General features: G+C 36.9%; 1 protein-coding gene across 2 annotated transcripts; it reads right to left on the reverse strand.

Annotated features, from left to right (window-relative positions):
* Positions 1-16119: 16119 nt before the first annotated feature.
* On the reverse strand, positions 16120-32540 carry LOC106062863 (homeobox protein MSX-1-like). 2 transcript variants are annotated; one of them, XM_056004213.1, is made up of 2 exons: positions 31405-32540; positions 16120-17244 (listed from the first exon to the last, which is right to left on the reverse strand). In XM_056004213.1, exons 1-2 carry the CDS (start codon positions 32102-32104, stop codon positions 16853-16855), a joined length of 1092 nt encoding a protein of 363 aa, XP_055860188.1. In that variant the 5' UTR covers positions 32105-32540; the 3' UTR covers positions 16120-16852. The 2 variants fall into 2 exon arrangements, with proteins under 2 accessions (XP_055860188.1, XP_013076633.2); XM_013221179.2 differs by having other exon boundaries at positions 16120-17247; positions 31405-32537.
* Between the last annotated feature and the right edge of the window lie 39549 nt (positions 32541-72089).

Raw genomic sequence — 72089 nt, forward strand, 5'->3', positions numbered from 1 at the left:
CTATCAGTGAGGTACTTTGTCATAAGTATCGGGCCCTGACGAAGTCCGACAGATTTGATAGCCCTCTAACCCTCTTTTGAAAACAAGAGAGAGTTACATCTGCATCTCCGCCACTGAAATAGAGAAAAAGGAGGGGGGGGGGCCTCCATCACTCTAGTTTAAACATGACCTGGATCAGAACTAAAGAACTCAATAACCTTTCTCTTGGCGACCTTCATCTAGAGATCATAAAAGTAACAATTTTCTAAGAGATCAAGACTTGTATCAAAGTGTGTCTGTTGGAGTGTAGATGAACATATAGTGTGTCTGTTGGAGTGTAGATGAACATTTAGTGTGTCTGTTGGAGTGTAGATGAACATTTAGTGTGTCTGTTTGTCCCCTATTTCCCATCTCCGCCTCTTTGGGCTGCCCGGCGCCCATGCGTGTAAAAAGTCATTCGTTTGAAAAATTGTCGTGTTATTTCGGCCCATTCTTTACGTGGGCCCTTTTCTACCGTTCACAGCTCGTAAAGTCGCTCAGCCGTGACTGCCTCTATTACCCTTTCATCAGGTACAAGGACCCCCAATGCCATCAGCGACTTCAAATTAAAAAAAAAAAATACATATCTTATCAGCAAACCATCGGCTCGAGAGTCGCTTATTATTTAAATGGATTTCAACTCCGCAGATCAAATTATATGCGCCCTCCCCTCGCGCGCCTTCTTAAATAAATACATTTTTTTTTCTTGTTTATGTTCGTGTAAATTACCTAAAGATAAATGGACCGCCCCCTTCCCCATCTCATAAGCCCGCCTTGACTCTTGAAATAGGTGTAAAAGCGGGGATGTACGCAGCGCTGTGCCTTTAATAGTCATTCAATTAACATGGCCTTGCGGAAAGTCTTAAGTCCCAGGATCTTGGTAAGAGAAAGGTAAAGACGAAAGAGAGAGAAGGGACAAGGAGGGTGATAAAAACAGAAGGACCAGGGGGGGGGGGGGGGGGGAAGGACATGAAAACAGAAGGACGGGGGGGGGGGGGGTAAGGAGATGAAAAGAGGAGGGGGGGTAGATTTCGCCCAACGTTAAGACTTTAAAAAAAAAAAACAATCTTGTACTGAACGTTCTTTTCATTTATTTTTTTTTTAATTTTATTTTAGCAGCTTCTAGTTTTGTGTAGTCTGTCTGTCCGTCCGTCCGTCCCGTTTAAATCGCATAATGTATAAAAAAAATAATAATAGAAAATGTCGTTATGATATTCTAGATCTTTTCAGATTTCTGGTGCAATTTTTTTTTCTTTTTGAAAGTAAACCGTTTAATTTTTTTTTAAATTAAATATGAAAGCATTTTGTTTTCATTTAAGTTACACCATTTTTTACACTATTAATAGTAAAACAAATGCGGTATACTAATATATATATATATATATATAAATAGAGCATGGGCGTAGCTAGGATTTTTTTTCGGGGAGGGTTTTGGGGGGGCTGAAAAAAATTATATATATATATATATGTGTGTGTGTGTGTGTGTGTACATACTATTAATCTTTATTACATTCTGACCCTTTCGGAAGACGTTTATTGTTTATTGTAGACTCCCCGCCCTTGCTAGCAAGGGGGTCTGGGGGAGTTCCCAGCGCGGGGCTTCGCCCCGCCGCCGGGCACTATTTCTGGTATTGAAAGCCAACAAAATGCATATTCTGAGGTATCTACAGTGCATTATCTTGCTATTAAAAAGTTTTATTTCAAAAACCTAATGTGCTATTCTTACTGACTTAGACCCTCTCTCGCCGTTCGGCGCATTTTCCGAAACTCTTATTTTGCGTAATTCATTTTGTCGGAAAACATGTCCCGCAAAACCTCATGCGACGCTCTGTCACAACCTTACTAAGAATTCGACTCCCAGTTCAGCATATGATTTCTTTGATTTAGACCCGATCTCTATGACTGACTCCTAAAATCTGTCTTAGCCATCTTTGTTGAGACACATTTAATGATTTTCAATTTCGGCAGAAGACTATTCACACTTAATTAATGGAGCCCAAGCCACTGGTAGAAATTTGTAACCTTTCTTGACTACGCTCTTGGAATTACATGCCTGTATTTCGCTTTAGATTTTATATCGAAAAGGAAAGTTTTTTCGTCAAATCATCTGTTGAGGGGTTTTAAACGAAGAAATCTCTGGAGTTTTTTTTGTTTTGTTTTTAATTCAAAACCCCATTTAGCTACGATCATAGAATTTGGTGACTGTAGTTTGCTTTAAAATAATATTGAAGAGAGAGGTTTTCAACTCTAAACGCTCTGTAGGGGAATTTTAAACTCAAAACCATCTGGAGGGGTTTTAAACTTTAAAGAAAAAGCCATCTGGGGGAGGGGGATTTACACTCAAAACCCCTTTGGCTACGCTCATAGATTTTATAGTGTGTAATTTGCTTTTTTTTATATTGAAGAGGTACTTTTTAGCTTCAAACCCCAACAGGAGGGGGGTGGGTTGAAACTCAAAACCCCTTTGGCTACGCTCATAGAATTTTGAGTGTGTAATTTGCTTTTTTTATTTTGAAGATGGGGTTTATCGTAAATTTTGGAGGGGGTTTTAAAATCAAAATCTTCCTCAACTGTGCTGTTGGAATTTGGGGATTGTTGTTTGCATTTTTTTGTTTTGTTTTATAGAAGAGGGGGATTTAACTGCAAAAACCTCTGGTAGGGGGTTTAAAATTCAAAACCCCCTGTAGTGGGTTTTAAACTCAAAGCCCCCTGGTAGAGGGATTTGTATCTCAAAACCCCCTGATAGGGGTTTTTTAAATCTCAAAACCCCCTGGTAGGGGGATTTAAAACTTAAAACCCCTTGGTAGAGGGTTTTTAACTCAAAACTGCCTCGGCTGTGCTGTGGTAAGTGATGATTTAGTATTAAAATCTCACCTAAAATAAACAAAATGAAAGCAAAAATCATTCACTTAATTCCGTCCCCCCCCCCTGCGGGAGGGGGGGGGATTTCATTTCGGGGGGGGGGTTGAACCCCAAGAACCCCCCCCCCTGGCTACGCCCATGAAATAGAGATTACGTATATATATATATATATATATATATATATATATATATATATATATATATATATATATATATATATATATATATATTGTTATAAACCTGGTTGTGGCACAGATGGGGGTAGTGATGTGTGTAGTCAGCCGACGCAAATTTCCCCAGGTCAGCGCTAGACAAGCGGTCAACCGTGACGAGTTACGACGGCCAGCCGAGACGAGTGTCAACATGACGGTTCGGGAAGGATCGCCGTCGTAAACAGAGCTCAGGAGCGTCACGAGGGATGTAGTCATGTGACGAAGCTAGAAACGTCGAGCGATGTTCCGTCCGGTTCTAGAAGGCCAGCAGGGACCCTATATAAAGAGCGGAGATGTCGCAGTCAAGACGGTTCACGACAGGGCTCAAAACACGGTCGACTACAGCACAGTTCAACGGTGTGGTTCTGTACGGAGCATTACGACGGTTCAGTGTGGAGTACAGTCAAGTACAGTTGAGACGACTGGCGTCTTGATCTTGGTCTGCGATCGAGTCCGACACAACGAGCCTAGTGTGTGAAGTCAGTCCTGAACTGTTGAACCCAGTGCAAGCCCGGAACGAGACTGAGAGGCCAGTGCAAGAGTTGATACGGCGGTACGGTGTTATCGGAAAGATATTTGTACAGTCTTGTGTTACGTGCTGCCAATTGTACAGTATTGGCTGTTATTTATTCAACTATTAAAGTGTTACGTTACTTTGGAGCCCTGAGATGTAAAGTTCTTTAAGTTGGTGGTGTATGGTGCAGTTTGCAGAGATCCTGGATAGTGAGATTCGTAACAATAGAGAGAGAGAGAGAGAGAGAGAGAGAGAGATAATAGATAGATAGATAGATAGATAGATAGATAGATAGATAGATAGATAGATAGATAGATAGATAGATAGATAGATAGATAGATAGATAGATAGATAGATATTTATGTCAACCGTTTTGTTATTTTCCAAACAAAAAAATATTCTTAAAATTTATTACTGTTTTTTTTTTTGTTTTCAATACTATTTTTTTCCTTGTGTGCGTGTGCCTTTAAAAGAAAAAAGAATGCGTATGTAAGTGGAATCTAATTTAAAACAGCATTCGATAATCAGTGTTGTATATTTTCCACGTAGAGCGCAATATACAACCTGTAACAATCATTTATGCATTTAACCAAATGGAATAGTTTCTCCCTTAGGCCTGCAATATGAAATTGGTCCTTTAGAAAAAAATCAATTAGATGATTATTCAATAACATCAGTTAGGCCAGGCTCACATTAAACCATATCAGTATAACAATCAGTTCATTGAATGTATATGAATTTAACAATAACATATATCACTGTATCCTGTGGCATGGGCGTAACCAGGGGGGGGGTTCAACCCCCCCCCCCCCAAAATAAAATCCCCCCCCCCATCGGAATTCATTGACTGATTTTTTGCTTTCATTTTGTTTATTTTAGGTGAGATTTTAATACTAAATCATCACTTACCACAGCACAGCCGAGGGTGTTGTGAGTTAAAAAAAAACTAATCAGGGGGTTTTAAGTTTAAAAACCCCTCTACCTGGGGGTTTTGAGTTTAAAAAAACCTTATCAGGGGGTTTTGAGTTTAAAAAACCCTCTACCTGGGGGTTTTGAGTTTAAAAAAACCTATCAGGGGGGTTTGAGATAAAAATCCCTTTACCTGGGTTTTTTTTAGTTTAAATCCCCCTACCAGGGATTTTGAGTTTAAAACCCCCTACCAGGCTTTTGAGTTTAAAACCCCCTACCAGAGGTTTTGCAGTTAAAGCCCCTCTTCTATAAACAAAACTAAAAAAAATGCAAACGGCAATCCCCAAATTCCAAGAAAACAGATAAGGAAGATTTTGACTTTAAAACCCCTCAAAAAATTACGATAAACACACTCTCAATATAAAAAAAGCAAATTACACATTCAAAATTGTATGAGCCAAAGGGGTTTTGAGTTTAACAACCCCCCCCCCCCCCCCCCCCGCCTCCAGTTGGGGTTTGAAGCTAAAAAGTTTCTATTCAATATTTTAAAAAGCAAATTTCACACTATAAAATCTATGAGCGTAGCCAGCCAAACGGGTTTTGAGTTTAAAACCCCCTGCCAGCGAGGTTTGAAGCTGACAAAATACCTCTTCAATATTAAAAAAAAAAAAAGCAAATTACGCACTGAAAATGCTATTAGCGTAGGCAAAGGGGTCTTGAGTTTAAATCCCCCTTCAGATGGTTTTGATGCTAAAAAATACCTCTTCAATGTAAAAAAAAGTAAATTACACTAAAATTCTTTGAGCGTAGCTTAGCTAATGAGGGGTTCTGAGTTTAAATCCCCCTCCTCCAGATGGCTTTTTTTTTTTATATTTAAAACCCCTACAGGTGTTTTTGAGTTTAAATTTCCCCTACAGAGCGTTTTGAATTGAAAACCTCTCTCTTCAATATTATTTTAAAGCAAACTACAGTCACCAAATTCTATGACCATAGCTAAATGGGGTTTTGAATTTTTAAAAACACAAAATAACTCCTGAGATTTTTTAGTTTAAAACCCTTCAACAGATGATTTTGACGATAAAACTTCCCTTTTTGATATAAAATCTAAAGCAAAATACATGCATGAAATTCCAAGAGCGTATTCAAGAGAGGTTACACATTTCTACCAGTGGCTGGGCTCCATTAATAAAGTGTGAATAGTCATCTGCCGAAATTGAAAAACACTAAATGTGGCTCAACAAAGATGGCTAAGACAGATTTTAGGAGTCAGTTATAGAGATCGGGTCTAAATCAAAGAAATTAAATGTCGAACCCTTAGTAAGGTTGTGACAGAGCGTCGCATGAGGTTTTGCGGGACATGTTCTCTGACAAAATGAATTACGCATAATAAGAGTTGCAATCACATCCTAGTACAACTTGGCGCCACACTTTCATTGAGATCCTTCAGACATTGCCACTGACAGATTTTTGTGGAAACAGCTTGCCGGAAAATGCGCTGAACGGCGCGAGAGGTTCTAAGTCAGTAAGAATAGCACATTAGGTTTTTGAAATAAAACTTTTTAATAGCTAGATAATGCACTGTAGATACCTCAGAATATGCATTTTGTTAACTTTCAATACCAGAAATAGTGCTCGGCGGCGGAGCTTCGCCTCGCAGCGCTCCCCCAGACCCCCTTGCTAGCAAGGGCGGGGAGTCTACAAGTTTTCCACTAATTCCAGGAAGAACCTATTCTAGGGCACAATAAACGTTTTCCGAAAGGGTCAGAATGTAATAAAGATTAATTATGTACACACACACACACACAAATATATATAAATAATTCCGCGGGGCGGGGGAGGGGGGCGTCCCCCCCCAAACCCTCCCCGAAAAAAAATCCTGGCTACGCCCATGTCCTGTGGTATCATGTCGTCAGTCGGCCTAGCAATACGTATGTGATTGTGGTTGTTAATATTTTGCAGTTCATAGCCTCTGAAATTGATGGGGATAATATTGAAACCTGCCTTTTTAACTGCCAGAGTGGACCACTTCAGGGATGATTTTTACAAACTATCTTTGTAACCTTGTTTTATTTTATTTTTGTGTTGTTTTGTTCTTGTGTTTAATTAGTGTCTAAAGGTTACTAATGGCACGCTTATATTGTCATTTACGCTTATCGATAGCAGCCTAAAATAGTCCTAAGTTTCTGAACTCATATACTTTTGAAGGTAAAGCTTCGACCCTTGGACTATATAGAGAAACAAAGAGATTATGCTTGTATTTAGACAATTATGACCAGGTTGCTGATCTTTGTGGATAGTGACTTTGAAATTGTGGCTTTGGAGATTGTTGTCATCTTTGTGAATACAGACTTGGAGACTGTGGTCATCTTTGTGGTACAGACTTTGAGATCGTGGTCATCTTTGGCCTATAAGTATGATACCTATTATAGTTGTTGTTTTTGTTTTTTTATGGTGTCGTCTCATCTCTGTCTGTGGTCCCGTCTGGGTCATAGGTCACCAACCAGCTTCTTCCAGGCGTCTCGGTTCTGGGTGAATCTCTTCAACTGTTCCGACGTCTTGCCCATCTGCTTGGCATCTTAAAGGCTGTGACTAGCGAGATCGTACAGTGAAGCTTACCATTACATTTTGTTCAGATTATTGACTATTATGCTGATTATATTATTTATTATGTACCAATAAGGCATTTTAAATGCAATGACATATTTAAAAGGTTTTGTTGACATATAGACTGTGTGGTTGACATATAGGCTGTGTGTGGTTGGCATATTTAGGCTCTCTGTGGTTAACATATAGACAGGGTCTGGTTGACAAATAAGCTTTGTGTGGCTAACACATAGACAGGGTCTGATGGACAAATAGGCTGTTTGTGGTTAACATATGGACAGCGTTTGGTGGAATAACAGTCCGTGTGTAATTAACATATATAGACATAGTGGACTAATTAGTCTGTGTGTAATTAACATATATAGACATAGTGGACTAATTAGTCTGTGTGTATTTAACATATATAGACATAGTGGACTAATTAGTCTGTGTGTATTTAGCATATATAGACATAGTGGACTAATTAGTCTGTGTGTATTTAACATATATAGACATAGTGGACTAATTAGTCTGAGTCTGGTTCATTTTGTACGTGTAGTTTTATTTCCTTTAATTAATAAGAAATAAAATTTAACTTTTGATTATTTAATTTAAAACTTATAAATGTGTAATTGTATTCAGTGTCAACTTGACAAAGAATCCCAATAAGCTCATTTATTTTTACTGAGGTCCTGGGTTCGAATCCCGGTGAAGACTGGGATTTTGAATTTCTGGATTTTCAGGGCGCCCCTGCGTCAACCCAAGGCTAATGGGTACCTGACTTAAGTTGGGGAAAGTAAAGGCGGTTGGTCGTTGTGCTGGCCACATAACACCCTGCTCGTTAACCGTTGGCCAAAGAAACAGATGACCTTAACAGCATCTGCCCCATAGATCGCAAAGTCTGAAATGGGAAACTTAACTACTTTTTACTTTTATATTCAAGTTACTCCTTCATGGAGGAGTCTGTAAAGGCGGACGCTGATCTCAAAAACGGCTTTAACGATTTTCCTAGAAATTTAATAGTTGATGTATATCGCTGAGAAAAGAATTACTACCTCGTTGGCCACATTGAAAAAACTCTAGTTTGACCGTTATAATTGTTCAAAGTAAAAAATAGATATATGTAAATTTGGCTAGAGACTAAATCTAGGTCTAGATCCAACATAGATTTTGAAAGGATTATCGCTTTTTTTTTAAAGGACTATCGCGTTCGGGAATTTCCGAATGAAAGGCATTATTGATTAAATAATTAAATAAATTAATGTTCAGAAAAAACTAGCGCATCGTCTTCTAAGTCTAAGTCTATATTTAAAGATTTATATTTAAAAAAAAAAAAAAGCATGGCGTAGACGGCGTAGTCAGCCGTAGTGTACCGAAATGATGCGATAACTGAGTAAATTTAAAGTAGCTTCAATTTTATTGAAATAATATCAAAGCTCTATTAATATATTTTAGGTAAATCTAATATAGTCTAGATTACATCTAGATTCTAGATCTAGAAGTGGATGTGGATGTAGTTCTGATTTATAGTGTTAGATCTCGATGTCCATATAAATATATCAATACAAAAAAGGGTCAAACGATTTGTTGGTCGATTTGTTAACCACTTACGTTCACGAAGCTGACTGTTTCAAAATAGCGGGTTCGATACCCGGTTTGAATCAAATATTTTTTTTTTTTTTCTAATTTATTTAATTTTAAGTTGTACTATGGAGGTAGTCTTTTTTTTTAAATGTATTTTTAGCGGCCCCGCAAGGGGAAAAGACGCTTTTTTTTTTTTGGCCTGTCTTTCCGTCCGTCTGTCCGTCCCGTTTAGATATCAGAAACTAGAATAGAAAATGAAAATCGGACGTCATGATATTTTAGATCATTCAAAGTTCTGATGCAACGGCTACTTTTTTCTTTTCCGAAAGTGAACCATCTAATTTTAAAAATTATAAATGCAAGTAGATTTTTCAATAAATTACACCACTTTTCAAAGAAAAACTTCAGGGGAGGTAACTTTTTTAAAAAGGTCATGGACGTCTTCATTAATAAATTAATTCATTCATTCATAGATTCGCGCATTGGTACAAAAAATTTGCATCTAGGGTCGTAATGGTAAAAGTGTCAATGGATCATTATAAAATATATTTTCCATTTAGTAACTAACTCATTGAATAGAATACTGAATCAAATGTTGTTTTTAAAAATGAATTTTGATACGAACTTCGTTTTAGTTATAAGTTTAAAAAACAACGAACTACTTTTATAGCGCGCAGTTTTGACGTATCCACATTATAGGGGCCTACTCTTGACAGACTAAATAAGACTAAATAGAGCCCAGATCAAGATATATTCATAATATATATTTTACAAATGTATTGATAATTTGAACAAAATTTTAATTATTAAGACAATAACTTATCTTCTGACAGCTTAGGGGTGCAAATTTATTTATTATGTAAACAATAGTATCACATTAAGAATTGAATCGAATACGAACAGCATATATAGTACACCATTACCTGGTAACAAAAGGCCTACTATTTATGATCATAACATTGGCCTAGATCTAGGGCATAATAAAATAAAGATTAAATGTGTAAATTCATATGAGTCCTAGTCTAGATATAGTAGATTCTATATCAAGATTCTATATCTAGTTCTAAATCTATAGGCCTATAGATCCAGACTTAGATCTAGATATAGACTTAGAGTTAGATCTAACAGTATTCTAACTCTAGTTCTAGACTTGGATCTATTTCTAGATCTAGACTTAAATCTAAATCTAGACCTAGACTTAGATCTTGAATCTATATTTAGATCTAAAACTAGGTCTAGATCTAGCTAAATCCATGTCTAGTTTGCATGTCAAATGACAATGGAGATATTAATATTTAATAGGGTTTGTTGGAATAGTCCGTTTCATTTCTTTGATTAAAAAGTATTGGGCCGGAAGTCGCTTTTTTCGCTATATATCTTTGTATTTTTCAGTTCTCTTCTTAAATTAAACTGACATTATTATGCTATCATTTTAAGTGTACCTGATAGAGAAAAAAATTCTGCACAAAAATACGGGTAGCTGGGATATAACCCGATAGAGGCTATAAAAAGAAAAGACCTGAAACTAGCGCGTGAAACTACACATTTACAGTACTTTATTTGATGAGTATTTTACCCAAGATCTGTGTTGTTTTTTTTAGGACTAGCTTATTTCATGTACCCGGCATTTTCCGATACACAATTTCATACACAAAATAATTGTTGAAAAAAATTGTAGTGATTTTAAACTTTAAATGATTACTTAAAAAGGTGTTACTCTAATCAATTTTGAATATTTTTTTGTTATGAATGTCACTGTTTATTTTGTGTCTGTTCTAGTTTCTTAAATTTTTCTTGAGTAAAGGGGTCGTTTTTCTCCTAATGGGTATACCTGATTTCTCCAAGCAGCCTTTGTAAAATATTGGTCCTAAATAATGCTATGTTTATAAACGAAAAATTGCATAGCTGCATTATGATGAATGTACGTGTTAGTTCAATATATTTTATATTACTAGGTAACTATAAATAACCGCATAAATAGACGTAAGTTTAATTTTTTTTTTCTGTTAGATAAAGTCATATGTCAAATTTTTGTTTATATCCTAATTCTAAAAAAGGAATAATAATAGAATTATACAGTAAAAATAAGCACTAAGTTTTTCTTTTAATAGTTTTGAAAGTCTGAGTTTGTGTTTTTGCAGATGTACACAAGCTACACTATGAGTTAGTCCATCTCTTCTAATTGTTTAGAAATGAGTGTAAAAATGTAGGCTTTGATATTTTTAGCCTGAATTTAAGAAGTTACAAACTTCAAACAACTAATATATTGCCTCTTCTATAAAACTTTGTACTTAAAAAATAAATTTATCCAATGCTCGAAATCCTGCTTGTTTACTTAGGCCCTATTTAAATCGATCCGGTATCAATGTATTAAGTAGCAATAACCCCGCAAAAAAAATTTTAATGAAAAAAGATTGAGATATACATATATTTTTGTGACGGTACGCACCGGTACGGGGTACCGGCACCTTTTTTCAATGTCGGGAAAAATGATTACTTTTCTTGTAATTCAATGTTAATTGTTAATTTATTATTAGTTGAAAGTTAGGCAATCTATCACTGAGTACCGGAGCCTCTTTTTTTATTTTTACAAAAAAAAGCACTTTATATACTTTCAGCCGACATGCCGTATTATTAAAAACACCTCTATGTGAACTTCTCAATCATCTAGAGTCTTAGACAGTCATTATTTTAGACTAGATTTAAGTAGAGTCTAGACCTAGATTTAGTAGGCCTATTATTATAAAAAAAAAAATAATAATCAGTGATTATAGACATCATTCGCAATTTTATTATTAGGTCTAGGCATTGAAAAGTAAATCTATTAATAAACTATAATAGATCTAAGTCTAAGTACTAACTTATTAAATAAGTCATTATAAGTAGAAGTATTATAATGAATATTGTATAGATCTAGATTGACTAGATTATAGATAGATCTATAGATAGACCTCTAGTTTAGTAGATTAAGTATTGAGTATAGTAAACGTATTATAGTATTATTAGATCTATGTCTTATATCTATATCTAATAATCTAATAATTAAAAAACTTTAGTCTTTATTAATATCTAGACTTTTTTCTAATAAAAACTGACTATAGGCATAGCATAGGCTAGACTCGGCAATCTAGTCTCAAGATAGAATCTATACTATTACTAGATCTATTCGATTTCATATACAGATCTAGACTAGAATTAGATTATAGATCTAAATATACTAATGGAGAGATGATATGAGGTGTTAGCTAATAGCGTTTCACAAGAAACAAACCTGGGTTTTTCTAAACTCTAATACTTGGTATGTAATATTAAAACAGCAACTACCTAAATAAATCGTAATTAGCAATCAAAAAACTATATTTATTGTAGAATATATAGGTCTGTGGTTGTATTTTATATAGCCTTCGTAACTTCTTCTATAGAGAAATGACTTTTGTAATTTTTTTTTTTTTTTTACTGAAAATTGGGCTATTCGCGTCTGACACATATATAATTTTTATGTTCAGCAACAAACCCTATTGCGAGGGTAAAGACTTGTTGTCATTTGTTCACAATTGTAGCTTAAAGTAGGTCAAGAATATTTTGTTTTTTCGTGTTGCCAATTTATCTAATTTTGTTACAAGAATACATCTGTTTAGTTTCTCTTTATGACATTGTAACATGGTATTAATTTTAAATGTATGGATAAGGTTAATAAGTATTATTTTTAAAAAATATAAGTTTACGCTAAATAACTATATGGAGATGCTGTGGCTGAGGGGTAAAGCATTTGGAACCGTAAGTCCCGTGTTCGAATCCTGGTGAAGACTCTAGGTGGACCACTTCGGGGGCCGATTTTGAGTTTGTGTTTCCACACAAACTGTGTTTGTAATCTTGTTCTAATGTTTTTCTTGCTCAATATTGAAAAGCCAAAATATAATCAAATAAAACAATTTATATGCCACAGAATTGATGTTTTATTTAAGAGAAGCACTTCTCTTTGGGAGGGTAAAGAGGGAGGTTCCAACACTTGCATGTTACACTGTCGTTGTTTGCCAAAATCTTGCTTTGCTCACCCCCCTCTTTCTCTGCCCCTCCTGCCAATTTTAATTGGTCTTTAATCTTAGCATTGTGGGCTATCTGTGACTCAGGGCCATAAAGCAAACTGGCAGGTGTTGATGTGAGAACTATTAAATGCCAGATTTTTTTTATTTTTATTTCTCACTCCATATCAGGCAAGCAGAGTTGGCGCCCGACAATTAGGGGCTTTGTGTAGTCAGGATCTAACCGACTAATTCATGTAGCTATTTCATTCTTTCTTCTATCCGTTCAGCTTTGTCGTTTAAATAAAAAAAAAGCGTTTGTATTGTTTATTGAAGAGGCTTACGTTGACGACAATAACAAAAGAGAAAAAAAAAAGAACTTATAAGTTACAATGGCATTTCTTGTCTAGATTGACACATTGACAAGTGTCAATAGAAATATCTACACACACACACTTTAAGCTGTAGTGTACAATCACACCTGAAGTTTACATTGACATACTGAGATGTGATAAAACACATATACAGACTAACACGAATTGGAAAAATTCCATGTCAAATATTGAGTTATATATATATATAATAGACCTACTTGGAGCTTTCTTATATAATCTTCCTCCTAATAGAAGAGTAGGCCTACAGCGCTACATGGTATCGTGCTCTTGGTGTGTGTGACCTAATCAATAGGAGGACATTAGGAGGACACCTCTTAGCTCTAAACAAAAAGGCAATGAATTGAGGATACACTCACACACACACACAACATTCAACTTACAGGGCATTGCTTAAAAAGAAAGGTTGAACTATTGGCGAATTTTTTATTCAACCTGAGGTCGCTCCGAAATGGTTGAGTTCAAACATTGTCTTATGTCTTTCTAATAGCTTCTAATGCTCACACTACAACTAGTAAGTTTGTATTCCTTACATTACAGGTTGTAAGTTTGTATTGCTTACATTGCAGGCTGTAAGTTTGTATTGCTTACATTACAGGTTGTAAGTTTGTATTCCTTACATTATAGGTTGTAAGTTTGTACTCCTTACATTACAGGCTGTAAGTTTGTATTCCTTACATTACAGGTTGTAAGTTTGTATTGCTTACATTACAGGTTGTAAGTTTGTATTGCTTACATTACAGGCTGTAAGTTTGTATTCCTTACATTACAGGTTGTAAGTTTGTATTCCGTACATTACAGGCTGTAAGTTTGTATTCCTTACATTACAGGTTATAAGTTTGTATTGCTTACATTACAGGTTGTAAGTTTGTATTGCTTACATTACAGGCTGTAAGTTTGTATTCCTTACATTACAGGTAGTAAGTTTATGTTATCTACACTAGAAGCAGTTAAATAATTTAAAGAATTTAGTTGTTCGATCAAAATTTTAAACTGACAAAGCATAAAAGAAATTCTATTTTACTTAGTGCCTTAATGGCTTAGTGGCTAAACACATAGAACTTTCATCACGAAGGCATAAATTGGAATTCAGACTCAAGTAACTTTCTTTCCTTTTTTATATAGCTTTTTAAAAAGCAGCACTTAAGCCTTCCTCCTGACTGGTCCACAAGGGGGATAACACTGAGAATGTTTTGAAGCATACAAAGTTGCTCTAAACAAAAGCAACTAATAAAATATTTCCAATCGCACTCATTTAGTATTGTTAGTCAAGATCTATTGCAAACTAATGACATGACTGATTGAAAATAACTGATACACTGTCAATCAAAATAAGGTTTTCTTTAGTATTTTTTTATAGTGTCCTTGTAATGTAGTCAAACGTGCACCCAGAGGGATATCAAAAGATTGGGTCAATTAATTCCTTCTGTTTGAATTAGCGAAATAGTTTTTAAACGTTATATATATATGTGTGTGTGTGTGTGTATATGTGTGTTTATTTGTGTGTGTGTGTGCTTCCCTCACCTCCCCGACACACAAACACACAAGATGCCACACTGACAACAAGCTAAGACAAAACAGTGTGATTGAAATCAAACTCTAGTTTGTATCTGTAAAGGAGTTTAATGATGAACTCAGAAGAAAATGTTCAGCCAAATTAAAGTCATCAAATGAACACACAGTGACGCAAGGTGCTGACTTCTTGATCTGCAGACATTCAAGTCATTTAGGAAAATCGTGTCTTAAATATATCCTACACAATTAGAAACAATCAATAATCAGCTTTACATTTCAAAATTATGACTACATTGACAATTCGTTTTACAAAATTCAAGACTTATCATTTTAACAGTATTCTCTACTATCCAAAGATAGTCCGGTACTTTGTGGTTGCGATAGAAAAGTGTCTTGACAGTGACATAAGTTGTGTAATGTCTGACATTTAAACGTCCATTAACTGCCATACTTTTGAAAGTCTGTTTGTTTTTCAATAAGTTAAATTAAAAGGAACGTAATAGTATATTATAAGTAAAGCCATCTACCTTTTTTAAAATATTAATTTCATTATACATTTTTATATATGAATATCATCAATGACGGACTTTATATTACACAGTTTGAAAAGTATCAGTGGATATCTAGGTAGAAATTATTTGTTATGTTGGTTTTCAAAGCACTCACAAGATTCTTAAAGTTCATACCTGTGCAAAAAAAAATGTCTACTGGATATTTTCTTGATTTCTTTCTTTTGTCAATCAACCTATCGATGCCATTCTAGACCTAATTATTTTCTACACCTTGAGTGGCATTTGACACAAGGCTCCTATAATGGTAGAATTATGTTCAGAGTATTGACTAAATTGTGAAAATGTAAATGTGAAGTAATTAAGAGTTTAACTCTGACAAAATAAATGCAATGCCATGTGCGACTTGCTTGTAGTGACTTGGTTCCACACTTGTGTCTCGAATAGTTCACACTTGTGTCTCGAATAGTTCACACTTGTGTCTCGAATAGTTCACACTTGTGTGTCTCATGCTGTTTTTTTAATTATTATTTTTTAACTTTATTTTATTTCAGTGAACTTAAAGACATGTTTTAATTAGATCCGAACGTCAACAAATCCTATGTTAGTACATAAAGACCGGACTATGCTTTGAGCGTCCATTCAACACACGTCAAATGGACACTACGTCTTACACCACCATCTGGACCAATGAGAGACAACGTCCTCTAATTATTGCTTAACTGTCCACACGACCACATTCTAAGACATCATATGGACAAGACTTGAAACATCATGACATCATATGGACAAGACTTGAAACATCATGACATCATATGGACAAGACTTGAAACATCATGACATCATATGGACAAGACTTGAAACATCATGACATCATATGGACAAGACTTGAAACATCATGACATCATATGGACAAGACTTGAAACATCATGACATCATATGGACAAGACTTGAAACATCATGACATCATATGGACAAGACTTGAAACATCATGACATCATATGGACAAGACTTGAAACATCATGACATCATTAGGACAAGACTTCAGACATCATGACGTCATCAGGACGACATTAGAGACATCACGATAACATCAGGACGAGACGTGAGACATCATCTGGACAACACTTGAGATATCATGATGACATAATTTGACCTCATTACGAAATCGTACGAATTGGTTGCATTATCACAGTTCCATTATATGGAGAAAAAAAAGTATGTTGTCCTTTGACCTCTTTGTCGGGTGAAAGGTTAGTGCAATCAGTTCATTTTACTTTCTTTCACAAAAGTAAGGGAAACAATAAAAATAATTAGCACGAAAACAAGAGTTATCGTTACTGCAAGTGAAATTGATCAGAAAGCAAGTCAAACTTCCTAGGCAAGTTCTTCTAAAAGTAGAAATAGGTCCATTTGACCCTGCAAAGCCTAGGTCAACAGTTCAGTTTTATTGACTAGGTATTAAATCAGTTTATTGGGTCAAATAGCTTAGTTTTGTTCAAGCTTAAGCAGACCATCTCTCTATATTTTTTTCTTTGCGCGGTCATCTGTTATGTTCCTGGTTCCTGGACTTCACATGGAAAGTTTTCGATGACCAAGATCTCGCTTGAAAGAAGTAGGCGTGTTTTGGGAGTCTGCTTGACCACACTTCCGGTTTCGTCTTATCGTACACGTCAATGTTTGATAAACTGATTTGTTTTGAAAGGTTTGGCCAGTTGAAACTGACGTAGTGTCAATGGAGATACGAGACGCCGGACTGAAGACCAGAGAACGGGGACATGATGGCGTTGCGGGGAAACTGGCCGTACAGGCTCATGGGGAAGCCCATCCCCAGCAAGGGCGGCATCATCGGTTTGGCCGCCATTCGCAGCTTTTCCAGTTCCGCTTCTTGCAGACGCTTTGCCTTGGCCCTCCGGTTCTGGAACCAGATTTTTACCTGGGTCTCGGTCAAGGTCAGAGAGGCAGAGAACTCGGCTCGCTCGGCGATACTCAGGTACTGCTTCTCTCGGAACTTCCGCTCCAACGCCAACAGCTGGGACGTGGTGAAAGGCGTCCTTGGTTTCCTGTTAGGTTTGTGCTTCCTAAGGGTCATTTTGTGAGGTGCCAATCTTGGTGTTGGTGGTACTGCTGGAAATAGATCAAAAAATAATAATTTAGGTCAGTACAAAAAAATAATAATAATAAAAAAATTAGAGTATGTGTTTGTCTGCGTGCGTGCGTGTAAGTAAGAGGAGAAGCAAATTTTGCGTTTGTGTTGTCTGTCAAGGTAAATATCTGGAAAACGTTATTGAATTTAACTTCATTAAATATGCATCCACGTGAACACGTCTTTAATCCATTTTCAAAATAGGAAAACTAATCTAGTAAGCGGCCTACCGTCTAGATATAAAGGAGTCGTAACATCTAGTAAAGACTTCTAGAGACATGTTACACTCACTAATTAAAGTCTTCTAGAGACATGTTACACTCACTAATTAAAGTCTTCTAGAGACATGTTACACTCACTAATTAAAGTCTTCTAGAGACATGTTACACTCACTAATTAAAGCCTTCTAGAGACTTGTAACATTTACTAGCTTATGCCATTCCTTCGTAACATTGCTCTTTAAATTAAAATAAAATGTTGAGGGTCTTTTTTTTTTAGCTAATTAAATTATTTCCAGTACAAAATGCCAATACGCTAGAAGTCAAAAGTGAATATGCTTGACTAGATACTAGAGACGTAATTATTGTCTCTTTTGAAGTAACGTCTGTATTCTATAAGAATAACTGACCCAAATATTTGAATTATTGAATGTGCTTTTATTATATACGATTGAATTGTGAGATCTAAAAATATTCTTTGTGAATTTGAGTGTATTGAATACAAATTCACGAATCCTCAGCTACGCTTGGAAATTTTCTCACCAGATTTTGTGTCCAGCTTTTCATCATTTTAACCAGATCTACCAATTAGTACTATGTGCCTAATAATCGATATGCCAGTATAAACCTATTGGGAAGAGTGATGATATGTATATATGTAGCACCACGGTCGTAGTGTTGTTTGTGACATGAAAGTGTCATAGACATTTAGGCCAGGTCATCCAAGTAGTCAGCCGAAGCTGGACATTAGGTGACCCGCTTAATGGAGACGTTAACATGTCAAGATCTGTGTGGACATAACCAATCTCGCCACGATCTGTGACGCAACAACTCATTCACAGTGCCGCACAATGTGTCTGGTCATACGTTGACCGTCATGCCTCCCCCAGTTGTCCACCCTGGGCTCATCATGATGTCTTGTTGCCCACATCATGATGTCTTGTTGCCCACATCATGATGTCTTGTTGCCCACATCATTACACCTCACGTAGGCGCAATGAGCGTCCATCCCTACAGCGTTCCGGGCGAACGCGTGCACGTTTCCACGGGTCACTTCAACACGCCAGGATCCATAATAGCTATGTAGCAAATATTTTGACAACTCCCCCCCCCGCCCCCCCCCCCCCAGACATTACATATTTTTCGCCTGGACAACAGTTGCACCCTTAGGAAAACTGGCCACAGGGAAAGGATCTCCTTCTTTCAACAACTGAACCGTATCGCCACATGAGCCGTAATGGACAATGAGCGAGTGAAATAATGTCAATGAAATGAGATGAACTAATAAACTAGACTTCTCAGAACCAGTTAAGTATGTCTATTACATGGGGTCTAAGCTAAACATGAAGAAAAACAAAGTTTATTTGACAGAGTATCCAACAAAACAAAAATGTTGTTCGCATTGTCCTATAGGAAAGTAACAATATTTAAGTCTTCTATTATTAGTAGTAGTATTAGTACAATATACTAGTATTTGTATCATGAGTTGTAGTGATATTATTTACTACTGGTAAAGTTTCCTTTCAGACCTTTGCCATCTATAGGGCAGATGATGATAGGGTCATCTGTTTCTTTGGCCAACGGTTAACGAGCAGGGTGTCAAGTGGCTAGCGCGCGTCCAACCGCCTTTAATTTTCCCAACAAAGGTCAGGTACCCTTTAGAGTTGGGTGGACTCAGCGGCGCCCTAAAAATCCCGAAATTCAAAATCCTCCCAGTCCTTACCGAGATTCGAACACAGGACTCCAATAGTGGTAGGCAAACGCTTAACCACTCAGCCACCGCTCATCCTAATGAAAAGAGAATGAAACCCTTGTATTCATCCAGATTCAGAGTATTTCATAGGAAAACACAATTCATAAGTTCATAAGTTCATTAGTTCTCTTAAGAAATTCTTAGTCCACCTAAACATTTCCTGATGATATGGCATTCTAATTTTTATTATTATGGAAGTGAATTAATTACCAACCTCTGACACTGCCAGGATGGAGCTACTTTAAAGGAAAACAAAATTCGATGTTTTCCTTTTTAACAGTGTCCACTAAGAACTTGTCTGATGATGTTTGTGTATCACGCGTCTTCTATGTTCACTGCGTGCTGGTCCAATCTCTTTTGTTAATATATATATCTATACTAGCAGGATATTACCCGCGGCCTGCGGGTCTTAGTTTGGGTATTACTGATGTAGTGGATTGGATGAAGATCTAAGTCAAACATGGCGAATATTGCCGTATCATTTCTTCCCCCACAAAAATGAAACAACAATGTGCTAATGGGTTTACCCGTTCAGTCGACAGATGTTAACATATACCGCTATATAGAATACTTTGATGCATATCCTCGGGGTCTAGAGTTCCAGTCTCTAACTCAACCCTTTGGAAAATTGCTTAAAATTGCTAAGAACTCCAAGTGAAATAGTAATAGAGTCCAATTCAAAAATAGTCTAAACATAATTGAAAAGATTTGTAAAGAAACTTTGCTTGTGTGTGTGTGTGTGAAATAAACATTAAACTTTTTTTTTCCATTAGTAGAAATCAGAACTTGACTCTGTTCGAATTTGTATAGGTCTATTTCAATTTCTATTTCTATTACTGATCTAGTGGATTGGATGAAGATCTAAGTCAAACATTTTTTTTTAACTCAAAACCCCTTTGAAAAAACTCATAGAATTTTGAGTGTATAATTTGCTTTGTTTTTAATATTAAAGAGGTATTTTTTAGCTTCAAACCCGGCTAAAGGGGGATTTAAACTCAAAACCCATTTGGCTACGCTCATAGCATTTTGAGTGCGTAATTAGCTTTTTTTTTATATTGAAGAGGTATTTTTTTTAGCTTCAAACCCCACTGAAAAAGGGGGGGGGGGGGGTTAAACTCAAAACCCCTTGGGCTGCGTTCATAGAATTTTGAGTGTGTAATTTGTTTTTTTGAAGAGAGGGTTTATCGTAAATTTTGGAGGCTGTTTTAAAATCAAAATCTTCCTTAGCTTTTCTCGCGAAATTTGGGGATTGTCGTTTGCATAATGTGTTATATGTTATAGAAGAGGAGGATTTAACTGCTACGCTATTTATATATGTATATATATATACATATATATATATATATATATATATATATATATTGTAACTATCAATTAAAAAATCCTAAATGTGTTTTTTAAAACAAGTATATTTTTCAGGTAAGGAAATGAGAAAAATGAGAATATATATAAAATTAAAAGATAATTATATATTTTATATATATTTACAGTAAGTGACTATAGCATATAGTGTTGTATTTTTAATTTCTTATTTCAATTACTAAATTACTTATTTCAACCTAGGTTATAAAAAACAAAACCATAGAAAATCCAGCCTGACCTAGATATAGAACTAATTATTTTATCTAGCACTCTCTGTTAAATCATTTGCCTTGGTGTTAAAATTAATTATAATACGTTAACAGCATAAGATAGTGAGTAGATCTGATAGAGTCAGACTAAACCGAGCATATCTCTACTTTATATTGATTAGCAAGAGAATACATCTATCAAGTACAGACTAGAGAGAAGGTTAGTTCTACTACCCACAATGCTTCAGTGCATTAATACACAAAAAAATTGTAATTAAATAATAAATATGCAATAGATGCAAAGTACATTTAGGTAATGTTTTAAACAGCATGCGGTCCAATGAATTCATAAATGTATGCAGTAACAAATAGTAACGGTTTTGTGCAGTAAAATAAATTTATAATTTTGTGCAGTGGAATGTATTCGAAATTGTATACAGTAGCATGGGGTTATACTTGAAATTGTATGAAAGAAATAAACATATGGTCCAAAACCAAAATGAAGAATACAAAATCTGGATTTTAATCTCATAATGTAAGAAACACGCCGCATTGCGCACTCCATAATTATTGCATACCGAGTGCAAGATTATATAAGTTTTGTGACAAAACTGTCACTTTTTTAAAATAGTATTTTTTTAAATTCATATGTCTACGAATTGCTACAACTACTGGTCAAACATTTTCTCTCTCTCTTTCTTATTTCCATTATATTCTGGTACACAGATCGTACTCATTAGTTCCACCTACTTCATTAGTGTTGGTTCCAAAAAAGTATTTAATTCCATTTCAATTTAATTGAAAAAAAAATCAATAGTGTTAAAATATAATCAAACATATTGAGATCAAGCAAACTGGCTTTTTAAAATAACAAATCTAGGCGTTTACATGTGTCTGTGAAAAAAATATTTTATGTTTAGAAAGTCCATTATTATTAGTGGCTACAATGAAGTTACAGAGTCCATTATTATTAGTGGCTACAATGAATTTACAGAGTCCATTATTACGAGTGGCTACAATGAAGTTACAGAGTCCATTATTACGAGTGGCTACAATGAAGTTACAGAGTCCATTATTACGAGTGGCTACAATGAAGTTACAGAGTCCATTATTACGAGTGGCTACAATGAAGGTACAATTTCTTCGTCCACGTCAAGGCATTCAATGTAAATGTATTTGCATTTTCTTGTCTACATCACTAACCACGGATTACATTGTTAGGTACACCTTGACATTGAGAGTCCTGTTATTGATATCGATTATGTGCTGAAATCGATAACTGGATATCAATTAAATCAGTATATACCAGTATACTGTAATAAATAGCAGTCAATCAAGCCACGTAACTCTAGACTCTAGAGGTTACAATAGAGGTACGAATTATTCCAGTGAAATAATAGCAAAAGTATAATCTATAATTTGAAGGGACGCAACTTATGCAATTTTTACCGTCATGGTTAGCTGCGTATATCGTTGTTATAATATCGTAGTCAAATTATTGTGACCATTGATAGAAAACAGGCATCCACAGTTAAGAACGCTGCACTGTGAGCAGTAGGGACACAAGTCTGGGATTCTCTACGATAGAAGAACTCAAGTACCATACAAATGCAATGTATTGCTTTAGACATATAAATGTCGAATTCAGCTTGAAACATGAGATAATACATTGTAACCACAGTTGGCCAATACAATTAGCCATTGATACCCTTACACACCTGTCGCATGATGGAGATACAGTTGCAGAATAGGTTTAGGCACGCTACGATGTGCTCATCAAGGCTGCCTACCCAGGGCGCTAATCCAACTTGTCACAAATTTTAATGGGAAAATAACGCAATGCAATTAACTCGTGCGATTTGTCGTGGCGAGCCCCACAGAGCGTGTAATTAACCAAAGTAATGGTAGCATGTTGATACTAGTGGTTATATCGCGCTGTTACGTTTTGTCAACACTGTATGCGTATTACCGTCTGGCTTATTGGTCTATCTCGATCTCGATATAACAGTTTAGTAGATTAATAATAAAGTATTAACTTATAATCGGGGAGTTGGCGAAACAATGAAACATTTAGGGTTACATCGAGACCCAATTTAAAATTATATTTACTATAAGCGTATTAAATAAAGCTAAATCCAAACAGCACTTTGCTTTATTCCAAAGGTCTACTTTGCTTTATTCCAAAGGTCTGCTTTGCTTTATTCCAAAGGTCCGCTTTGCTTTATTCCAAAGGTCTGCTTTGCTTTATTCCAAAGGTCCGCTTTGCTTTATTCCAAAGGTCCGCTTTGCTTTATTCCAAAGGTCCACCTTGCCTTATTCCAAAAGTCTGAAGTTCGAATACAGTTGTTATTTCTACAATTCCTCCTAACAGTTTGAGAACTTTTCATGGGTTCAAAAGGTAAAATAACTGACAGGCAACTGTACGCGTATATCGAAAGCGGCTCTAACGATTTTTCTATTTAAAAAATACGACAAGTGATTTATAACTAAGAAAAAAATAACTAACTAATTGTCCACACATTGAAAACTCTGGTTTGACTGTTATCTCTCTTTTTTTACGAAGTGTAATCATCCTAAAATTAAATTTGTCTTACATTTTTTATTTTGAACACGGCTTAAGAGGGTATTAACGCACTCTCGACTCCAAAGTTTATTTGTATTCAGTACTCTTATGTAGAAGTTCCAGTCCACATTTGTTTATACAATCATATAGCTTGGCTGTGACTAGATGAACTCAATTGTGCAAAGCTCACCGGGAAGACTACTTGCAATAGTGAAACATACACGAAACAGATTGAGAAATTAAAGACCAGAATTCAGCTTCATAAAGACCAGAATCAGCTTCATACAGACCAGAATCAGCTTCATACAGACCAGAATCAGCTTCATAAAGAAGGAATTGCTTTAAAAAAAATGTTTTAAAAATGTTTCTTGTTTATTCGCAGTTTGTAAAAGGTAACTGAACGCAAGCTACTCCAGCTGGTACCTGACATTTAGGGATGAAAATAAAGACGATAGGTCGTTGTGATGACCACACGATATGACCACACGATGACCACACGATATCCTTGTTTTCAACGTACCGGTATACGTAGAATAAATGAGAATTGGACCAACTCACAGCCCAATTACATGAAAAAGGACGCCTATTATAAAATATCTCGACATGACCAACGGATAATTTTTCGACTCAGAACCGGACACAACAGAATGAGACAACATATGTTCCGGAAACTTAAAGTCGGGACTAGCGAAACCTGCACTCGTGGAGCATCACCACAGAATGCTGACCAAAGCTGCGTACTCTATCAAGAGGCCCGAACAAGACTCTGGCCCCTGTAGAACAAAAACTCTACGGAGAGCTGCCTGATCTCGAAACCACTGTGCAGTTCATCTCAGATCTAGGATGACTGATCTAGAAACCACTGCGCAGTTCATCTCAGATCTAGGATGACTGATCTAGAAACCACTGCGCAGTTCATCTCAGATCTAGGATGACTGATCTAGAAACCACTGCGCAGTTCATCTCAGATCTAGGATGACTGATCTAGAAACCACTGCGCAGTTCATCTCAGATCTAGGATGACTGATCTAGAAACCACTGCGCAGTTCAGCTCAGATCTAGGATGACTGATCTAGAAACCACTGCGCAGTTCAGCTCAGATCTAGGATGACTGATCTAGAAACCACTGCGCAGTTCAGCTCAGATCTAGGATGACTGATCTAGAAACCACTGCGCAGTTCAGCTCAGATCTAGGATGACTGATCTAGAAACCACTGCGCAGTTCATCTCAGATCTAGGATGACTGATCTGAACCCTCCGACATGTCAAATGAGAAGGAAGAAGAAGAAGAACGTATAAGTCGATGTATACATTTCAATCTTTGAACGTCACAACCAAGATATTTAACACTCACGATAACGCAAGGACAGTGTCCTCTCACTCCTGTGTGAAAATGTTGAAAGCGAGAAAGAAAGAAGTTATGTATTCCTACGCGGGACGAAAATGAAGTTTATTATTTTTAAAGAAATGCATTTATTATAGTTTGTATTTGTCGTTACTTTGTCATCCTGGTTTTGGGTAACTCATTTAGAACTAAGGTACGATTGTTGACCGACATATTTAGTATCTCTATTTCATTTATTGACTGATGCACATGTGGTGGCCTATTTTCATTTACCTAACAGTTGCAGTCATATCAAAGTGATGTTATGATGTTATACACAATGTTATACACAATACTTTATCCCTTTTTTTGCCGACACAAAAGCAAACGCTGATTTACAAACTGTAACAAAATAATATGTTTTCATAATTGCTTGAGCTAGGTTTGTTTTTTTTTTTTTTTCATTGCAATCGGTATAGTGACAGCGCTTATGTTTATTTCTTGTATATTTTATAGTTACACATGTCAATTATTGTCAGTGCCTATATTTATTTATATGACTTGTTAATTCAATTGATGTCAGTGCGTTTATCTGTTTGTATGATTGTCTAGTCAATTGATATTTGTGTGTATATTTATATATTTATTTTTATAACCATTGATATAGTTTACACTACACAGGCCTAATGAAAAGGTGACGTCAGACATTAGGAAATAAGGTGCAGTTCTAAAAAAACACATATATAGATCACTCATTTCAATACTGAAGACTTCAACCATATAATCAGGTCTATATATCAACAACGAGTTCGCAATATATAATATACACAATAACTTTCTATTTAAGTCAATAGCAGGTCTACCTTAAAAAACGAGGACACAGACTGTTTGTGTTTCCACAAACTCAAAATCGGCCCCCGAAGTGGTCCGCTATGGCTGGTTAAAAATAGACAGGTTCAATATTTTCAGAAAGACTATCAGAAACTATGAATTACAAACTAACAACCACTACAACCCTAGCTCCGTCGATACACAAAGAAGAGACGTGCTTGTGTCGAAAGTGTTGCTGATACTGTTGTATTGTTAGTTCGACTAACGACCTGATACTGTTGTATTGTTAGTTCGACTAACGACCTGATACTGTTGTATTGTTAGTTCGACTAACGACCTGATACAATTAAATCCAAGGTGTCAATCTCAAAGAACGCATCACGAATGAAGAGAGTAGAAACAGGTTTAATACAGCAATTGGAGCCCACGATGACCGCTTACCACTGTCAGAAAACATAAACTCAAACTCTATGGCTAAATCACAAGGTCCTCAGGGCTAGCAAAGACCTTCCTTCAGGGAACAGTACCAGGAAGAATATGAAGAGGAAGACAGAGAAAGCGATGGGAAGACATCCTCAAAGAACGGACAGGCCCGTCAGTGAATGAAATTCTATCAAAGGCAAAGGACAGAGAGAAAGGGAGAAAGACGGTTGACAGATCTTGTGTGGTGCCCCAACGGTCCAACAGACTAAATGATATGTGAAGGTGAAGTTAGATGTGAACCTGGCCTAACTGGTGTCATTAAATGATTATCTAATGGATCTAATTGTTTTGTAAAGGGCCAATCTCTAATGCAAAGCCTCAACAAATATATCTCTTCCCTTAATAATAATAATAATAATAATAATACTGCTGCAGACCTGCCACATCACCAGAAAATTCCTCAGTGGAAACTGTTAAAGGGACTACGATGAATTTTGTTTCTCTTTAGCGAAACTCGACCCTGGCAGCGCCATAATAATAATAATAATAAAAAAAACTTTTCCCTTTGGTTGTATGAAACATTGCCCTTATGAAGCTACACTTCACGTGTATAATATGAAACACTACTAATTCATTGTCTTTTTAAATTATATTTCTATTTATATGCATTGTTGATTTTAGAAATTATTTTTTTTGCTATCAGAAAAGAAAAATCAAAACTTTGAAAGGTGTAAAATAGCATGATTCAATATCTTTTCTAGTTTACGAGATCTAATGGGGAAGGACGGACGGACGGACAGACAGACCACACAAAACTAATAGCAGCTATTCCCTTTTCGGGGGCCGCTAAAAATGTAAATCAAAAAGCTGTCTGCCAAAAAAAATAAAAAGATTGTGAATCCAAAGGCAGTGTATCAAAGATAGTGAGCCTAAAGATAGCCTATCTGGTAAAAAAAGTGAATCCAAAGGCGGTCTGTATGTAAAACAAGTATGACTTCCGGCTAATTTTAACACTGTACACTTAGTTTCATGTCACCGTCTAGATCTAGAGCATTCCATAAGAGCACAAAAATCATCTAACTTGTCAACAGAACTCTATTAATAACAAGATATCAAATGTTGGGCTAACTCTGTGACAAAAATTAAAAAAAAACACAACCTTAACATTTAACCATCACGGGGACACAGAGATCTCAAAAAGAGACATAAAAACACGTTTCATTCTCTTGCAATCCAATCCTTCAATCCAATCCCTCAATCCAATCCAACTTTCTGATGTCAGCTTGTTCTGTCAGGTTGGAGTGAGACTGGATGGAAAGTATTTTTCATTGGCTATCGTTGACATGTTTTGTCAGGTGTAATGCACACACATTGTCAAGCTAATTTCCTCGAGGAAACATTTCCTCCTTGAGACATTATTGTTATTGTTGTTAATTTTATTATGACTATTATTATATTAGAAACGAACGAGTATTCCTTCTCTGGCACTGTCAGGGGCGAGCTTCAGTTAAAGAGAAACAAGATTCATTGTAGTCCCTTTATCAGTGTCCACTGAGGATTTCCTGGTGATGCAGTAGTAACGCCCTCTGTCAGGCAAAGAGAATCTTCTTAGAGTAGTTTAAGACTTTAATTTATTATTATTATTATTATTATTACCCTGTATTATTATTATTATCATTATTATTATAATTATATCCTGCTAAGAACATATGCTGACCGGTTGTTAAGGGACTTAAAGGTATCTGTGAGCTGAGTTTTTATCTTCTCTGTTGATAGAACAACAGGATATACTGTTATTTTAGACAACTTCCATAAACGCCTTATCTCCAAGCCTAGGTTCCCATATTTTCTTTGTTTTTCCATTTCAGTTTTCCATGTCTTATATTAGTGAAATTTAAAACCTTAAATTATTATTATTATAATAAAATTGAATTAATTTTCATTTTCTGGAACTGCCAGGATCGTGCTTCCTTAAAGAAAGAAAAATTATTGAAGTTACATTAACACTTTCCACTAAAGACTTTTTTTCTGTTGATGTGGCAGTTGCGTAGCAGTACTGCTCTTTGAGGTAACGAGAATCTTCTTAGGGATAGTGAAGACCTTCAATTATTATTAATAATATTATTATGTCCTGATAAGAACAGTTGCTGACCTGGGCAAGTGGAGGGATTTGAGAACGCTGTCACAGCTCCACTACGACACACATCAAGTTACAGATAATAATGATAATAATAATAATAATATTATTATTATAATGTTAGAAAACAACGACTATTCATTCTCTGGCGAAGCCAGGGTCGAGTTTCGTTAAAGGGAATATCAATAGCTAATAGTTATTATTATTATTATTACTGGAATGATTGAACAGTGGTGTAGCCACTTCTCCGCCCATGACTTTATTGACTCAGTAATCTCACTTCTATTTCTAGAGTCCGTTCAAAGCTAATTTTTGTAAAAGTCCGTGTAGGGATAACTTGTTAGGTTTCTATTGTACGTATTCTGTTATGGATTATGTGTGTGTGTGTGTGTCGATCGTAATGCTAAGGAAACAACAAAACATTGTAACCAACGGCCATTTTTTAGTTGTATTTATTTCTTCATTTATCAATTTCGGTTTATCTTAAACACTATTGAACACTGTGAAGTAAGCTATCACGCCTGTATGAATCCGATCAGAGTTTAAACTCTTTGCTATGTGTCTCTGTTTAATTACACTAATCACTTTGTTTAGATCAAGTTAGCTCGATTAGAGGGAATGGGAAATATTAGAGTTATATATATTTTAATTTTAGCAATTTATACATTTGTGTTTTAACGCTGTAATTTGTGGATAGATAGATAGATAGATAGATAGATAGATAGATAGATAGATAGATAGATAGATAGATAGATAGATATAGATATAGATATAGATATAGATAATATCAGAGGCATCCGGTTTGTATTTATCAGGGTACAAATTATACTATACAATAGTGCATATTTAGTTTCTAATGACTTTGAACTAGTAATAATGTTAGTATATTGAACAAACTGACAGTATACTGAGTCCCTTGAACATCTCACTAAGTAAATACGTTTGGTGATAGACACACAGTTCTCATAGCGCTGTCCACTTGGAATGTTGTTTGGTGATAGACACACAGTTCTCATAGCGCTGTCCACTTGGAATGTTGTTTGGTGATAGACACACAGTTCTCATAGCGCTGTCCACTTGAAATGTTCACAAACATTTTAGTCATCGGCTAGTTACATCTGCAGCGTGAGTCTAGGCATTAGTTGGTCTGTTACATGATCAGTCTACAGACATATTGATCTGTCCACTCGACCGTGAAATGAGGCCGTTGCTCAACAACACATTACATCCAAGAGATAAACAGCGGCCCGATCAAAGGCAGATCAGAGGGCAGATCAGAGGGCAGATCGGTGCATATATTTATTCCAAGCTTAACATAAGCTATTTATTTATCATTATTTCTGGTGTCCGAGCATAATAACAATGTCATTTATTAAAAGAAGGTAACTCTTAAATTATTAGTACAGCTTTTCATTTACATTTAAGATTTGTTATTTCATAATAATAATAATTACGATAATTACGTATAAGCCTACTTATTGTGAAAGAGTTCTACAAGATTAATAAGATTTGCTTTTGTTTTGGTCCAAATGTTATTTGTTCCTTAAATATTACAGTGCATATTAACTAGTTGGGATACTTAAATTAATTGTATGAGTAGATAAATTTAAGTGCAATGTTGTAGTTGTAACATTTCGTAATTACGTTCTTAAATCTCGTTAGACTGAGTACATCAGATCTAATTTTAAAATAGAAATACACGAACACGACCCCCCCCCCCAATATGTTTTCCAGTTCTTGGAAGTAAGAAACATTAGTGCATAGACACTGATCTTGAAATCACAATCGACTGTCTACTCAGTAGTTTCAACATTCATTTCTTTCCAAAGGTGCTTGAAAAACCATCGTCTGCTAACTAGACGAGGCTGATGTAAAACAGGACCATAGCGCTGTGGGAAGTCCCAAAGTCCCCATACCTGTGACGACCACCACACATTCGGAAAATCTGAAGATTCAGCATGTGACTCGGAGTCCCGACATGTTACATGGTTGACCAATGACATTGGCCCTTCATATGGTCTGCAATGACCTAGTTTAGTTTAGAGATTCTGTTAGTTTCGTAAATAAATATATTGTGCATTGTTTTTAGTGGCGTTAAAAGTAGTGACGTAGCGAGACAGACGAATGCCGCTACAGAATACATGATAGGAGAATATGGCTAGGACTTGTAGAAAGATGGATATTGAATAGACTGCTAATTATAAACAGAGTTAAGACGATCACCCCCATCTGTAAATAAACGTCAGTTGAAATATTCAGAAGTCTTATGTAGTATGTTCTAGTTAATTGTTGTGTCCCTTGGATGTGTTCGGGCTCACATTAGACGAAGTGAAGTACCATTAGACAACACACAGAATCGAAGATAGGACAGATGCCAAGCTTGAGGACATGGTTCTCTTTTACCCCATAGATGCACCTTGTGTACTTCCTGGCGTAGAAGTTTGTTTTCAATGAAATGTACTCTCTCATTAGATACAGTAGAGCCCAGTTTGGGTTCAGTCACACTATAGGAGTGGGCCTTATTGTGTGTTTGAATGGAGTTCGGGTCTCATAGATCTATGCTGTTCGTGCAAAGTGTGAAGGAATATTGTTAAACGTCTTCGAAACATTTGTTTTCAAGGAATTTGCACATCCATGACTGTATTACAAAATCTGTTCAGCTTTTAAATATATATATTTAGTTGTAATTTTTTAAATGAATAATCAAGTGAATATTTGTGTTGAGTTTATTTTTTTTATTATTAATGATAGTATTGTCAATGATAGTATTAAAAGTATTAGTATTTATTACAAGACTGTAACTAGACTATTACATTAATCAGAAGCTAATAGTCATCCTACGGCATTGACAGTACTGAGATAGTCATCCTACGGCATTGACACTACTGAGATAGTCATCCTACGGCATTGACAGTACTGAGATAGTCATCCTACGGCATTGACAGTACTGAGATACGGTTTAAGAAAAACACAATTCTTGAAAACTTTCTTAACAATGTTTTCTAAGCAATGATCTTCTGATTATTTGTATCATTTCAATGCCGTGTCCGCTAAAGACTTCAAACTTAGATACTAACGTTACTGATATCAGCCTATAATTAGTTTTATTGGACATTTAAATACTTGGAAAATTTATTTTTTAATATTGTTTCATGTCACCAATAAAATGAAAATGTAGTCACCATAACAAACAATGTCGCCAAAACAAAAGATATAGACACTAGAAGAAAGGTGTAGCCACTACAACAGAGATGTAGCCACTAGAAGAAAACAAATGTGTTGTCATTTAACTAAAGTATCGCCTGAAAGATTACTCACCGTTACTTTGTGGAAATCTTGAACTAAGGTACCAGGATGCTAAACCTCCTCCAGGGGCGGGTGGTAATGTAGGTGCTGAAGGCGGCGTCGCTGCTGTGGACACAGAGACTGGGGACAGTTGAGATGGTAATGGAAGGGCTGTGCTCGGGTGGAGGTGCGTTGGCTGAGGTGGCCCCGTCCATCTCAAGTCTTGTGGCGGGCAGCTGACGGGACTGGATTTGTTGTTAACCCCGGGGCCTCCATGACTAGGCGACTTCTTCTTATCCGGCTTCAGAATGTCTTCCACGGAAAAGGAGAACCCCCGAGACGCTGGCGGGGAGCAGTGTTCGTTCTCTTTGGCGCTGGGCGGCCGGGCTTCAACCCCGGGGGACACTGGCGAGTCAGGAGGGGACTGCGGGCTGCAAGGGGAGCTCTGGTCGCCTTCCCCATCGCTGTGGATGGAAGAACTACTGTCCGTGTGACCATCTTCGCTGAGTCGCCGAGACAGAAAATGCTGCTGGTGGAGCTGCTGTTGTAGATGGAAATGATGGCGATGAAAGGCTGAGGACAGGAGTGTCGGCGATGAAACTGGGGACAGTTCGTGCCTGTCCATACCTGGAGAAGACATCTCCTTTCTACTGAATTCTACCTGCAATCCAAGCGGAATATTCGACCTAACCAGCGGCGTGAATGCTGAGTTTTCGCTGGACAGTAGTGACATTCTGATGATCTCAGTTTTAAACTGTATCGTCAAGGCTAAAGAATTAAATTTTATAAGTCATCCCTTGAACACAGAACACATACAATTTTGACTTAAGTCATAGATCTATCACTGGTTCCTGGAAGCACCTAACTCACAGTGTACATTTCTCCGTGAAATTTGATCAGAAATAATTCGCTCTATTTCCTTGCTAGATCTAAATCCTTTTCAATATGTGCGAAAAATTTCTCCGTGAGCACAAGCTTACGCTTCAAACTTTAGAAGACTTGCACACAATCAAAGTAAGATTACATATCACAACAACAGCTAATCAAAGACTTGCTTTGTTGATCTAACAGACAAATATGTCGCTACCGCCTGGTCGCAGAACCGGACTAACTGTTCTAATCGCTCTCTGCCGCATAGCTAAATTTCTACCTGACTTTTTTTTTTCTTTTTTAATTATTCGAGTTGAAGGCATGTCTTAAGAGAAGCGTCAAGTGAACAGCATTTGCGGAGTCGCCAGTCTGTTCCGATGAGGCCACGCCCCGTGGCCACGCCTCTCTCCATTGAAATGAACGTAGCCGGTGCTGTCTGTTCAGCCGGAGAGGGTGGGGGCATGGAGCCAAAGCTAACATCTTATTGGTCGTGACAGAGTAATTGGCTACGACTCGGGTTTGTTTCCAAGTCTAAAAGTCTACGCACGGCATCTAGATATAAAAGGAGAGGGGTGAAGGGGTGTAAAAGGAAGAGGGGGGGGGGCTCAGATGAGACGTATTCTATTTGAATATGGATAATGAAAATCATTTTATGGGATCGAGTGGATGGGAGTGGCGAGAGGGGGGGGGGGGCGAGGAAGAAGAAGCGAGAGGGTGACAAAGATGCTTGGAGTATCAGAGCTACACTTGACTATCTTACTTGCGCGCAACACCGTCATTAGCCTCCCTGGTAATAAGCACATTTCTGCTCAGCGGGCTCAGAAAGTAATAGATTAGTTCTGTCCCTTGATCACTTTGACTGTCGACTTTTTCATTTTCTCATCTTTCTATATATAAGTATCACATTATATCCAAACAAAAACGTTTGTAAACTTTTTTTTTCAAATAAAATAAGAAAATAGAAATGTTTACATTTTAAATGCAGTTTCAACAACCCGGTAGAGATTAACCTTTTTTGTTGCTGTTGTTGTTGTTATTGTTGTTACTTTTATTTATTGATTTTCTCGCGTCATCGTCCGTTAAGTCTAGATCTCTAAATCTAAGAGCGCCATTGAAAATACGATTTCACGATAACGTTCAATGTTCTTACAGTAAGAGAAACAACTGCTTCTGAAAACTTGTTTAACCAGGCCAAATTGAAAAGATATTTCCTATATTTTATGCACATACATTTACACCATTATTACAACAGGAATACAATGAACATGTTCATTAAAAACAGTATAAGAAACACAACCAACACTCGGAACAAAATAAAAATTAAAAATACGAGTTACTTTTAGCGTTTTAAAAGAGTCCAAGTTTGGAGATTTAATTCTCTGTTATTCATTTATAACAATGATTAAAATGTTCATGTAATGCTTACCCAATAGTGTCGTTCTTTGGGAACTGTAATCTCACACACAGAATAATTAATTTTGTTTTTTAATGACTACGTATGGTCATTCGAAAGCCTGTCCTTAAAAGCAAGTAGGCACTTTACATGTACACCAAACTATACGGGATGATATGTTTGAATAGGACTTGGCCACAGGGGCCCTGCACTAATGATAAAGATAGAGACAAAAAGATAATTGGTCATATTTTTTTTTCTGTTTTAAGGACATGAAGAAGAGAGAGAGAGAGACGGGGAAAAGAGGGAAGGAGAGATACGGAGAGACAGAGGGAGACTGGCAGAGAGAGAGAGAGAGGAGAGACAGAAAGAGAGGGGGAGACGGGCAGAGAGAGAGGGTGACGGGCAGAGAGAGGGAGAGACAAAGAGAGATAGGGAGACGGGCAGAGAGAGAGGGGGAGACGGGCAGAGAGAGGGAGAGAGACAGAGAGAGAGGGAGACGGACAGAGAGAGGGAGAGAGACAGAGAGAGAGGGAGACAGACAGAGAGAGGGGGAGAGACAGAGACAGAGAGAGGGGGAGAGACAGAGAGAGAGAGACAGAGAGAGAGGGAGACGGACAGAGAGAGAGGGAGACGGGCAGAGAGAGAGAGACGGGCAGAGAGAGAGAAAGAGAGGGGGGAGACGGACAGAGAGAGGGAGAGAGACAGAGAGAGAGGGAGACGGACAGAGAGAGGGAGAGAGACAGAGACAGAGAGACGGGCAGAGAGAGAGAGAGACAGAGAGAGAGGGAGACGGACAGAGAGAGGGGGAGAGACAGAGATAGAGAGAGGGGGAGAGACAGAGACAGAGAGAGAGGGAGACGGACAGAGAGAGAGAGGGGGAGACGGACAGAGAGAGGGAGAGAGACAGAGAGAGAGGCGGGCAGAGAGAGAGGGGAGACGGACAGAGAGAGGGAGAGAGACAGAGAGAGAGACGGGCAGAGAGAGAGGGGAGACGGGCAGAGAGAGGGAGAGAGACAGAGAGAGACGGACAGAGAGAGAGGGAGACGGGCAGAGAGAGACCATTCTTCCTTTGCGATGCTGGTCACTTTTGTAAGAGCGATCACTTTTCTCTAAATATGGAAACATCCAGACTTAGAAGATAGTCCTCAAAACCTTCGTGTGTGTGTGTGTGTGCGCGCGCACGTATACGTAGGGTTAGGGTTTATTGGGCATTAGGGTTAGGGTTTATTGGGCATTAGGGTTAGGGTTTGGAAAAAAAAAACTCTCCCCCCCCCCCTTTTCAAAAGTTTTGGATCTGCTAGTGCCTAAACGTCTATTTCTGTCTGTCACTCTTGAATGACGGCATGCGGGAATACCCGAATGACGTAGGTGTTCGAGAGAAAGATTGTCTAGAAACTAGACCTCCAAGCCAAAGTCAATTAATAGATTATCATGTTTCCAAAAATTATAACCCTAATATACAGTGTGAGCCAGTTAGCTAATAATTTTTTTTTACCAACTGCCGGACTTATAGGAAAATCGCCACAGCTGTTTTTAAGAACCATGTCCGCCCACCCCAATGTTTTTGACCCGATGAAGAGTTTGCAACCTGGAAACATTCTTTGTAAAATAATACAAAAACATTGTGTTTGGAACCGAAAAGCCTAGCCTATATATGCAATTAGAAAACCCTTCGCTTTTGAAAGTGAAATAAATTCAGATAATTTTTTTAAAAAATATTTTTAATATTTAAAGTGCTATCAAGCATGACGAGGTGAAAAAAATGGGGGTCGGGGGAAAGTAGCATATAAAATTCTACCTAAACAAAAAACATTTGTCGCTATGCCGGGTAAACTCTAAACTACTGAAGACAATCTAACAAAAACCATCGATGACATCCTACATCGGCGTCAAGTAGTTGTCAACACTCGGCGTACACCATCCAACGCAATAAGACTTAGCCTCTATCCGGAACAGTCATCTCTAGTTTATGGTGTAGTTCTAATTACTATAATTAGCCCTTATTCCGTGGGTCACGCTTGGGTGAATTGCTGTTTAAAAAAAAATAGACCTAGTATTTCTAGAAGTATTAAACCGCCCTTCCCCCAAGTGATCCACCCCTCCTCCCCCCTTACCCCTGTAAACGTAAAAAAACTAATTTGAGTATATAAAAAAAACAAAACGTAATTACTTCTACCACTTGACTGTGTGCTCTTTTGTTTAGACACTCGGCCTGACTGGGAGGGTGGGGGGGGGGAGAGGCCAGAGGCGCGTGCTCTTCATTCCCGCCTTCTCCATCAATCTAAACGACCGGGTACATTATGGGCAGGGGAAACACCTGGAATCCTTTTTATTTTGTTGATGCGTAGAATGCAATGCTAGTGTAGAGCTATTTTATGGTTGTGAACCTTATTTAAAATCCAGTGAAAACAAAACAACAAGAAGAACATGTGGCTATGGCGACGGTGGCCATTTTTTTGTTCTAAACAAACTTTTAGATTAAAAACTTTCTTCTGTTTCTTTTCTTTTTCTTTTTAAAATGTGCAGAAAATTGAAGCAATATGGTAACCAATAATTAATCAGAGGATTTTTAGCGGCCCCCGAACCCTACACAAACTGTCTTTTGTAACCTTGTTATTTTTATTTTTGAATACATATTTTTTCCACATTTTTTTTCTTGACAAGTGGATCTACATACAGACATATGTTTTGTTGTTTTGTTGTTGTTGTTGTTTTTACAAGACAAATGAACAATGGTCAACATTATCAAAAGTAACCCATTTAATCCTATACTTTACTGCATCAATCGTATAAAAATATGTGAAGAAAAAAAAAAAGGTTTTCGAATAGACTAAAATAAAATTGAAAATGACGAAATACAAATTAAATATAGAAAAAACTATTAATCCTACTCGCCTACATTTACAAAGAATTAGTCTTAACATTAAGATAAATAGTAGTTTTATAGTTCTTACAATTTTTTAAAAGATGAAAACCTATACAGATATAAATGTTAAGGTTGTAGTTTTGTTACTGGTGAATTTCCTTACATTTCCTTTTAACTTTTTTAATTATAACATTGCTGTTTTTTGTTTTTTTGGTTTGTTTTGTTTTTTTTTACGCGCCGTGAAAGCTCCACTTAAAGAAAGTCTTTTTTTTTTTTTTATTTCGAGCTTCACAAAGCCTTGATGTTTTTTTTTAACCCTAAAAAATAACAGCAGACGATGTAGGACCAAAGCTATATTTAGACATCGCTAAGAGAGCTGAGAAAGAAAACTAATCATTGGATTGAAATCGTGTTTAGGGAGCACCTTGACCTTACAGAGTTGGAAAGACTCTCATTGCTGTTTTTTGTACCATGGGTGTTCACGTCTGCCAAGAAGATTTAAATCTGTTTCGCTCATAGATTGACCAAGTAGGTTTAGGAATTCTTTCAAAGTCCAAGTTATGATGAACTCATCTTGGTCACTGGGATATTTCTTCCCCGAGGACATCTCTTCCATAAGAATATCAATAATTTTAACCCGGTGGGTATGACGGTAATGTAAGCTAAATATCAGCTACATATATGTGGCTGAGAGATACCCTAGCTCCCCCTTTTGCATTGCTTCCGAAATATTATGTCCTCGAAGTACCAAAGTACCAAATCGAGTTTCTGTTCCGACATTTTTTTTTTTTTTGGTATCTTCCAATGGTGTCAAATGAAAAGAAATGAAAAGAAGTTAACTGTTTGAAAATAACATACTTTTTATTTTCCGAGTATTTCTTTCTTTCTTTATCTCACCGACTTTCTTGTTGAACATGTCTCTTAACTGTACAAAGTCATTTAACTCATTACATACACATTATTCTTCGACGATGAGCAGACCTCCATTTGGCTTAATCGAAGTCATCAGCTGAAAAGTTTTGAAAGTTACCGTCTCCTTACATTTCAATTTATGTAGGCTTTCTGCCCCAGGCTACACTGGCCGCTTTGGTATCTATATAACAGACGGACCTAAGAGAAGTAAATAACAAGGTTACAAAGACAGTTTGTGTGGAAACACAAACTCAAAATCGGCCCCCGAAGTGGTCCACCCAGGTACGTAAAAAGGTAGGTTTTAATATTGTCAGAAAGAATATAAGAATGAAATTGTATCAAAGGCAAATGAAAGAGAAAAATGGAGAAAGAAAAGTTGACAGATCTTGTGTGGTGCCCCAACGGTCCAGCAGACCAAGGGATTGGTGAAAGTGAATGTGAAGCAAAATGTGAACCTGGGTTAACTCATGTCATATAATGATTATCTAAGTGATCTAATTATTTTGTTAAGGGTCAATCTCTTATTCAAAGCTTCAAGCAAAATACATTTCCGTAAAAAAAAAAAACAAAAAAAAAAAACGTTTGTAGGTTGTCTTTTAGATATTGTCCTATAGTGCAGTTCACGCGATAATATGAGAAACTACTTATCAATTGTTGTTTTAAATTATATTTTCCTATATGCATATTAAATAGATAGTTTCTTTAAAAAAAAAAGTAAACATTTTTTTCTTGTAAATGTAGTAGTTAGTATGACAGAGCTTACTTAACTTAGTAATATATTTGTAAACATATTTTTTTATTTTATCCGTTATTAAAATGCCTCCTGTGTTTCTTACTATTAATAGTGAGTAGTTGTAAAAATGGTGTATTTTTATATATAAAAAATTGCTTGCATAGTTGATTTAAAAAAATAAGTTTTTCGTTTTCAGGAAAGAAAAAAGTAGCCGTTGCATCAGAACTTTGAAAGGCCTACAATATCATGATGTCGGATTTTCAGTATCTTTTCTATTTTACGAGATCCAAACGGGACGGACGGACGGACGACAGACCACAGAAAACTAATAGTCTTTTCCCCTTTTGTCACATCTTTCTTGTTTATACTTTCCCAGTCAAGTTTGATGAGTAAATAGTAGTGACGTAGTCTAAGAATTAGACACTTATTACTTTTGTTACACTGCTCATGTATACAAGAGAGTGTCCTCTGGTCATCAATGTTCCATCTTTTGCATCTTTTGGTTCACAGCCAACTGGTTTACAGCTAACTAGTTCGTAGGCAACTGATATCGTTTTAAAGTGTTCCAAGATGGTGACATTCCGAGACACATATTCAACCAGAAGGACGATTGGTGAACCGAGCAGGTCGGAAAGGGACAGTCAGTGAATGTTGCAGAAGCAGATCTAAGCCCGTGTCTTCGTGTGAAAGAAAAAAAAAAGAACTGTACATTTATAGCCATATATATCAACACTGTAATATTTATTTCCGCAATCAAAATCTAATTAAATTAATGAATTACCAATAATTAATAAATAAATAGGTTATTTTTAGTAATTTTTTTTTTTTTTAGAATAATTGTGCAAATTCTCAACGTGACCCGAGAGTGATAAGTGGGAGAAATATCGTGTAGGACAATTGTATGAGACAGACTAATAGAATGAGTTTATATCAGCTTTGTCAACAAGTGTGGGCTGTAACATAACTATTGAAATGTGTTGTAAATAGATGGCATCTGAGTAACACATACCTTTGTTCTCTACCAATGTCTAATTCAAACTGAATTTGTTGACGTCAAGCTAGAACTAGTGGCCATCTCATGATTTCAAGGGGTCATCTTAAAGGGTTGTTCTATCGTTCAAGATGGAAATGTCACTTTTAAGTGTGGTCATTGTCCTCAAATGTTATCATTTCTTCCACGAAGATGGTCATCTCATCTTTAATTGTGGTCATCCCATCTGTGACAAGTCAAAAACTCGCTGTCAGAGTCACTCCAAATTATCACAGCATTAATTATTAATTTTCATTATTTATTTACTTTATTTTAATTATTTCCCCATCCTACCCCTAAATCATTCACCCGCCACACCTTTTCCTCTCCAGGCTAGACTTAGTTGACCACATTGGAGATAGCTAAGGCGCGTCCTTTCGTTTAACTGCCCTTGATCGGGGAAAGGTAGACACACAATCTCTTTTGTCTTACCGCCGGATGTCTGAAGGACGATCGCGATTGACACCACCTTGGTTTGAATGCAAGCTAATCCTTCTCCCCCCCCCCCCCTTCTCTCACGTCTCTCTTTGATCTAAGAGATTACCCTGGTCAACACACCGCCTGATATCCCATGTGCCACTCCCATCTCAAGTCTACTTCACCCACGTGTAAGATAATGCTAAGCCTTGGACATTTCCGGTGTCCGCCCACACTTTTCAGGCATATATATATAGTAAACCAACTCAAATCACCTTCTCTTTCGCATTCGAGCTGAGCTATCGAGTCTGGACTATATCATTTATTCTCCCTCCTAGAGGAATACCTGGTGGTAAGCCGAACTTAATCACAAGTTCCATCTTAATTACTCTGTGTATATTTCCATTGGAGTTTATCATGTGTATTTTGCTTAGTTCATTTATATTTAATTAGTGCATTGTGTATTTCTCACTGGCGTAAGTAGAAAACATGAACATGTGCTATGTATGTATTTTAGTATTGCATTAATCTATTAATGCTACGTTGCTCAATTGATCATTGATGCAACCATGTATATATTTGTACACCTTACTTTATTTCCTTCATCTCGGTTGACCCGCCTTGATAATTTTACTATCGCACTAATACTGCGCTTAGAAAGGAGATATGAGTTATCTCCCCTGTATTGAATTATCTCCCCTTTACTCATTTTACTATAACGAGAGTTGCGCTCCTTGAATGGACACCCTCACCATTCAAATGCGCTCCATTGTTCTCGATCGACGGTCATATGTAAACATACCGTCAGGATCGCTGACCACCGCCCATTTCACCCCCCCCCCCCCTTTTTCTTTCTCTATCCACCTGTGTTGTTTATTTGAGACTATTATTTCCCCTTCCATGTACATTCGTATATTATTATTTCCCCTTTTATGTACATTTCTATATTGCCACTATCTGCCATCTATTTTCCAAATCCCATTTGTCATCATCTCCCCTTTATGCTCTAAAGCAATTTCACCAATCTGACGAATGCACCTCAGTCGAGGGCATCGATAAGATGCATGAGAGACATGTCCTAACTTGTCTTTATTTATCCGCAGCCTCCCTCAGGTGTCTGCCTATTTATCGGATTACTTACCTGCCTATTTAGTTGCCATCGAGAATCACCTATTGCCTATTTGCCTACTGGCCTATTTAGGTGCTTAGTGCTATTCAGCACTGTATTTGCTATCAAGAATAAACTATTGCCTATTTGCCTACTGGCCTATCTATGTGCTTAGTGCTATTCAGCGCTGCACTTGCCTACTGAGATCTACTCGACTCTACTACTTGGCGCTATCGGCATTGCCCGCCTATTCGACAGCCCACCTGTCAAGCCATTAGGTGCGACGTCCCTATAGACCAGATCTGTGTGAGACGTCATAGCTACGCCAACCCTCTGCAACTCACTGGACATATCCTGTTACCCACGCTGCCCACGGCAGATCAGCTCTGCCCGCAGTAACCTTGTGCCCACGGTATCCGGCCACCCGCCATACTGTGCCCACTACAGATACTAGAACTTGGGACTGAGACTCCACAAGAGCTATATCGCCAGCGTCCCTCTATCCGCTAGAGCGCCACCTCCAGCTGCAGAACCTCAAGCCAGGACCCAGCCAGCTGCGACATCAACAGGACAACCAGCTAAGTCAGAGGACAAAGTGACATTCTCTCTTATTAGGTGCAAGAGTGATGATTAAACATAGAATATACTAGAGATAGATGCAAACCCTCCCCCTTTTTATTATTATATGTATATTTATGTAAATAAATATCCTTTATTTTAACTTTTGTATCTATCTTTCATTGCTTTGTCTCGTTGCGTGCCTGCTCCCGATTCATATGCTGATAAGTGGGGGTGTGATTGCTTTCAAAAATAATCATCCCCTAGACATAAAACGTGCCAAACACACGTCACATTTCCCCACCTGTCACACCATCCTCGAATATGGTGATCTCGTTCATGGCAATGGTCATTTTGGCTTTAAATATGTTGTGTTTTTTTTTCCCATGAATGTGGTCATCTCGTTCTGGGTAATCTGAAGTGGATTTTCATTTAATCTGATCAAAACATGAGAAGCTCACAATCTCACCATTTACATATCTTGCTTTGATATTTTGTAGTAATATGTGTTACTGTGAATATTAAACTTGTACAACCCTGATATAAGAAATAACCTTTACAGTGGTCATCTCGCGTGTCAGCTGGGGAATCCCCTGACCACTGTCACTAGATCTGGTAGAGATGCTTTTAATTAGATTCAAGAAAAGACGTGACCAAATTATTTCTTGCTTCCTGAGCCCCCCTTTCCATTATTTTGTTTCACCTGACGACGAGGACGTAGATCTGCACCACCCCCCTTCCTCCTTAACGACATATCCGTGCCGCCATTTATTTACTTACATACATAGTAAGTAGCAGAGATACTGTCTTAATAGCAATCGTATAAATAGAAAGTGACCGCTGGGTGAGATTACCCGACACCGGCGCCGAGAGATCGTCCATCGGGTCTTAATTGAATCTTTCACCAAAAGCGCAACAGAAGTATTAAGACATTCAGACCGTGAAGTGAGACTCGTTTATAAGACTGTCATTACGCTTTATCTATCATCGGCGCCCCCGTCATTCCAAGCGCGCCCCCTCCTCCTCTACGTCTACTGTAGTTGACTTGCCTTGGCAGTTTCATTCACTGCGCCACATTAATTCAAATTTAAACATGACTTCTTCCGTAGAAGCATGTGGTGCAAAGTTCTAACACGAGGCAGAGCGCCCCAACGCCCCCCTTCTTCTTTGTTTCCCTCCCTCAGACCTCCCAATCCACCCCCCAGCTTCGCAACTATGTGGCGTCAGATGCAATGAGGTGATAACGAAGGTGTGCTATACGTCCACGTGACTTAATGAATGGAAACAATAGGAAACAACCTTTGACCTTTAGTATTGCACGACTTTCCATGTCCTGGAGCAAGGGACGAACAATGACCAAGCAAAAACAAATCAAATGAATGAAGTTTATTATAGTATTATGATTCACAATATTAAGTGACACAATTCTACACACAGACACACATAGATGTGTACATAGATAGATATAGAAATAAATCGGAATGACTTCCTTCAAGTTCTAATTAGAGTGCACATACATTAGAGTGCACATACATTAGAGTGCACATACATTAGAGTATACATTCTACCCCTCCGCCCCCCCCCCCCTTCCCACGAAAAAAAAGTCTTAATAAGTTTGACTATACATACATAATACACAACATCCTGCTTTGGTTCAAGAATTAGATCCGAACAAAATGTATCAAACTATCAACAAGTTAAGGCGCTTATTGTAATACCGTTTTCAAATATTTCGTCTTATTGTTTTTGAGTATCGATTCTTTGTATTTTTGTGATTAGTCATTTAGAAAGAACGTCACATTTAGAGCTTAAAACTGTCTAAATCTGCACTTTCTGATTTTAGTAATGAACTAGAGAGGCATTAGGTTCATGTATATAGAAACACTTAGAGACACTTAGTGAACTAGGTTCATGTATATAGAACACTTAGTGACACTTAGTGAACCAGGATCATGTATATAGAAACACTTAGTGACACTTAGTGAACTAGGTTCATGTATATAGAAACACTTAGTGAGACTTAGTGAACTAGGTTCATGTATATAGAAACACTTAGTGACACTTAGTGAACTAGGTTCATGTATATAGAACACTTAGTGACACTTAGTGAACTAGGTTCATGTATATAGAAACACTTAGTGACACTTAGTGAACTAGGTTCATGTATATAGAAACACTTAGAGACACTTAGTGAACTAGGTTCATGTATATAGAAACACTTAGTGACACTTAGTGAACTAGGTTCATGTATATAGAAACACTTAGAGACACTTAGTGAACTAGGTTCATGTATATAGACCACTAAGTGACACTTAGTGAACTAGGTTCATGTATATAGAAACACTTAGTGACACTTAGTGAACTAGGTTCCTGTATATAGAAACACTTAGTGACACTTAGTGAACTAGGTTCATGTATATAGAACACTTAGTGACACTTAGTGAACTAGGTTCATGTATATAGAACACTTAGTGACACTTAGTGAACTAGGTTCATGTATATAGAAACACTTAGTGACACTTAGTGAACTAGGTTCATGTATATAGAACACTTAGTGACACTTAGTGAACTAGGTTCATGTATATAGAAACACTTAGTGACACTTAGTGAACTAGGTTCATGTATATAGAAACACTTAGTGAGACTTAGTGAACTAGGTTCATGTATATAGAAACACTTAGTGACACTTAGTGAACTAGGTTCATGTATATAGAACACTTAGTGACACTTAGTGAACTAGGTTCATGTATATAGAAACACTTAGTGACACTTAGTGAACTAGGTTCATGTATATAGAAACACTTAGAGACACTTAGTGAACTAGGTTCATGTATATAGAACACTTAGTGACACTTAGTGAACTAGGTTCATGTATATAGAAACACTTAGTGACACTTAGTGAACTAGGTTCATGTATATAGAAACACTTAGTGACACTTAGTGAACTAGGTTCATGTATAAAGAACACTTAGTGACACTTAGTGAACTAGGTTCATGTAGATAGAACACTTAGTGACACTTAGTGAACTAGGTTCATGTAGATAGAACACTTAGTGACACTTAGTGAACTAGGTTCATGTATATAGAAACACTTAGTGAGACTTAGTGAACTAGGTTCATGTATATAGAAACACTTAGTGACACTTAGTGAACTAGGTTCATGTATATAGAAAAACTTAGTGAGACTTAGTGAACTAGGTTCATGTATATAGAAACACTTAGTGACACTTAGTGAACTAGGTTCATGTATATAGAACACTTAGTGACACTTAGTGAACTAGGTTCATGTATATAGAAACACTTAGTGACACTTAGTGAACTAGGTTCATGTATATAGAAACACTTAGTGAGACTTAGTGAACTAGGTTCATGTATATAGAAACACTTAGTGACACTTAGTGAACTAGGTTCATGTATATAGAAACACTTAGTGACACTTAGTGAACTAGGTTCATGTATATAGAAACACTTAGTGACACTTAGTGAACTAGGTTCATGTATATAGAAACACTTAGTGACACTTAGTGAACTAGGTTCATGTATATAGAAACACTTAGTGACACTTAGTGAACTAGGTTCATGTATATAGAAACACTTAGTGACACTTAGTGAACTAGGTTCATGTATATAGAAACACTTAGAGACACTTAGTGAACTAGGTTCATGTATATAGAAACACTTAGTGACACTTAGTGAACTAGGTTCATGTATATAGAACACTTAGTGACACTTAGTGAACTAGGTTCATGTATATAGAAACACTTAGTGACACTTAGTGAACTAGGTTCATGTATATAGAACACTTAGTGACACTTAGTGAACTAGGTTCATGTATATAGAAACACTTAGTGACACTTAGTGAACTAGGTTCATGTATATAGAAACACTTAGTGACACTTAGTGAACTAGGTTCATGTATATAGAAACACTTAGTGACACTTAGTGAACTAGGTTCATGTATATAGAACACTTAGTGACACTTAGTGAACTAGGTTCATGTAGATAGAACACTTAGTGACACTTAGTGAACTAGGTTCATGTATATAGAAACACTTAAAGAGACTTAGTGAACTAGGTTCATGTATATAGAAACACTTAGTGACACTTAGTGAACTAGGTTCATGTATATAGAAACACTTAGTGACACTTAGTGAACTAGGTTCATGTATATAGAAACACTTAGAGACACTTAGTGAACTAGGTTCATGTATATAGAAACACTTAGTGACACTTAGTGAACTAGGTTCATGTATATAGAAACACTTAGTGACACTTAGTGAACTAGGTTCATGTATATAGAAACACTTAGTGACACTTAGTGAACTAGGTTCATGTATATAGAAACACTTAGAGACACTTAGTGAACTAGGTTCATGTATATAGAAACACTTAGTGAGACTTAGTGAACTAGGTTCATGTATATAGAAACACTTAGTGACACTTAGTGAACTAGGTTCATGTATATAGAAACACTTAGTGACACTTAGTGAACTAGGTTCATGTATATAGAACACTTAGTGACTCTTAGTGAACTAGGTTCATGTATATAGAAACACTTAGTGACACTTAGTGAACTAGGTTCATGTATATAGAACACTTAGTGACACTTAGTGAACTAGGTTCATGTATATAGAAACACTTAGTGAGACTTAGTGAACTAGGTTCATGTATATAGAACACTTAGTGACACTTAGTGAACTAGGTTCATGTATATAGAAAAAACTTAGTGAGACTTAGTGAACTAGGTTCATGTATATAGAAACACTTAGTGACACTTAGTGAACTAGGTTCATGTATATAGAAACACTTAGTGAGACTTAGTGAACTAGGTTCATGTATATAGAAACACTTAGAGACACTTAGTGAACTAGGTTCATGTATATAGAACACTTAGTGAGACTTAGTGAACTAGGTTCATGTATATAGAAACACTTAGTGACACTTAGTGAACTAGGTTCATGTATATAGAAACACTTAGTGACACTTAGTGAACTAGGTTCATGTATATAGAAACACTTAGTGACACTTAGTGAACTAGGTTCATGTATATAGAAACACTTAGTGACACTTAGTGAACTAGGTTCATGTATATAGAAACACTTAGAGACACTTAGTGAACTAGGTTCATGTATATAGAACACTTAGTGAGACTTAGTGAACTAGGTTCATGTATATAGAAACACTTAGTGACACTTAGTGAACTAGGTTCATGTATATAGAAACACTTAGTGACACTTAGTGAACTAGGTTCATGTATATAGAAACACTTAGTGACACTTAGTGAACTAGGTTCATGTATATAGAAACACTTAGTGACACTTAGTGAACTAGGTTCATGTATATAGAACACTTAGTGACACTTAGTGAACTAGGTTCATGTAGATAGAACACTTAGTGACACTTAGTGAACTAGGTTCATGTATATAGAAACACTTAGTGAGACTTAGTGAACTAGGTTCATGTATATAGAAACACTTAGTGACACTTAGTGAACTAGGTTCATGTATATAGAAACACTTAGTGAGACTTAGTGAACTAGGTTCATGTATATAGAAACACTTAGTGAGACTTAGTGAACTAGGTTCATGTATATAGAAACACTTAGTGACACTTAGTGAACTAGGTTCATGTATATAGAACACTTAGTGAGACTTAGTGAACTAGGTTCATGTATATAGAAACACTTAGAGACACTTAGTGAACTAGGTTCATGTATATAGAACACTTAGTGAGACTTAGTGAACTAGGTTCATGTATATAGAAACACTTAGTGACACTTAGTGAACTAGGTTCATGTATATAGAAACACTTAATAAGACTTATCAAGACGTACATTTCATTGATTGCTACATTTCTAAAAACAAATCAATTGAAGAGTTTTACCAGACGACTTAATCACCGTAGGTTTTACTTCACTGTATCAATATACAATAAGTACTGGTATCGAAAATTGGCTAACTACTGGTATTAAATAAACAATAAGTACCGGTATCGAATATTGTTTAAGTACTGGTATGAAATATAGAGTTTAGAATAAATATTGGTATTGAATACGGGATATGAACTGGTATCGAATTTAGAATAATTTATTTTATTAGATATTAAATAAGTACTGGTCTCGACTTCCAAGAATGTCGGCTTGACGTGAATACATACACTAGAAAGTCAGGTAATAGAAAGTCAGGTAATAGAAAGTCAGGTAATAGAAAGTCAGGTAATAGCAAGTCAGGTAATAGCAAGTCAGGTAATAGCAAGTCAGGTAATAGCAAGTCAGGTAATAGCAAGTCGTGTAATAGAATGTCATGCATGAGCAAGTCATGTAATAACAAGTAGAAGTCTGATTTTGATGACACTTTTTTTTTTCTTCCTTAAACTTAAAACAAAAAAAAGAATATAAAAAGTTTAATTTCAAATAAAAAAATGTTTTCTACATTACTGACAAATTTTATCGAATAAAACTATAACAAACCATCGCCAGGATTCTATGTATGAGGCTTTCAACGCCATCTTGAATTATTCAGCTCCCTAATTTAGAAAAAGAAAAAAGAGATAAGGGATCAAGCTATTAAAACTTTAAGAACCACTGGCGTAGATTACAGTCAGATTGTACAAGCGTGGTTGTTTACATGATCTAAGGGCCATGTTGGCCAGTTAATATATTGAATTCTTATGTGTACGACTTCGGGAAACCATCTCATGAATATGTATTACATTCACGGGGCACTAACCCTACTTAGTGTGGTCGTTGTCATGGTTACGGCGTATCTCTCGCACACTCGCTGCATGCAAAGAATGATCGATGTTAAGAAGAGAATATTTCCGGCTAGTTTTACAATCACTGTTTTTAGTGTGAGGCATGCTGGGTAATCAGCAGACTTAAAACGAGACTAACCGTTATGCATAACGATTGGTCTCGCTTAGAACGAGGCTAAAATATTTCGCCGAGTGTATCATTCCTTCAAAGTGATAGTAGGATAGCCCATGCAATGACTTAGTTTACCAACTGAGCTATGATTTACGAATCTGTTGCCTTGTAGGTAATGATGACACATTACTTAACTTGGAGGCGAAGGCATCTCTTCGATAAAATAAAAGTTAAAGAACTAAAAAAAAAGACAAGACAAATAGTAAAGTAACATATTACATCTACATGTCCAAGACAAGAAAAAATAAACTTTGAAAATTAGGTTTGAACTGTAATATCCGCCGTACCACTAAATCTATGCGCTATTTTAGAACAACGAGGTCTTGGTGGCCGTTGAGCAGGATTATTCCGAAGTGCGCGTTATTAAAGCACACCAGGAACAAGTCAATGAAGCCGAGGAATAGCGAGGGAGAAAACAACAGAATGTGCAATCAGAGTTTTTTTTTTCTATTTGTAGGTCAATCTCTGGTGTTTATGGTGTGTCTTTGGGGTTTGTGGTGTTTGTGCCTGGGTAGGAGCGCTTTCGTATGTGTCTGAATGAAGTCACGTGGCACTAGAACTATGCAACATCTTAAATATCATAATATCGGATTTTTAATCTTTTCTAGTTTTTGCAATCTAAACGTGACGGACGGACGGACGGACAGACAGACCACACAGAGGATTTTTCCCTTTCAGAGGCCGCAAAAATAAGTAAAAGTAGAAATAAAAAAGATAGTGAATGGATGTACAGAAGATGCAACGCATTTTGAGATATTCATAGTTGGAACTTCAAAATCATTCAGTTCTACGTAAAATACAGAAAGCAATTCCTCGAAATGTCTCGGTAAAAATCACTCGCTATTTTCAAAACGATTGTTGATATATGATTGGAAGATCAGATCAGTCCCCGGACCTTCAGCGGGCTAAAACATTTGCCTTCAGAGTGCGGTGACATCAAACAATTACCTATCAAAATATTGACCTAAGCCCTGAGATTTAGGAGACCACTGACCCGCAAGCCTACCGCTAGGGTACAGCCACCAATAAATCCAATTTCTGTTTACCGAACTTGTTTCTCACCCCCCTGCTCCCCACGTCCCAGGAGGGGATAACTTCTGTAGTCTAGTGGATCAGTTCATTGGTGGCCTGACACGTTGATCTATGATGGCGAGGAGGTCGATCAATGAGTGATGCTACCAAGAGAGACACAAAGGCAGCACTTCTGTCTATATCTTTAGAGTTTAGTCACTATTGTAAATCTTAACCGGTAGTGACAATGTTTCGAGCTTCACTGACTTGTCTAAAGGTGTATGTTCCCCTTTCAGACCTTGCGATCTATAGGACTGATAATGAAAAGGTCATCTGTTTTTGAAGTCCACTGTTAACGAGGGTGTCATGTGGCCAGCACAAGGACCAACCGCCTTTACTTTTCCCCAACTAGTGTCAGGTAACCATTAGAGCTGGGTGAACCCAGAGATCCTGAAATTAAAAATCACAGTCTTCACTAGGATTCGAACCCGGGACGGTTGCTTCCTGGACTGGTGTTTGTGTATGAATATTTCCTGAGAGTTGATGTCATTGTGTGCTGTATTGAATATGAACGTATTATTGTAATTCCTGGATAGCTGGAGTTGGAGTTGAAGTTGAGCTAGCAATAATTAAGCTCCTATTTGAGTAGCCCCTAACGAGCCAAGCAAGACAAGAACCTGACACGAAGAAATGCTGTGAGTGGAACAAATAAAATTGTGTTTGCATTTATCAGAGTGATTTGAAATATGCTGCAAGACTTCAAAGGAGAAACATGACATCAAAGGAGAAACATGACTTTAAAAGTGTGGCATGACTTAGAATGCATGAAGTCGTTTTTTTTTATTTCAAACAATCAAACTGACTGATTGAACTAATATTCTTATATCGTTCAAATCTCTTGACTAATATTCTTATATCGTTCAAATCTCTTGACAAATATTCTTATATCGTTCAAATCTCCTGGCAAATATTCTTATATCGGTTAAATCTCCTGACAAATATTCTTACATTGGTTAAATCTCCTGACAAATATCCACAAAAGCCCCTTGATATTTTTTTTAGAGATTTGATTGGTCTAAAAAATTGTTTTAAATACAGTATTTAATTTAATTTTTTTTTGTTAGCTTGGAATTAAACCCCTGCATCGCAATTGGAAAATATCAGATATTTAGGTATTTTAATTTCACCAGTGCAGCTAATTCATTTCATGAGTTCTTCTTACAGATGAAGATAAAATAAAGGATACTTCTATCAACAGGATATCACTTTGTGTGTGCGCGTGCGTGTGTGTGTGTGTGTGTGTCTATGTGTGTAAATCCTACTTTTTCAACTTACTGCTTGGACCCAGGAGGAGATAAGGATACACATTTGACAATCTTTTGTTTTCTTGATTGTGAAACAAAGTTTGTTTTTGTCTAATTCTTATTATTAGAAATTATCATTTTACATAATCCCACTATATTATTTTACTTTAGTATCATTTTATATTATCATTCTTTATTAAAACACTATTTATCCTTGCATGTTATTTTTCTATGTTATCGTACATTTTAACATCTTTATCCCAATATTTTGTTATTTTATAATACATTATAGCCTCTTTTCTTATCATTCTCTATTATCATCTTTCTGATTCATCATTTACAATTAAGTCCTAGATTTCCGTTCGTGTAGTGGACCTGCTTCATGACATTGTTGTCTTATATTAGGCAGTGGGCTAAGGGGTAGACAAGAACATTTTTAAAAAGAAGAAAAAATAACGAATGGATATGAAAGTATTAACGTTAAGTAATTCTTTAGGCCTACATAAATGTTCAAACATCTCATTGAGGGAGCCCAGAATCCACCAGTGACTGTATGCACTGTGAACACAAGGTCTACAAAGAAATCTTGTTAGGACGCATTCGTTATAGTAAAAATCAGGCTAATTTTTTAGTTCACCAACGTAAACTATTCAGCTCTAAAATGTATTTTTAAACACAACAAAGAAATAACAGTTTAAAACAATGACAAATGTTGACCTACAAATAGAGATCAAGTTCATTGTAAGTCTGAGGAGACTGAAATAGCACTCTCTTGTACACAAGTTTAATATTAATTAAACCGCATTCTGATTTACTTCAAGGTCTTGCATTACCCTAGATGTTAATGTTAAAGAAGCATTCACACGTATATAGATTATTTGAACAGCGAAAAGTTTAGGAGTAATTTATTTCTTGCTCAAATATTTCCTAAAAAGGAAACAAAAATCTTAAAAAGAACAAAGATTTAAACACAAAGAGATACATTTTTATAGACATGTTATAAATATTTATTTTTCCACAATTACAAAACCTAATAAGTGATTTTAATTTTTTTTCTTTTTGGAACTGGAAGAGAAAATAGTAATAAAAAAAAAGGGGGGGGGGAGGAGATGCTTTGTGTGTGTGTGGGTGTGGGTTGGGAGGAGGGAGGTTGTTGCATAGATTTAAAATGGACAATTCTTAAAGGAGTTTTCTTCAGTTTTGCAACTTGAAAGAGATCCATGATCAGGTCCATCTCAATATTGATACTGAAGGTGGTGACAGAGGACTTAAATCTCAAGCGTGACCCGATGACCAAGTGAAAACACAAGAGGTGAGAATTATCCCCAACAGACAAAACTGAGTTTCTGCCCTCGCCTTGTTGACACACACCCTCTGTTTATACGCCATTAATTTCTGGACAAATAGGTTCAAGTAATGATCGCTTTGTGATGGCTACTATTTTGACTAGAGTGATTACCCTTTAAATCGCTGTCGCGTGACGGTGGGCAGAAGACCAAGGAACATTCTCTGTTTGGGGAAGAAATCGGTTTTTAAATAATTGATTAATTGGAAATGCTTGACTGATACATTTATCCGAGTTTGAAGATGCTTCATTTGTAATACCTGGCTTTGATGTATACATTGATTTTGTTGAGTATAGTATTTATTTGATGTATTCAAACTCAAGTAATTTAAAAATGTTTTAATCCCCTGTATTTCCATTAATACTCTCTCTCTCTCTCTCTCTCTCTCTCTCTCTCTCTCTCTCCTGCTGCCTGCTCGTGCGGTTTGCGCGCTGGACTGTCGTTCAAACTTATCGATGGTCTCGGGTTCAAACCCTGCCCGCTCCCATTCCTCGTCGTCCTGCGGAAGGTTTGGACTAGGAAGTAATTATCTTCAACTCTGAAGGAAAATCCGAAACATGTAAAACATTTTTACAAGCAAGATATCTCTAGAAATTGCACACGCTGAACAATCTATTTTCATTTTAAAAGATTGTTACTAAATTTCTTAGAATTATGACATAATGTAGATCTATATATGTGAATTTGTGTTTCCCTTGAGAAGAGAACCATTAAAACAAAAATAAGAACATATGTTTTGGTCGTCTGCTCTTGATGAACTAGCGACACCCTCAACAATGCTGGTCACATGACTCTGTTCTCGTCTTCGAAATTCCCACAACGCTACTGGAAAATTGGAGTTTTACTTCCGGTCTGACTAGAAAACTACCTACACGACTATTTCCATTTTCCTGACAGCCAACAGTGTCGACAGATGAGAGGGGAAGACCGGGGAGGGAACTACCCGCAGGCTAATCAACTTCTCCCCCCCGCTCTCTCACACGCTTTTTCGTTCTCGTTCTGGCAGAGGCGTCGCCAAGAGAGCAAGTTGTTACAAAACTCACCTCAGCTAATGGGGCCTCAAGTCCAGTATCACGCGTCAGGTTAGCGAACAGAGCAGGACACGGCTATTTAAAATAATGGTGATGTTCCCCTTTTCCGAGAGGGGGGATGTTCTCCTCTTGTCTCTCTTTATTGTTTCTCTATCGATATCGCGTGCCAGAGGTGCTGGACAATAAGGTCCGTGATGTGTCGATAAGAGTTCATTGTGTCCGGCGTGTAGTGACACCTGATCAGTCTGTTGTCACCACTGTAAAGAGCTCGCGCTCAAAACCACCAGACAAAGACATTATCCTTGTTAGCACTTGCGTCTTGACAAGAAGGCGCCATATCTCAATATTGGAACTCGATTGGGGCTGAAAATAACGGGCGCTGGGCTCCCGGGGATGTCCATTTGTGAACGTTGACACCCTAGGTTGAATAAAACATAAGTTTGTGTTTACGCCGTAAGTGTTGCTGGCATTGTGACCTTCACCTTGAAGAGAAGATTCCATCAACCATTTTTCGTTTTTATCTAGTCAAGTCAAAAGCTAGAAATCTCATTATGTCATAGAAAGTAAGTGTTGGTCACTGGTTTGTATTTGACAGTTTGACACTGTCGCAATGATTATAGACAGCGGACAGTGTGATTTTTAATTCCTCGGAACCGAGAGCTCGGGCTTATTTGAGACAAACTTGAGCGAACTTGTTTGACTCAGTCTGTGAAGTAGCTAGATCAAGTGTGTCAGAGGAAATGCAGAAATAATATTGACCACACCGCGTGGTTCAAGCTTAAGGTAAAACAAGTTGAAATAGAAGTAGCGAGTTGAATGAGAGCAATCACCGACCTAAATAAAACAATCGGAATGAAAGGAAAAGAAGATATATCAATATTCATTAGTTTGTTAAGTGTATAATTAAACAAGATAAATTAAATAAAAGACGTTTGCTGGATGCGGTTGTGGATCAGTGTTGTGGATCAGTGTTGTGAATCAGTGTTGTGGATCAGTGTTGTGGATCAGTGTTGTGGATCAGTGTTGTGGATCAGTGTTGTGGATCAGTGTTGCTTACACAATATTAGTTGACTCGTAATATAACTGATATATATCTACAATACATACATTGCAGAGATACACTAACTGCCAATTAAATCTTGTTTTTAAAAAAAGTATATATGCATGCGCATACAATATGCATTCTTAGTTTTATTTTAAATAAAAAATTGCTCTATTTCATATATGGGTACTCTGTGGTCTATGTATAATGAGCACGTATCTTACATTTATATTTGATTACATTCTTGTTTTTAAAAGGGTGTACATTAAAAGAACAAACACAAGAGTTTACTTTCACAAGATCATTTATTTTGAACTGCACACTGACAAATTGTCAAATAGTGGATCTTTCTTATTTTTAAAAACTCTAAACGTGACAGACAGACATGATGAACAAACAGAACGCTCACTAGCTAACTAGGCCCTTATAAATAGTTAAATGGAAGACAGATAACACGATAAATGAAACCGAAAGAGATATTTCTGTAAATTAAAAATTTCATTTCAAATATTTATTTAATTACAATGACCTGCATACAGATCTTGAGGGTAAGATTGAGATTAAAGAATTCCGAGCTTATTGATGATTAAAACAGATTCAGATAAGGCGAATAAAAAAAATCGATCTTGTATCTTTGACTTCCAGCTTAGAATATCTTCTTCTGTTCTCCTACCCTACCCATTTTGTTGCATTTAAGAGGAACAGGGGGAATAAGTACAATATTGTTACGAATCTCACTATCCAGGCTCTCTGCAAACTGCACCATACACCACCAACTTAAAGAACTTGACAACTCAGGGCTCCAAAGTAACGTAACACTTTAATGGTTGAATAAATAACAGCCAATACTGTACAATTGGCAGCACGTAACACTGTGACTGTACAAATATCTCTTCGATAACACCGTTCCGCCGTATCAACTCTTGCACTGGCCTCTCCGTCTCGTTCCGGGCTTGCACTGGGTTCAACAGTTCAGGACTGACTTCACACACTAGGCTCGTTGTGTCGGACTCGATCGCAGACCAAGATCAAGACGCCAGCCGTCTCAACTGTACTTGCCAGTACTCCGCACTGAACCGTCGTAATGCTCCGTGCAGAACCACACCGCTGAACTGTGCTGTAGTCGACCGGACTGTAGTGAACCGGGCTCTGAACCCCTGCCGTGAACCGTCTCTCGTGAACCTTGCTGTAATGAGCCCCTTTTCTCGACCGTCTTGACTGCGACATCTCCGCTCTTATATAGGGTCCCTACTGGCCTTCTCGAACCGGACAGAACGCCGCTCGACGTTTCCAGGTGGTCAGATGACTACAACTCTCGTGACGCTCCTGAGCTCTGTTCACGACGTCGATCCTTCCCGAACCGCCGTCGATCCTTCCCGAACCGCCGTGTTGACACTCGTCTCGGCTGACCGTCGTAACTCGTCACGGTTGACCGCTCGTCTAGCGCTGGCCTGGGGCGATTTGCGTCGGCTGACTACACACACACCACTACCCCCATCTGTGCCACCACCAGGTTTATAACAATATCAATTTGACTTATGCTTATATGCGCGCTCGTGTATGACGTAACTAGCGGATTACGTCACAACTTAACGTACACAATGTTTCCACTTTGTTACTACTTTACCTCACGACAAGAATGCTGCCTGGTCGTGCGGTTTGCGCGCTGGACGGTCGTTCGGACTTATCGATGGTCAAAGGGAAAAAAAAATCTCATTACGTCACAATGGGCTAGGAACAAAAAAAAATTTCATTAACACGACAGATTTAACGAGGCTTCATAAACTCTAGTGCACTGAGTTTTAATAAAATTCATTAAAATATATATATAAGATTAAGCCAAAAACAGTGACTCATTTGGGCGCATCCATTGCCTTTCGAGACAAAAGGAGCCATATATATATAAGAATTAAAGTTGCATCTTTTGTGCGTTTTGTCTGTCAGTCTGTCTGTCCGTCATGTTAATATACATAAAAAAACAACTAAAAGCTATTGAAAATTTGATTAACCTTTAATTTTCCTTCCGAAACATCGCAATAGTTCTAAGTATCTTTAATAGATTGTTCCGGATGTTTGTATATAGAGTGAGAGAAAAAGAGAATTCTAGATAAATCTAATACCGTTAATTAAATTTTTAAATGGTCTCGTATGAAAATTAGATGTACCATAGCCTTGTGGAGAGATTTTTATACCATATTTTAGTGTTAGGAGGTTGTTTTCCTTAGAAATCAGAACATAATATTAAAGATAATTAGATTTTAAAACGTTTAGCTAGAAAATGAACTGTAATGTACGACAGAAGTGCGATTTCATTTAAATAGAGTTAGAATGTTTTTCATAAAAATCCGGAACAACCAGTATTCGTAAATAAGAAGAAGATTATTTGTTTTATTTATTAGAAGAGGGATTTCAAACATTTATTTGTAGTAGTAAATTTTCCATATAAAATTTGGAACAATTTAGGCGACGATTTGTAAGAAAATTTTAGTAAGGTAGGTTGATTTCTTTTTCAAAACCAAATCCGGAACATTCTTTATAAATTTAAAAAAAAAAACTTCTGTTATATTTCAGCAAGAAAATTCAATGTAAAATAAGTCTTAAAAGTGTTTTTCATTAATCGTTTCTAGTAAATTACTTTCTTATTTTAAAATCCTGAACAACCTATTGTCGATATTTTTGAAAAAAAAAGTTATTTGACATAAATTTGTTTTAAGTTGAAAATACGGAACAATTGGATATCGATAATTAAACTATAGTGACTTATTGTCCAAGAATATAGGGTAATGTAAGTCAATGATGCTTTTTCAAATAATCGTTTGACATTAGTTTTTTAAATCAATATCTGGAACAACTCCATAGTTCTTCATAGTTCATAGCACGGACATTACATGTAATTTAAGTAAAAAGAGCAAACAAACATTCATTGGCATTGATTTGTTTTTCACAAAAATTTACGGAACAATCTATTATAGATACTTAAAACTATTGCAATGTTTTGGAAGGAACATTAAAGGTTAAATTAGATTTTCAATAGCATTTAGTGTTTTTTTATATAATCGTGAAGGACAGAACGACCAACAGACAAAACGCACAAACATAAGCGGCTTTTATCCTATGGGGGCACAAAACAAAAATTAAATAAAATCTGATTATTTTTAAAATTTTAAGGAATTGGTTTAGTATTGTATAATGCCGCAGCGTTTCGCTACTGCGCGATAGTTGCTGCATAAAAATTCCATTTTAAAAAATATTCTTGATATTTACATACAAAGTGCATTCTTAGCCTTTATAAACAAACAGAAATGTTTTCTTTTAGTTTTAGCAGCTAGTTGACCAGAAAAAAAAACATAACTAATATTTACATTTGTTGTGAACATTTCTTGTACATTTAATATATACATTTGACTTAGTGATACTGAAAAATACACAAATATTGTTATTCTTTGTTAACATATTGTAACATTACCTCCCTTACATTTATGTATTGTTTTAGAATTGGTGTATTTTTATGAAAAATTTTATTTTAATTTTATAAACTAAACGGTTTGCTTTTAGAAAACCAAAAGTAGTCGTTGGACCCTAACTTTCCAAGCCGCATCGCATGGTGAAATAATATTTTTCATTCTCTTCTAGTTTTCGAGATCTGAGTGTGACAGACGGACAGACGGACATTTTGCACACAAAAAAAAAAACACCTAATAGTGGCTTTTCCCCTTACGGGGGCCGCTAAAGAGACTGAGATTAAATGTCAAAATTATAAATTTTATAAAGAATTATTCGACATAATGAAACAATTCATCAAACTCAAATCTACGCAATCTTTGAAAAAAAAAAAACTCTAATCAAAATGAATTATTAGTGAAACTGTAAATCCAAGTTTAATCAAAACAATAAATAATTATTAATCATACCGCGAGGGTATAACAACTTTTATTCATAATGCTTGAAATTGGAACTAATTATTGACCGATGTGAGACACATGATGAACTCTGTTAAGTTTTCCAGTGACTAGCAAGGTGTGAATAAATCTCTCCGCGCATGCTCCGTGGCTCTAATCTGTAACTTAACGACATGTTTAATCGTCTTCAGTCTCAAGTGTGGAGAGACGAGGTGGGCTTTTCATTTCCGGTAATCATGTCTTGCGATTGGAATGGACGATCTGATGAAATGGTTTATTTAAACTCGTCACTGTTGTGTGTGTGTGTGTGTGTGTGTGTGCGTCAATGTAAAGTGTGGATGGGGAAGAAAAATGGCTATTAAAAACTCAAAGAGTTCGTAGATTTACAACGAGTTACAAAGAGTTTCTGGTAATTAGCTGCTCAAACCATAGATGTGTCATTTTCTCTTTAAATAATACTTTGTTTTTTTCAACAGCCATTCTATAAGACTGTATATGTCCTAGAAGGTGCGGTGGCTGAGTGGTAAAGTGCCTAGCTTTTGCACGGGGGCCTAGGTACAATCTCGGTGAAGACTTCAATTTCGGGATCTTTAGGGCACCTTTGAGTCCACTCAGCTCTAATGAGTACCTGAGATAGTTGGAGGAAAGCAAAGGTGGTTGGTCGTTGTTCTGGTCATATGATACCTACGTTAACCCTGGGCTACAGAAACATGATTTTTACATCATCTGCCCTATAGATCGCAAGGTCTGAAAGGGTAACTTTTATTTTCTATATGCCCCCAATATCTGCTGCAGGCAAGAACGGATCCAAAGGGCGGGGTAAGCCTTGACCTCCGTGACCGAAGGCGCCGGGTAAGCAGAGTCGATATCTACTTAACTAGCAAAACCTCATCCTTTTCCTGGAGGGGGGGGGGTCGTATATTTTAAAGAGGAAAAGTTTATAATGAGAGTTAAAATAAAATATGAATAGAGGAACTCTTTCCTAGTTCATTTTAAATACATTCAATTTATTTTTAACCTAATATTGCGATCTAGGATCAAGATTACAAGTAGACATTTATATTTTCATGCTTAATTCGCAAGTTTTAAAATCTAGATTTAGTTGTCTGTCTATTTGGACGTGACTGTAAGACGTCAGTCAAGGTTAGTTCAAATGAAAGATGTAAGTATGACGTGACAATGGTATTGTCTGCATTCATCATCTCTCTCTCTCTCTCTCTCTCTCTCATCTATCCCTTTACTCGTAGGGGTGGAGTGACAGTTCGCATAGCCCAATTCCCCCCCCCCCCATCTGTTCTTAGTAGGATAGGAAGAGAAAGGCGGTCCATTCTTTTGTCCAACCAGCATTGGAAGTGGCAAAGTAAATAGATCACATCTAGAACTTCGTAGCCATTGGAAATCTTGTATATAAAAAAGTTTAATTCCACTGCTTCATTCATTTATGTATCAGATCTCAACAACTGCCGAACGGATTCGCATGAAATTTTTTACACAGGCTACCTGCTAACTCTTAAGTGCTTGAAAAGAAACGGTTTTGCCTGATTCGTAGCCTGAATTCGCGAAAAAAACGAAAGCTATTAAAATTTTTATTTTATTTGCAGTACTTCCCCAAAAAATCACAAAAAAAATTCTTTTTAAAAAAAAACTTTTTTTTTTTCTAAAATAGGAAAAATCTACATGAATGCGTGTACAAAGTTTTTTTGTTTTTTTTTTTGGATAAAATCAATGACTTTTTGGTGAGTAACTCGCCACTGTGGACACTTACAAAATTAACTAATAAACGCAAATAAATATTTTCATTTTTTTGTTCATAAAAACACCCAATGTAATAAAGGGCCCTTTTAAAAGCGCGTGTTTGTGTTTTGTGTAGGACTTTTTGTTTATTATGATTTGTGGGGGTGGGGACGAAAAACAAATATAGCCTTTTAAATATTTCGATATTAAATATTAAATTGAGAACTCGAGAAATGTCAGACATTGTATTTCAAGACTTTTTTCTCTTGTGTGTGGAGGGGTGATACTAGAATTTACCGGCATGTGTATGTTTGGGGTACGTTATAAAGCGGGCCGTTCTATTTCAAGTCAAACGTATACGTAGGAGACCCTTATTAATCGTAAAAAAAAAGAAAAAACTGGGTGTAGGCCAGAGAGAGAGAGAAAGAGAGGGAGAAAGAGAGAGATGGCGAGAAGGAGAGAGATAGAGAGAGAGTAAGAAAGAGAGAGAGAGAAAGAGAGACAGAGAGAGAGAGAAAGAGAGAGAGAGATAGAAAGAGAGCAACTGAGGGATAGAGAAAGAGACTATTTTGGCGAGCATTATGATTATAATGCAAAAATGGCTGGGAGGGTTAGGGAGAGAGAGAGATGGCGAGAAGGAGAAGAGAGAGAGGAAGAGAGAGGGAGAGAGGTAAGTAGTTTGAAAACAATAAAAACATTACAAATACTTTTAAAAAAACAAAGCTTTTACGAAGTGTAATTGTATCATTTAGTTCGGATAAGTCATGTAAATAAATTTGTAATAGATTGTAATAGATCTAGACCAACAACAATAAATCTGTGCGATTAGAAATGTTTACCAATTATTTTTTTAGCGCTATTTTACGCTTTTAGCTTTCTCAATGCGCTGTGATCCAATGATAGACCTGGACCAGATGGGAAAGGGGGGGGGGGGGAGAAAGAAGGGGGTATTTTTTTTTATTGTATTCGCTTTTATATAAAAAAAGGGAACGACCTGAATTCGAAGTCATGGCTCAAGCCTTCTCAAGCAGACATACTAACCACTCTGCTAGTGAAGTGCCTATGAAAATAGAAGATTGTAAATAACGGACCCATCCAATTCAAGTTAAAAGTCTAATTGGGAAAGCATTTTGATGCCCAGGTGCAAAAACAAAAAAAAGGGGGTAGAGCTTTCCAGAGAGAGCGAGTAATGGACAGTAATGGTATATGCATCCTCTGCTTGGGACACCTCAACTCAAGAAAACATTAAGAAACTGGAACAAACACAAAATAGAGCAGTGAGATTCATAACAAACGAATATTTACATTTGACTAGAGTAACACCTTTAGTAAAAATCACTAAATTTAGAAAGCCTTCAGGACAGAAGACTTAAAAGTAAAGTAGCATTATACATAAAACACTGAACCATAATCTTCAAAAAACAAATACAAAGTTTAATAAAATACTCAGACACAAAGATAAAGGCACATTCCTCGTTCCATATGCTAGGACAAATTTGTACAAATGCTCCTTCTTCCCTAGTGCTATTAGAGCATGGAATGGGTTACCTGAGCTAGCCAGGAAAACCAGTGACTTAGCAGGATTTAGGTCATTGGTTAATACATGGGCGTAGCCAGGGTGGGGGGGGTTCTTGGGGTTCAACCCCCCCCCCCCCCCGAAATGAAATCCCCCCCCCATAGGGGGGGGAACGGAATTAAGTGACTGATTTTTGCTTTCATTTTGTTTATTTTAGGTGAGATTTTAATACTAAATCATCACTTACCACAGCACAGCCGAGGCAGTTTTGAGTTAAAAACCCTCTACCAGGGGGTTTTGAGTTTAAATCCCCCTACCAGGGGGTTTTGAGATTTAAAAACACCCTATCAGGGGGTTTTGAGATTTAAAAAAAACCCTATCAGGGGGTTTTGAGATACAAATCCCTCTACCAGGGGGCTTTGAGTTTAAAACCCCCTACAGGGGGGTTTGAATTTTAAACCCCCTACCAGAGGTTTTTGCAGTTAAATCCCCCTCTTCTATAAAACAAAACAAAAAAAATGCAAACAACAATCCCCAAATTCCAACAGCACAGTTGAGGAACATTTTGATTTTAAAACCCCCTCCAAAATTTACGATAAACCCCATCTTCAATATAAAAAAAGCAAATTACACACTATAAAATCTATGAGCGTAGCCAAAGGGGTTTTGAGTTTAAATCCCCCTCCTCCAGATGGCTTTTTCTTTAAAGTTTAAAACCCCTCCAGATGGTTTTGAGTTTAAAATTCCCCTACAGAGCGTTTAGAGTTGAAAACCTCTCTCTTCAATATTATTTTAAAGCAAACTACAGTCACCAAATTCTATGATCGTAGCTAAATGGGGTTTTGAATTAAAAACAAAACAAAAAAAACTCCAGAGATTTCTTAGTTTAAAACCCCTCAACAGATGATTTGACGAAAAAACTTTCCTTTTCGATATAAAATCTAAAGCGAAATACAGGCATGTAATTCCAAGAGCGTAGTCAAGAAAGGTTACAAATTTCTACCAGTGGCTTGGGCTCCATTAATAAAGTGTGAATAGTCTTCTGCCGAAATTGAAAATCATTAAATGTGTCTCAACAAAGATGGCTAAGACAGATTTTACGAGTCAGTCATAGAGATCGGTTCTAAATCAAAGAAATCATATGTCGAACTGGGAGTCGAATCCTTAGTAAGGTTGTGACAGAGGTTTTGCGGGACATGTTCTCACACAAAATGAATTACGCAAAATAAGAGTTGGGGGGGGGGGGTTAATGTGCATGACTAAATGCATGACTCGAAGGACGTAATCATCTTTTTTTTTGAAGTAACGTCTGTATTATATAAGATAAGAGAAAAGAGAAAAAGGATAACACTTCCTGCTCTTGTCGGTGGACTGGTCTGCTTATAACATATAGGATTTCATTAAGCATGCATGTGTTCAGGCTGGGCCGGATTTAAGTATGTGAGGCCACGTGGTAGGACTTTTGTGGAGGGGAGCAAATAATGATCTACAAATCAATGGAAATATTTAAAAGCATTTAGAAGAAATAAATTGAGTTTTTATAAATTTAATCTCACTTTCCTTTTAAAAAAATTTAATTCGTATTTTATTTTTAAAAAGTGCAAATTTTTGAGTTTGTGGAGAGTGAGCCCAGTGGAGCTGTATTGACTTATTCCGAAGACTCTTAATCGCGACTTTTTTGCCAGCCAAAATTTCTGACCCGTTGAAGTTCAGATCTATTTTTAGCTCTTTTGTGGAGGCCTCTTTGTTGTGGAATCCCCGGGGCTGGGCCGGCCCTGTGTTCACTTGTTTTCTTTGTTTTTTTTTATTAAACTTGATATATTATAAGAAGTATTAAGAACTGGTATGCGGTATCGTGTAGTATTTTGAATATCAGTGCGCCACTGGCTGAGTGGATTTAACTGCTAGACTTCCTGCGAACGGGGTTGGGCTTGCTGAGCACCTAATGGCAGCATGGAAACCTCCTAGCAGACACCCCTCCCTCCCCCCTAACATGTCCACAAAAGAGATTGGACCCAATGGCACTGAGCATGCTGTAACAGAAGGATACAAAAGTAACTCCAATTAATGCAAAATCAACTACATTACACTAATGTACCCATTGCAGTGTATTTTAGTCCAAAGTATACCACAAAGTAAGCCAGTGCTTCCCATTTCGGCACCCCGTGGAGCCAGATAGAGCCCTTAAAAGGACCCTTTCAAGAACTACTACAAGTTGCCCGGAACTGCTTCTCATCGCGTCATTAAGCTGCCCATGCAACGTGTTCGTTTTAATCTTTCTATGGATCGCACCAAAATCACCAAAACCAAAATTCTCCCCCCTCCCCCATTGTCTCCTTCCCCCCTCTCTTAAAAAAATGAATAACGCCAGATATCACACTCTCCCCAAGCTGAAGTTTAAATTTGCCAGATCGCATTAACCCATAAAAGAGCGAGAGAGAGAGAGAGAGGGAGGGGGGGCAGACAATAAGATACTATATCTATGGATGTACTTCTTGATGATGAATGGCCACGATAGTGACTCTCGCTAGGAGGATAGGCTCGCACCAGACCGACGAACCCCCCCCCCCCTTTTTTTTTTAACCCACCGTTTAATTCCCAGCACCACGGGGGTCGGCGACGCCAGCAATAGAAGTGCTGTTGCTCGAGGACGGACAGACGGAAACAGTAACGACAGCACAGACTTCAAACATCAGCATCTCAGCACTTTATCAGTTTGTATTCTCTTTGTTGTCTTGGTATTTCTTGTCCTATCCACCATCTTGTCCTCCATTTTGGTTTCCCTCTGTCGTTCTGGTCTAAGCGTTAAGGTGAAAATTGCTTGGAATATGTTCTGGTGTTGACAAGGGAGATAATGTCTCTGAATAGGATGTTTATAGTTATAATGGAAGCTGTTGTTATAGCAACGCCTGTCTGTTTATACACAGAATATATAGGTCTAGACTTTAAATAATGCTATCATATTTCTAGTGAAACCTGATTATTGTAGGCTATTCGGTAAATTCATTTCTATTTTTCAAGACTATATAATTTTATTTCTTGTTTAAAAAATGTAATAAAAGAAAATGTACAGAACGTATTACCGTTACTAGCTCATTCCGAAGATAGCAGTAAGAACACGAATACTTCAAAATTAAAAGAAAAAAGTATACTTTAAAAAAACAACAACAACGCTCATATTAAGCGTGTTTGTATCAATTAGTTTGGATCAGTCATGTATTTAAATTAATAATACATCTAGACCAGCGTTTTCCAAACTGACTTCGTATTTCCACGAACACTGGAATCATTGACTAGTTTGCCTATACGTGAATTAATCTCATAGTAAACCCAGGAAAAAATTAAAGATTCTTGGATGATTCTTGGTAACAAATAAAATTATATAACTATGAACTTTCACGGGAAGCCAGTGGAGCGTGCGCAAGAAAGTAGTAGCAGAATCTCGTCTTGTTTTTCTAAGGACTAGTCGTGCGGCGTTGTGAACGACTTGGAAAAGGGGGAGGGGGTTGAAGGCTTCCGTGCTGCCTTTACTCAAGTTATTTTCTTTTAAAAGTTGCCCGAGTCTGAATTCGAACTTGCGGTCTCGATCCACCACAATGGAAAGTTGATACGTGTTTGCCACTGAACTATTCAAGCACTTATAAAAATAGAAGGTTTTATAGTCAATTGTAAGTTTTTACATTTTTTTGCGAACGACCTAATTCTCTACACAAAGCTTATCTCCCCTTAGCTTAGTACATTTTTATATATAAAACAATATTAATGAATTACGACTAATTAATTAACTTATTAACAAATCTGTTAATTTTTTTATTGACTCATGTGTTGTCTTACTTACAGAGTTCGGAGCACTGTGCGCCAAGCTGTCTCCACAAAGATCTGTTGCTGGCAATTTCTGAAGCCTCCTTCCACCTGGTGTCCACTGTTCTGAGGTCCTCCATGAAGGTGTGGCGCGGATGTGTTGTCATCGTGAATAAATAATTGTGCAAGGTTTTAAATTCATTTGGGAATGGGACGTAGAAGAAGCCATGTATACAAGACTCCACGCAGAGTAAGTTGCATACCTTTCTTAAAACAGCAATTTTCTCAATGTACAGTTTTTCACTGGCGATGTGAGAAATCGCGGATGTGATCTAAAAATATTACAAATTTTGTGACGTGATGCATATGTATGATAATAGCACTAATAACAGTCTTCAATGGAGCGACACAGTTTCTAAAGAAGCTCCGTTTCGTTCTATCAGAAGTTAAAATCTGCAAGGGTTATAGACAAAAGTAAATCCAATTAGTTCTGCTCCAACCTATTTCCGGTGCTGATCGTCTGCTAAAAAAAAGAGAGATAACTCTCACATACACTTATTATTAAATTATCTCTCTACCACCCCCTCCCAAATCTCTAATTGTCTCCCTTATCTTTTACGTCTGTCATTCCCTCCCCTACTAGCTCTTATTTACAAATGTCTTTCGCTCTTATTTCTCAAGCGTCCGAATTATGTCCCACTAATATTGTGTGCATGGCTCTATCAAATACACGTACATCACTGTCTGTCAGGGTCTCCGTGACCTGTTCACCCCGACAGTCTAAATACGATAACAGTTTCACCACACACACACACACACACACACGAATATACACACGCTGAAAACAGTGGCGTAGCCGCTTTAGGGTATGAGGGAGGAGTAGGTGAAGGGTTCCGAACCTTGCCACACTCAAACGCTGAAGATAAATCTTACACACTAAGTTGTACCAGTTATTGAGAGGTGATGTAATTTCACAAGAAACTATTTTAAAAATTAAAAACATACAACAACATGAAAGCTTATAGTAATCGTGCTTGTATCAGTTTGGATCAGTCATGGAATTAAAGATGATGAATAAGCTTTAATCGAAATATAAAATAGGGGAACGACCTGAATTCGCACTTATGGTTCAAGCTTTCTCAAGCTTCTCAGGCCAACACGGTAACCACTCTGCTAGTGAAGAGCTTATGAACCTGGAAGATTGTATTGTTGCTGAAGTCTCGTCCTATTTTTTTCAGGTTTGTGTTCACTAAGACTCAGACGACGACTTATTATACAAGGGGACTGAAGGGGACCATTTCAGCTTATACCACCACCTCAGTCAATTACTATTTCTTTCTCTTGTTCGAGATACAAAACAAAATAATATAGTACCAATAGTTAATTAACTAATTGATTATTTTTTTTTTTATTCTTGTGTTGTCAAGTAAAAGAAATAATTATGCAAAATTTCAGATTGAGAGTGGGACAAATCAAGTGTACAAACGTTTGACCAATAACACAGAGAGAGTTGATATAAGATTTATCAAAAAGACCAGACAGCAGAGAACTCTCCAGCTGACCCAAAACATTATTTATTGGACATAGCCTTCTCTAACACACTTGTTTGCATTGCCTCTACGCCTATGAATGACATAAAGCAGGGGTGGGCAAATTACGGCCCGCGGGCCACATGCGGCCCGCCGAAGTGTTTTATGCGGCCCGCCGACGTCTAAAGAAATCAGGTATTCCCACACATTACACATATAAAAATGCAACTAAATAAATAATTTTAAATATTTATAGATCCAGAAATTATTTAAACTTTTGATTCTTATCCCTCATCATGAGGAGGCTAAAGAAACATTGTCTTTAAACGTCATTCTAAAAAGTTTAAAGTAAACGAAGATTATTCTTAATGGTAATATTTCAAAACATTCAGTCAAAGACAAACACAAGCCAGTATTTATTCAATTCTATCAAAAACTGTTGGGTCGGCTTGTACAAGATGGCAAGTGTAACAACTAATGGAGCTCGTGCTTTGACTAAGAAAAACAGGCTTTTTAATCAAAGAAAGCATTGAATAGTAAATATATTGTTGGAATTGATTTCTCAATGATCTTATTATTGGCACAGGGCCAGCCTTAGGCATAGACAAACTGCTTAGGGTCCCCAATAGGCGAGGGCCTTGCACTAATCGTCAGTTTGTTATTTTAGAGAAAAAATAGCGAAATTTTTTCTCAATGTTATTGTTGAAGTACAATAGGTTTTTAATAAATTAAATAATTTTACTGTTGTCGCTTTTTTTATTTTTTTTTATTTTATTTGGTGCTACCAAATTCACTTTGCAAAGGGCCTCAAATTATCACCGGCCATGACTGGCAGTTCCGAGAAGTAATTGAAGATTTGGAACAAAACATTCCGATGTTCGGTTACACATTAGTATCCGCTGGCCTAGAAGAATATGGAATCTCAAGGAAGAAATAGTTAGGTTCATTAAAGGTCATTGATTGTGACTTTGTTACTAATATTTCTAATGAAGAGTTGAAGACAGACTTCATGTTTATCATTGGAAACATTGCAATGTTTTGTTTGCAAATGAAATGTATGTGCATCTTAAATCTTTTCAAACAAAGTTATTCCACTTCTCGAGCCAGCGAGTGAAATCGCGTCTTATCATTTTCCTTAGCTGAAAGGTGAAACTATTTCTAATGAAATGGATGAAATTAAAAGCAGGGGCGTAACTAGGGATTTGGGGGCCCGGGGGGATTGACCTCTTTGGGGGCCCCTTGCATTTTGACATTCGACATATGACATGGAATAATGTACGCAAAAATATATAAGCCCCAAATCAAATTGGTTCAGTATATCAGTAAACTTAACAAAAAGTAATCAAGACTCTTTTAATGAATAAAACCTTTGTTTATTAGTTAAATAATGCACAAGTGACAAATCTCAATTGATATCGCTTCACGTCGTGCATTCTGTGCAGCAAAGATCTTATTACACATTACAAGACATCTATAACATCAACTACATCGATACTTTCTAGTATTTGTGACTTCACTGACATTAAAGCCATGATAAGCCTTTCTTGTGTCATTGTGCTCCTGAGATAGCTTTTGATGAACTTGAGCTTTGAGAATGATCTCTCACATGACGTAATGGAAGTGGCCTGAGTTAGCAGTAATCGGAGGAGGTTGCAAAGTTTGAGCACACGTAATTACCATATGAAGCCTGTTTCCTCAATATGTCTATTGGTGATTGTATTACTGGTTTGTTGATGAAAAGTGCTCGTGCATCAATGACATCATACAAACAGGAAAAGTAGCACAGTTTGTCATAAGCGGGTCTTCATCTAACAGGTGTCTTGGTTCAAGAAGAAACCCAAAGGTATCCATTTTCTTTCCAGCCTTTGGAATCTGCCCTTCATCTCCATATGAAATCTGTCCAGCACTTCTGTCGCAACACGTTTGAATTGCAGTTCTATTGACAGTGCTACATTAAAACTCAACTTCCCATCAAGTCTTTTCTTTCTTCTATAGCTTTTATATAGCGTTACTTTCATGCTTATAGCATGCTCAGAGCGCTTTGGTCCAATCTAGAAGTTGGTTTTCCGTTCTGCCTTTAGGCGCTCAGTAAACGCAACTCAGCCCGAGTCGGGTGTCGAACCTCGAGTCCCCTTCTAGGTAGCCAAGACAAGCCAAGTTCAAGCGCACTTAGCCTCTCGACCACCCTTCCCACAGGGATTACAGGGAATCCATAGTATTCACTATCTTTTTTTGCTTTTTTGATGGATTGGGTTTTTGTCAGTTTCTCATCATTTTGCAGAAAGCATGAAAGGGTACTAATTTCTTTAGCAGCTTTCCATATATGCAGTCCAGACTTTTGTAGTTTCTTCCGAACTATATTAATTGGGAGCAAGAGCTTTGACCAGAATTCAAGATAAGCAAAAAATTCTTAATTTCCCACTGCATGAAGAAGATTCTGTCCTAATATTATATGGTACTACGTCATTGTTGGTTGTTTATGTTTTGTGCGCAAGCAAAAGGATTCAGAGCATACAAAAGTGGGAAAGATCCATATCTCGTTATGCTCGAGTATAGAAATACTCCGATAAGTGGACTGCCGTATTCACCATCACAACTGGTGACGAGTAGAAGACTCAGGGAATCATTCGAACTGATCCCAAACTTTTGAAACCATCGGTAGCTGAAAATGCAGAGACATTACTCAACGAACGACAGATGAAAAGCAAAGTGAAATACAATGCAAAAGCAAGACTACCTAAAGATTATTCTGTCGGAGAGTTCGTCTAGGTCAAACATGGCAGAAAGCAGTTGTCATAAAAAACATTCAGCACCCAGATCTTACATCATAAAGACAAACGGAAAAACATACAGAAGAAATCAACGCTTTTTGAATAAGAGTTTCGATGAAGACATCTCTGGGTACTATGATATCGATGGAGACAATGAACTGCAAACTGTTGGAACAAACGAAACAGACAGTTATAGACCAACGTCTAGAGAACTTGTTGTGCCAGTCAAGACAACCAGAAGTGGACGAATTGTTAAAGTTCCTAGTAGACAGGGCCGGCCTTAGGCCACTGCAGCCTATGCGGTCGCAGTGGGCCCCGCGCTTTCATAGGACACGCGCTAATTCTAAGTGTACATTATTAAATTAAACCATTATAACGTATATAAAATAACAGGGTTTTCGTGACCTCCTGATTTTCCAGGGCCTCCAGGAAATCTCATGAAAAGGCAAAATATACGATAAAGTCCTGAACTTTTTTTAATTTATTCAAATCTCCTGAAGAATAGACGAAATTGACATTTTGGGGTGCCAATAAATAAAAAGTGGCATTGCGAGCTTTCATTTGATAAAAATTTATAGCAAAGACGAAAGTAGGCCTATTTTCTAATTCAAAAAAAATAATATTGACATTATGCTCATCCCTACCCAGACTAGGCCCCGCGCGATCAGTTTTGCATAGGGCCCCCAAATGGTAGATATCACTCTAGAGAACTTTAAAAGGAAGGGTGTGATAATAACTTCAAAAGTAAGGATGTGCTAATATTATATGATATTACGTTATTGTTTGTTGTTTGTGTTTTGTGCGAAAGCAAAAGGATTAGATGGAAATAAAAATAGAGTTTCCATTGGATTGATGAAAGATGAATAGAGGGGTAATAACTCGAGTGTGAAGTTTAATTCTGAAATTATAGACGCCAAACCCGAATAATGGACTATTCTTGCATTATTAAGAATAACTTTTGGATCTGTTATGCTCGATTCTGTAAATTTTGCTTCAAGGTTAATTAGTGTAGCCATAAAATACTCGCCATTTAGATCTATTATTAGTAAAGGTAACAAGATACCTGGAATTCGCTGTATATCATGCAGTTTTATTCGTGGCAACAAAGTTTAAAATGTAAAACTAACTTTAAAAAAAACTTTGATCTCTGTGGGAAAAAATATTTTTAAAATGTCAACAAAGTCAACGTACTGATAGACCTAAATCTAGGTTTAGTCTTTGTGATAAATTTTTAATCCATAAATGTTGAAAAAAAAGACACCCGTTGACACTATTTGTCAATCAAATATATTAATTTATGTATTTACAAATAAATTTCGGACACCCATTTGGGGGCCCCCCTAGGTGGGGGCCCGGGGGGATTTTAAATTTCTCCCCCCCTCCCCCCCCCCCCTTAGTTACGCCACTGATTAAAAGACTTATTTTGATTCCTTGATTGTGGACTTTGAAAGCAAATTTTAAGACGTCAAGAACTTGGAGCTAGTTTTCAATACCATCAGCTCACCATTTAATGCAGAAGTTGATTTAGCTCAAGGTGACATACCTCCAAGCAAATTATGATCTGAGAGAGTAATTCCAGTGAGTTCTTCCACAGAAGTTTCATGACTGCCAGAAGCTGTATTCCCATACTTCAGAAAACTTTGCTGCGAAGCTTTCACATTATTCGGAACCTAATTCATCTGTGAACACGCTTTATTTCGTTTGTTTGAAAATTATGAAGTGTTAGAACAGGTCGATGCTCACTGACTGTAATTTGACAGCAGTCGCAAGAACAAAACAACTAGTAAGCTAGTTCTACAGTTACAGAACATTATGCACGGATGTAAACAGTTAAATGCTTCACATTAAGTACAGTTGTACTTTGAAATGTGAAATGTTGTGATGTAAAAAGAAAATAACAAAATTTAAAAAATTATTCCTAAAATTAGTTCAAGAAATTGCTAACTGTTATTGTAATTCCTCAATTGGGAGTATAAAAAAAAATTATATGGCCCACCAGTCCCCAAATTTTTTTAATGCGGCCCTCGGTAGAAAAAGGTTGCCCACCCCTGACATAAAGTCATTGAAAAAGCTGGACTCTTTAAAAAAAAAAATACATCGTAAGTTAACGCGCTATTTCTAAATCAGCACAATCACAGACATCATGCATGATAGCAACATACATGGATACACACACACATACACAGTATATACACTCATTATATACACACACTTACACTCACAGGTACACACAATCAGATACATAAACAGTTGCACAAAGATGCAAGCACATACACGACTACACACATACTATGCACACTCTGAATACAAGAAGTGACAGTAGCTTGTGTCAGCTTAGCGTCCACAAGAAATTGTGTTCAAGAAAAACAGCTTTATGCCATTTGAACTGCTTCAGCTTTAGATGATCGAACAAGTCAAATAGAACCTGTGGCTTCTTTGTGAGAAGTTATGGAGAAGTTGTCGTAGTGTTTAAAATCATTGTTATTCTTTCATTTACACACAGACACAAATAGAGACATTTCTTTCCTTTCATACACAGACACAAATAGAGACATTTCTTTCCTTTCACACACAGACACAAATAGAGACACTTATTTCATTTCACACAGAAAACAGAAATACTTATTTCATTTCGCACATACACAGTTGAGACACTTATTTCAAACAGAGACACATATAGAGACACTTATTTCGGAGACACAAATAGAGACATCTTTTCTCATTTCACACTCAGACACATATACTTCAACTCTCTCCCCCCCCCTCCTCTGTTTCTCGCCATAAGTATAGATAACAAGGGTGCATCTATTCATTAATGACCAGTAAAACTGTTTCTAGAATACTCGAGGAAAATTAGCGGGAGGAATCGTGCGTGTGTGTGTGTTGCAGTTTTCAAGTGATTCTCACAGAAATACGTAA

This window comes from Biomphalaria glabrata, chromosome 1 (assembly GCF_947242115.1).
Source record: "Biomphalaria glabrata chromosome 1, xgBioGlab47.1, whole genome shotgun sequence".
NCBI lineage: Eukaryota > Metazoa > Mollusca > Gastropoda > Planorbidae > Biomphalaria > Biomphalaria glabrata.

Excerpts from the sequence above, each read along its gene's own strand:
- LOC106062863 (XM_013221179.2), bottom strand. The coding sequence starts at position 32,104 with ATGTCACTACTGTCCAGCGAAAACTCAGCATTCACGCCGCTGGTTAGG. Across the intron at positions 17,248-31,404 it reads AAGATTTCCACAAAGTAACG|CAGTACCACCAACACCAAGA; the intron begins GTGAGTAATCTT and ends ATCTATTTCCAG.